Source organism: Lethenteron reissneri, unplaced genomic scaffold (genome assembly GCF_015708825.2).
Source record: "Lethenteron reissneri isolate LAM-NWPU_2019-01 unplaced genomic scaffold, ASM1570882v1 scaffold_1579, whole genome shotgun sequence".
NCBI lineage: Eukaryota > Metazoa > Chordata > Hyperoartia > Petromyzontiformes > Petromyzontidae > Lethenteron > Lethenteron reissneri.
In genome coordinates, this window is record NW_026891310.1 from 1140 (window position 1) to 73228 (window position 72089).

General features: G+C 46.8%; 3 non-coding genes and 1 pseudogene across 3 annotated transcripts; 3 read left to right on the top strand and 1 right to left on the bottom strand.

Moving 5' to 3' along the window:
- Window positions 1-1779: 1779 nt before the first annotated feature.
- On the bottom strand, window positions 1780-19117 carry LOC133362688 (helicase POLQ-like; annotated as a pseudogene).
- Window positions 19118-35456: 16339 nt separating this feature from the next.
- On the top strand, window positions 35457-35528 carry TRNAQ-CUG (transfer RNA glutamine (anticodon CUG)). The gene has a single exon. It is a non-coding gene; the product is annotated as a tRNA-Gln (tRNA).
- Window positions 35529-38393: 2865 nt separating this feature from the next.
- On the top strand, window positions 38394-38465 carry TRNAQ-CUG (transfer RNA glutamine (anticodon CUG)). The gene has a single exon. It is a non-coding gene; the product is annotated as a tRNA-Gln (tRNA).
- Window positions 38466-41327: 2862 nt separating this feature from the next.
- On the top strand, window positions 41328-41399 carry TRNAQ-CUG (transfer RNA glutamine (anticodon CUG)). The gene has a single exon. It is a non-coding gene; the product is annotated as a tRNA-Gln (tRNA).
- The last annotated feature ends 30690 nt before the right edge of the window (window positions 41400-72089 follow it).

The window sequence follows — 72089 nt, forward strand, 5'->3', positions numbered from 1 at the left end:
AAACCGAAACTTTGTATTCATGATTTAGGCCACAGTAGCCCCCAATGGGCCGTTGTGCAAGTTTACATTTTATTATTACAAAATACAAAGGTCTGTTAGAGGTGCTGGTGTTTGCAATACAGCATGAGTTTGTGCAATTCCTGCCCCGGTTACCCACTTGTAGAAGGTTTTTCTGCATCGTTATTAAATATTTGGTTGCATGTTTTTGTTTATCTTGTATGCAACTGATGAGGTTTTTGAAAATTGAAATCTGTAATCATTTGACAGCTCTAAAAAGTGTAAATCTGGACATTATTTGGTTATTCTTGTTTGTGATGATCTGTGCTCTGTTGGTGAGGCGGAAACACCTACTTTTTCATTTAGACATTGTGTTCATTTGCTTTTTGTAAACAATTTCAAAAGATTTATTTCCTCCCTCTTCTAGCTAATTCTCATGTTGGCCTTCTTTTGCAACAAAACAACTGAAATACTCTTTGTACACAGGAGCAACTTTTATCATTTTTCATTACACCATTTAAGTTTTACAAATTGAATACCTTTAATTGTACTGATGGTGTTCTACTGTGTGTACTGTATGCATGTAATATAGGGTTTTCAAAATATTCAAATGCAGTTACTTTAAACGTCTTCAGAATTTGAGACAAGCGTTCATTCTTAAAATGCCCAAATGTTGTGGTACGGCATGTTTTGCAGTGGCACCAAAGGTTTTACACATTGCAGTTTGGATCATGTCCCATTGGAAATAATTGGGAATTTTTACTTAGACATTGTGATCACTCTCAGTAGACAATGCAGCTGCTTATCTTCGCCATTAGGTTTGCACTTCGTATGCCATTTGCAAAAAAATGTTTGACGGATTTTTCTTGAATTACAAATGACCTGCTGCAAGTGCTGATGTCGTGAAGCTTAAGCATCTGAACAAATTGTTCAGCATACTTAGGAAAAACAATTTTTGTGCATTTTTTCATTTTCAGTTGTACAAGTAACACTAAAAAAGATATAGATTTCGTGTTTTTATATTTTATTTAAGTTGAACCTGACTGCTACTTCAGTAGGTACAGAACTCCCGATACGTTGCGGTGATGGGCGGGACCTCACCTGTAAATGCGGCACTCAAAATTACCCATCAATGGTAATCGCGGATTTTAGCCACGCAGCGACATTAATCCACAACAAAATATGAATATCAGGACAAACCACTCCAATAATCGGTGAAAATAACAGCGAATAAGAGTTTCCATTTTACCCTAAAAACGATATGTGTCTACATTGCAGAATTTTGCATTTGTAAATATTAAATCATAAAAAAAACATACACTCCAGTACTCAGAAGATCATAGCAAAACCTGGTCTGTGCAACTCAACCATTTTTTCCTCTCCATTTGTCTCAACATGTTTCTCTGGACATCAAGACACGCATCTGAAACATTTCTCCGTACCTCCGATTAGCGCGCTTGGATACATACGATGCGAAAGGAGTCCAAGCATACAAACACGCGTCTGTCGCAAGGCACCACGATGGGAAGTGTAAGTGTGGCGAGCACATTGTTGGAGGAAATTGGCCGTATATCATCTGAGGATTTGGGAGTTTGATTTTTATTTTATTTTTATTTTATTTTACTTTTATTCATTTAAATTTTTTACCTACGTGACTTTACCGAAAAAACCTAAGAGTATGAATCATTGCAGTCGCGAAAGCTTCAAATCTAGAACACGATCTACACCGTTAAAATTCAGCGTTTAAAAAAGCAAAAAACCTGCTGCAGTTCAACAAAGTCGTCACGTGAGTGCGAGAGGGAGAGCGGGCACGGCCAGCAGCTCTGCAGCTTCTTCTCGCAACGCTTCAGCTCTGTCCGTCAGCAAGAGCTGGCAAAGAGAAAACGCAGGTGGGGCTCAAAATCAGAATCTTGGTACCCGGCAGGAACCACCTGGTTCCACCAGCCCACAGGGGATTATTGTGTCCGTCCGTCTGACCGTCCGTCCGTCCGAAGTGCATCCAAAAATGGGTGGGGCTGGGTGGGAAGGGGAAGGTGGGGAGGGGCTGGGTGGGGAGGGTGGGGCTGGGTGGGGAGAGGCTGGGTGGGGGAGGGGAGGGTGGGGAGGGGCTGGGTGGGGAGGGTGGGGAGGGGAGGTGGTGGATGGGCTGAGTGGGGAGGGTGGGGAGGGGCTTAGTGGGGAGGGTGGGGCTGGGTGGGGGGTGGGGCTGGGTGGGGAGGGTGTGGAGGGGTTGGGTGGGGAGGGGCTGGGTGGGGAGGGTGGGAGGGTGGGGCTGGGTGGGAGGTGGAGGGTTACTTTGGCAGAGAAAACGATCTGCTTGGCCTTTCTGAGTGGCAGGAACTCAATCTGTTGCACCAGATCCTTGGGCTCAGCGTTGGCCAGCATTGCCAGGGACTTCAAGCCAACTTTGTACAGTTGGCGGGCTCTGGACTTGAAGAAAACGAACATTTAAACATCTGAATATTGTCACTGGATGAACGTGTCGCTGTGTGACTGATGTGGTGGCAGCATGTCCATACCTCCTTCACTCCAGCCACCTGCATGAGTGGAATCAATTCTGACTTGACACAGTAGGAGAGCTTTTTGTGGGAGATCAGCAAACAGGAGTTGGTATGCCCAGAACTCGTCTAGTTCCTTCAGGGTAAAGACAAAGACTGCAGGTGGTCAGTTCACAATCATAACCGGATGAACACGATTCATATCAATGGGCTCTTAAGATGCCACTGTGTCCAGTGATGCGGACACTTTACCTGGCAAAAATGCATGATGCAGGAGGCAAAGGCTGCTGCAGATCCCACCAGGTTTTGAATGAAGCCACGATTTTGGCCAAACTTGGAGGCGACTTTCCACACCGATGTCTGTTTGTACAAGGCGTAGAGGACCAAGGCCAGGTAGAATCTGTTCACTACTCGCTCGTCCACCGCTTTCTGTCACACACCCAAAGGCAAAACAAACGATTCCACGACGTTTCGTATTAATTTAAAAACCATGGCATGATTTTAACTTGTATGCCTTTCTTATACTTTTACGACAGGTTATCTAACGAGGTGTTCACGTCTCTGCTGTAAACAATACGCGGCACTGTACAACAGCTTCATGCCAGATATCACTACTTCATTGGCATTGATAATTGTTTTTTATCCTTCTATCTGACGACAAAACTGACTCCTTTATACAAGGGATCATGTTTGCATTAACCACAACACTTGCGGTCAAAATGCAAACAAAACACATAACTCTGATAATGTATGCACTGTCCTTGAAGTTGATTGGTCCACACCCGAGACAGCTTTCCTTAGAGCCTAGTCTCACATGGTGTTGGACCAGATGATGCCAAAAGGCGCACAACTCAAAGACAATGCACCATCAGAGTATGAGAGCTCGGGGGAAGCAAAATATCATATTTTGCTACTGGCAAAGGAGGTTCCAATGGTGTAAATCTCTGACATTGTAAAGTAGGCACAGGTAATAAGAACATCAAAACCATTAAAATCTTTGGCTTAAAAACCTAGGCACCTGTCTTGTGCTTTGTCCGGCTACTTTCCTGGCGATGAAGCTCTCTGGAACACCAATGACCGTGGCCACTTTCTGTTCCGTCACATCCAGCTGATTAAACTACAAAACAAACAAACACATGTCCTGTGCATTTTTTTTAACAGCTTAGCATTCATTAAGGGCATCATATTCTTAGATTTTTTGGGTAAAGTCACGTAGGTAAAAAAGTAAAATTCATATTTTATTTTTATCTTATTTAACTTTTATGAATTTAAATTTTTTACCTACCTGGTGACTTTACCGAAAAAAACCTAAGAATATGAATCCTTGCAGTCACGAAAGCTTCAAATCTAGAATTAAGGGTATCATTTAATACAATGAATGTAGCATTTTCAAATACAGAATAACCCATTTCAAATAATAGTGATATATTAAGATAATTTTAAAGCTTCTACACATAGCCCACCAATCTCAATACCCTTATAACAATCTTAAAAGAAGCTATCACTTTCACAAATCAGAGCGTTATCTATAATTCAACATTTAAATAAGCCGATTATATGTATTGTTGTTACATATCGTGATGCAATGTGTCCACACCTGTCGCATGTACGTGTTCCAGTCCGGTCTGCACTGAGAGACCAAGTCGTACGGCGTCGCCAGGTAGATGAGGTGCAGGTAGTTATTCAGCACCAAGCCTTCAACGCCCGCTTTTAGATCTCGGTACAGCACGGTACAAAAAGCCAAATCGACGGATCCTGCGAGACAAACACGACATTAGAACACTGCGTGCGTGCACGTGCGCTCGTGCACGTGCGCTCGTGCACGTGCGCTCGTGCACGTGCGCTCGTGCACGTGCGCTCGTGCACGAAGCCGACTACAGCGTCACTTTGAAAGTAAATGTCAGGCTTGCCTTAAAAGTGAGATTTAGCTTCGCAAAAAAAACATCTACCTTGTAGATTTCAATTTAAAGCTTTCGTGACTGCAGGGATTCATATTCTTGGTTTTTTTGGTAAAGTCACGTAGAAGGGAAATAATAAAATAAATAAAACATTATAAAATACATTGTTATTTTATAATTTTTCGGTAAAGCCACGTAGAAGGGAAATAATAAAATAAAAAAATAAAACATTAAATATTTTATTATATTATTTTATTAAGTTTTATTTTTTTTTCCCTTCTAGGTGACTTTACCGAAGGAACCAAGAAGATGAATCCCTGCAGTCTAAAACATAATAAAATATATTATATTCTATTATTTTACAATGTTTATTTTTATTATTTTATAATTTCCCTTCTACGTGACTTTACCGAAAATAAGAAAAATAAAACATAATAAAATAAATTATTATATTATTTTATGTTATATTTTTCTTATTTTATTATTTCCCTTCTATGTGACTTCACCGAAAGAAGCAAGAAGACGAATATTACTACCCTTGTATGTGGCTTGACCAAGCTTGGTAACCTCCAGCAGCTGCTCAGAGGGTGCAGCAGCGTCTCCCTCGGACCTCCTGCAGAGCCTCACCAGGCCCGCCTGCTGCAGCTGCTGCAGGCAGTGCCGGCACAGATCCCTGACTTTCTTCATCCCACCACCCTCCTGCTGCTGCTGCTGCACCCCAAACAGGGTGGTCTCCAAAAAGCGATGGATAGCGTCGATGTCCGTTGCGATCTGTTACCAGCAAAGGGTTGTAAATGCGGTTTGTCAATTCGTAATATTTCATACCCTTAGTTCTTTCGGTAAAAGTCACGTAGGTAAAAAATGAAATTAAAATTCACGTTTTATTTTTATTCATTTTCATTTAATTTTTTACCTACACGGTGACTTTACCGAAAGAACTAAGGGTATGAATCCTTGAAGTCACGAAAGCTTCAAATCTAGAATTCGTAATATTTGTTCGATCGTCAACAAGCAACGCAAATGATTACGCGAGTAGCGGTTCGGATTCATCAAGAAAAATGCATCATTGCGCTCATCTTACACACTTGATCGTGCGTCTAGGAATACATGAAATATGTATTTGCGTGAACTCTGTAGCCTCTATTGGCATTACAACTCACCACATTGTTAAACAAATATTTCTTCTTGAATCACTGCTCCAAATCGTGACAATGTTTCAAATCGCAAGGGATACACACATATATATGCACCATTTATTTTTACTAAACCAATAAATGTCTTCTTCTTGGTTCTTTCGGTAAAGTCATCACGTAGAAGGGAAGTAATAAAATAAGAAAAATAAAACATAATAAAATAATTCTCACGACGTTTCGGCCACAACGCAAGCAGCCGTCTTCAGGTGAGGAACAGGTCTGTCGAGAAGACAGAGTCTGAATGACAACCCCAGGCTTGGAGCGTGTTTTTAAGCTGGGTTGGAGGGGGGGAAGAGCGCCTTGACAAAATAATTTGCATATCAAGAGGAGTTTAGCATATATTTAAGCTGGGTTGGAGGTGGAAGAGCGCCTTGACAAAATAATTTGCAACCCAGCTTAAAAAGACGATCCAAGCCTGGGGTTCACTCAAACAAGCATGATCTGATGAGTTGATGACTTAATGATGACATCACTCTGCTGCTGCTGCTGCTCTATATAAGATCAGGAGACACAGCAGAGCCTCACCATTCTGGCGAATTGCCCGATGATGATGCTGGATGCAATTACCAGCGAAACGTCGTGCTACTCAAATTGTAAATGTTGTGGTTTCACGCTTCAACACACCGGTGGGCTAAAGCAGTGAACTATTTTGTCTTTTGTCAACGTGACACTTTTTTACTGATTGGCCGTGTCGGGTGGTGGAGGGTTACGACACATTTATAAATAACGCGGCGATCTAAACCCAACAACGTTGATTATGAAGCATGATCTATTTAAACTCTGAGTATGTAACTACCACGAACCGTTTCATATCAAATGTATCGTGTCAAATGCATGCATCTGTTGCCCCAGCAGTTTGTAAACGGTAAACATCGGCTCCAAAAACACACAAACAGGTGCCGAGTATTATTAAACAGACTTGTCTCCTGGTTGCTGCGTAACATTTCCATGGAAACGTCACTGCAGTTCATTTCGTGCGTAATTTACGTTATAAGCAGAACAGAAACTGACCTTCAAGCCAATGAGTGACAGGAGTAGGCTTTGAACTCCTTTTCCATCTGCATGTGCCAGGCTACTCTGGCAAACTTCAAATGGTCCACCCACAAGTAGCGTCACCACCTACAAGTAGAAAAACGCAGAAAAATCATATTTTTTCTTCTGGCAAATGAGGTTCCAATGGTGTAAATGCTTCACCCCGAGCTCTCATACTCTGATGGTGCGTTGTCTTTGAGTTGTGCGCATTTTGGCGTCATCTGGTCCAACACCATGTGAGACTAGGCTCTAAGGAAAGCTGTCTCAGGTGTGGGCCAATCAACTTCAAGGACAGTGCGTACATTATCAGAGTTGTGTTTTTGTTAGCATTCCGACCGCAGGTATTGTGGTCAATGCAAACATGACTCCTTGTAAAAAAGGTGTCAGTTTTGTTGCCAGATAAAAGGGTAAATTTTTTAAATCATATTTTGCGACTGGCAAAGGAGGTTCCAATGGTGACAGAGAAATCGATTACAAAGAGCACACTTCCGCTACACAAGAACAAGGTCTGTAGGCCGGTGTGATCATTTTAACAAGACGCTCAACTTTTGAATGGGACGTCCTTCAGCTAATTCTAACATTGGGAGCATGGCAGCAGAACAGCCGCTACACCTTGGGCTTGTCCCTGCTGTTGACGATGGTGATGCTCTCTCCCGACGCGTCTATCCCCGCCCGCCCGGCACGGCCCACCATCTGCTTGTACTGGCTTCGGCTTAGGAAGGAATTGCCGATGTAGGGGGAGCGGAGGATCACCCTGAAGGCAGGTGCGTGCGTTGGGGCAGGAGGCACAGGAGACGATCCACAAGTTATCGACGAACAAGAAAAACATTCGAGCGTGGTTGTGACGCATAGCACTCCGATGTGCTTTCGGGTCGTGCCGCTTGTCGTTTGGCACGACGTCCGACATGTCGCCCTACGTGTTGACAGCTTCTTCAAGAACATCATGCCAAACAACACGTGGTACCACCTTAAAAATCATCGGAGACTTTGTGCAAGGTGACCGCGTACTTTTTACCGCGCTATGCCAATGGCTTCTGCGTGGCGAATGAGTATCTAAAATTGAAGGCGCACATCTTTCATTTACACGTTTTAAACGTCTCTGGCGTGCCGATGCCAAAACACTCCCCCAACTCACAACATGATTGATGGCTAACTTCACGGCGGTTATGTACACACGCGCTCAACTTCTTTCGCGCCGTACGTAGCCAGCCGTGCTAATCGGAGGTGCGGCCGACACCGCAATGCACCGACGACCGAGGTGGCGAACCTGCGTGCCGGTAGATTGACGCCGGCCGCCAGCGTGGAGGTGCACGCCAGCAGGCAGAGCGTGCCGCCAAAGTAGGCCTCCTCGATGAGGCGGCGCTCCTCGCCCGTGAGGCCGCCGTGGTGGTAGGCCAGGCCGTAGGGGACCGTGTGCCGCAGCACGGGACACAGCTCCCCGTCGGCCCGCAGCTCGGCGAGCAGCGCGCGTTTCTCCTGCACGCGGTGACGCAGGAACGTCCTGCGGGCGGTCAGAACGCGCCGGAAAGGGGGCGGTGGTGCCGCTGGTGTTGTCACCTGCGAGCGCTTTCTCCGCTCCAGGCGGCGACGTCGACAGCCGCTGTCGACGTCTGCTGTGAAGTCCGTTTGTCAATGTGCTGCTGGGTGGGGGCCAGAGGTCGCAACCGGGTACCCGATACCCGTACCCTGCCCGATACCCGGCTACCCGTACCCGGCCGGGTACGGGTAGCCGTTTGCGACCCTGGTGCAGCCGGGTACGGGTAGGGTACCCATTTGCAACCCTGGTGCGGCCGGGTACAGGTAGGCCGTGAGTCACTGGTGAGTCACCGTTTGTCACTCATTTCGGGTAGGGTACGGGTAGGGAACGGGTACCCGGAACCGGCCGGGTACGGGTACCCATTTGCGACCCTGGTGCGGCCGGGTACAGGTACGGGTACCCATTTGCGACCCTGGTGCGGCCGTGTACGGGTACGGGTCCTCACCGAGATGTGACGGGTCGTTCTCGCGCTGGGAGTGAGCGTTTGCGCGTGCGAGTTGGAAAGTGTGATCGTGGCGAGCGAGGAAGATTGTGGCCGATTCCTCGCACCCTGGACACTCTCTGTACCAGCTACTCCCCTCCGGCAGAAGGCTGCGGTCCATCAGGACCAAACCTCACGTCATAAACACAGTTTCTTCCCATCCGCTGTTGACCTCTTCAGCAAGGCCAAGGGCTTAAAATGAACTTTACACTTTAACATTTCATCTACAAAATTACACCTTGCCATATTTACAACAGGTCACCCTATTTGTATTTTAAGATTGTACATCTTATATTGTATACTTATTCAAAATTTTACATACTTTAGCCCCTTAGTATTAGTTAGACTTTGTTATTTTAGTATAGTTAGACTGTATACCACTTATTTAAGTTTTAAGATTCCTACATGTTGAATGTATGCACCTTCCTGCCATAGTACATTCCTTGTCTGTGCAAACTGTCGTGGCGAATAAAACCCTTTCTTGCCCACAGCCAACACCTGTAGTGGCTCCGTGTGTCAACATCGCCACTGGGGAGACAAAGGTGGTCGGACGTGGTTTTGGCCACACACCCCCGCGTGCGCCATAACGGTCTACAAAAGTACTTCTCGCTAACAGCACTTGCTCCTACAGTCTGTTAAGGCTATGTGGGGGACTTTTGTCTTTGTGTGCACGTGTGTGCGTGTGTGTGTGTGTGCGTGCGTGTGTGTGCGTGTGCGTGCGTGTGTGTGCGCGCGTGTGTGTGTGCGTGTGTGCGCGTGTGCGCGTGTGTGTGTGTGCGTGTGTGTGTGTGCGTGTGTGTGTGCGTGTGTGTGTGCGTGTGTGTGCGTGTGTGTGTGCGTGTGTGTGCGTGTGTGTGTGCGTGTGTGTGCGTGTGCGTGTGCGCGCAATTAAACCTTATGGCGGGACCCCGGGGTCCCATAAGCCCCCGGCTCTCGCACAAACTGCGTTGCGACGTCACGTTGTGTCTGTTGAAGACGAACGACACGGCAATCTATTCCTCTAATCAAAGTTGTATTTATGACTACGGCAACTTTGGCAACTGACGGGTGCTCGGTGAAGAACGAGAAGAATGATTTCTGGTGGGTCGCTGCGTTGATGTGCGCGGTGGGAGAGAGTCGCCAAAAATATAATTTGTTAATTACGATTTTGACTTCTGTTTATTCGGGACCCCGGGGTCTCATTGCCCCCCTTACGACTACGACCTAGGACTCAAGGTAAATGAAAATAAAAAAAGTGTTTTTTCTGTTTGTGTTACTTTATTTTTAGTTTTATTTACAATACAGTACTTTTTACAGTACCAAGTGTAAAAGTACAGTATTTCTTATTCATTATGAGTTTAACAATGCTTTCCTTATTGTTGAACTGTAACACACTTCACAACACTGACCTGATGGGCATTTAAATAAGCGCATTATTGTGTTCCGCTCGTAATGAACCATTAGACTTGCGAACGGGTCTCAGGAATGAATTCGGACTGCCCCCTGCAAGGTCACTTTCCCTTGAGGAAAATACCAAAAAAAATCTGCACAGATCGGTGTAAAAATTTTTAAGAAATGCACAAGAGCCTTCAGGAATTTCCAGTTTAAACAACACGATGCTTTTTTTGCATTTGGTATTGAAAGTATAGATTGTATTCAAGCAACTCTCAAAACTCAATTGTGCACGTTAAAGATATTTGACACACCGACGTAAATACATCGAACAACTGCCTTCTAATGTGACATCAAGGAGTAACTCTTGCAAGATGTACGACTGCAATGTAGAGGTACACGTACTTTGCCAGGTACTTGCAGATCATCTCTGCCACATTCTCGCAGTTCTTCTTCGTGGGGCAGAAGACGAGACAGGAGTGAGCGGGGATGACTTCCGTGACCAGAGCCACGATGTGGTCTGGGTCCGTCTTCAGCATTGCGCTTGAGTACTGTCGCCGCAGCACACACAGCAGCCACGACGTAGCACAGGGGCATGTGACCAGCCGACCGCCTTGGGCCACGTACGGAGTGCGTCGTGGTGATAACTGGCCGGTGAGAACCGGGGAATGCGAACGCTCTGCTACCAAACTCTCTGGTTTTTCTGGTAAAGTCACGTGGGGTAAGGGTAAAAAATAAAAAAAGTGAAAACAACTACATTAACACTATGAGACCTCTCTTTTACCAGTGGCAAAATATAGTAGTAGGCTTTTACCCTTTAAACTGGTACAAAACTGACACCTTTATACAAGGCATCATGTTTGCAATAACCACAACACAAGTAGTCAAAAATGCAAACAAAAATAAGCAACTCTGATGACAGTGCATATTATTATCATTATCAAAGTTGCTTATTTTTGCTTATTTTTGTTTGCTTTTTTGACTACTTGTGTTGTGGTTATTGCAAACATGATGCCTTGTATAAAGGTGTCAGTTTTGTACCAGTTTAAAAGGGTAAAAACCTACTACTACAGCTACATTAAATCACGACGTTTCGAAGGCTACACAAGCGTCCGTCATCAGGTCTGGCTGCTCCAGCAAAATTCCTGCAGCGTAGGAAGAGAGCTTTGCTACCGTGTGGCCCGCAGGGACCTACCTAGGCGAATGGCAAAGTGGCTCGTTCTTGAACAAGCTTTGACAACCATCACATGTAGCCCATCGTGAAATGTCAATAGACGTAACTGTGCATTTCAGAAAATAATCAATCACGTCATTGTGGAGAGTATCAATAACAAAATCAACAAGCAATGTCTCTTTCGATTTAAAGCTTTCGTGACTGCAGGGATTCTTCTTCTTGGTTCTTTCGGTAAAGTCATCACGTAGAAGGGAAGTATAAAATAATAAAAATAAAACATAATAAAATAATTCTCACGACGTTTCGGCCACAACGCAAGCAGCCGTCCTCAGGTGAAAACCAGGTCAGACGCTGTCTCCCCGACAGACCTGGTCTTCACCTGAGGACGGCTGCTTGCGTTGTGGCCGAAACGTCGTGAGAATTATTGTATAATGTTTTATTTTTACTATTTTATTACTTCCCTTCGACTTGACTTTACCGAAAGAACCAAGAAGAAGAAGCAATGTCTGCTTCCTCTATCCATCTGTCCAGATATATATTTCACAGGTTATTTAAACTTGAAAGCTGTTCAAAAGCTTGTGTGCCTATTTTATTTCCATTGATGTCTGTGCACTCACCTTGTGACTGAGCAGTCGGATAAAACTGAAGCTTTCTTCTGGACACCGAGCCTTGTTGTTTACCTCGTAGATAGAGTCTCCAAGCTTAATGTACTCTCTTAACTGGACCTGTGAGGATCACGGCAGCCATGTAGACTTTTGTAAGAGGTTGAAGACGTGTATCTTTCACACATCAGTTGCGCAACATTTTTATGAAAATTAAACTTTCAATAATAATAATAATAAGAATGTGATTCTTTTCGATGTAAAGCTTTCGTGACTGCAGGGATTCATCTTCTTGGTTCTTTCGGTAAAGTCACGTAGGATGGAAATAATAAAATAATAAAAATAAAACATTTTAAAATAATTCTCACGACGTTTCGGCCACAACGCAAGCGGCCGTCCTCAGGTGTAGAACAGGTCTGTCGAGAAGACAGAGTCTGAATGACACACCCCAGGCTTGGGGCGACTATTTAAGCTGGGATGGAGGGGTGAAGAGCGTCTTGACAAAAAAAAAAAACGGCTGCTTGCGTTGTGGCCGAAACGTCGTGAGAATTATTTTATTGTTTTATTTTTATTATTTTATTACTTCCCTTCTACGTGACTTTACCGAAAGAACCAAGAAGATGAATGTGATTCCTACCGGTCGAAAATCGTTAGTGTACAACTCCGCATTCAGGAATTTTTGCAAGTCCTTGATGTTGCTCAGAGTGGCACTCATACCGATGACCTGAGTTGTTTCTGCAATAGAATCAAGCGAATGCAACACCACACTGAATCACAGATGGAACTGAATCACCACAACGACGACTGGAAACCCGCAGTAATGTATGATAACTGCAGGGTGAGAACAAACGTACTTGACGCATACTGAACCTTGGCCAGCGTCTGCTCCAGGGTGGCCCCACGGCTGCCACCTTCGCCCAACATGTGCAGCTACAGACCACGCAACAAACCATTAGTACACCATTGGGACCTCATTTGCCAGTAAAACATGATAATTGGTTTTTTACCCTTCTATCTGGCAACAAAACTGACACTTTTTTTACGAGGAGCCATGTTTGCATAGACCACAATACCTGCGGTCGGAATGCAAACAAAAAACACAACTCTGATAATGTATGCACTGTCCTTGAAGTTGATTGGCCCACACCCGAGACAGCTTTCCTTAGAGCCTAGTCTCACATGGTCCTTGAAGTTGATTGGTCCACACCCGAGACAGCTTTCCTTAGAGCCTAGTCTCACATGGGTTGGACCAGATGACGCCAAAAGGCTCTAAGGAAAGCTGTCTTGGGTGTGGACCAATCAACTTCAAGGACAGTGCATATCATTATCAGAGTTATGTTTTTTGTTTGTATTATGACTGCAGGTATTGTGGTCTATGCAAACATGACGCCTCGTAAAAAATGTGTCAGTTTTGTTGCCAGATAGAAGGGTAAAAAAACAATTATCAAACCATTAGTACGTCGCTGCAAATGAGACTCAACACTACATTGCACTGATGTCACAGCTCGTGTGCTGCTGCTGCTGGGTGGACTGTTGCATTGTGGGCCTGTGCAAGATGGCGGAGGCTTGGGGATGCCCTCATCCAGAAGTAGATTCACGACGGCTGATTATGACGATGATGAACATTAATACGTAACATTTGTAATGACATTTGCAGGATGCCAATTATTCTCTGTAATTAAATAATGAATGCCGCATACCTCATCCACAACGATCAGGCCAATCTCCTTCATGCGCCCCTCCTCTAGAAGGGCGTTGACCAGGCTGTGGGCTTTCTCAATGGTGGCGATGTAGAGAGAATTCTTCTTTCGGTGTTTTCGCGGTGGCATGCGCCCCTTGCTTCCCGCGTATTCCTCTATGAAGATTTCAAGCTCCACACCAAACACAGACAGGCTCCGCACCTGTTCGAGCAGCAGCAGCAGCCGTAGTAGCAGCAGTAGTAGTGTGATGCCGCCGCCATGAAGCCGTTCGGCAGGCGCCCAAATCCCCGACCTCGCCACCACCAAGCAACGGAGCCAACCCCGCGTCCCCCTCACCTCACCTCACACGAACACACCCGCACGCATTTCCCCCCCCCCCCCATAGAGCTCCGAGGGGAGGTCACCTGGCCGACCGGTTTTTATCCGAAAAACCCTTATCGGGGTTAACTCTCACGGTTTCCGGCGATCAGGGAATTGGACGACCTCCCCCGTGCTACGTTGCGCCGCGGCGCTGCGACCAGCCTTAATATTGTGTGGTCGCGGCATGGGGCATTCGGCCACCGCGGTTGAGGCGCATTTCCCCCCACACACACCCCCACGGGTCGACGGGGCAAGCAGGGGAGGGACGGGACAGCATGAATAGCGGGACCGCAGGAGCTGTTGCGCATAGTCATGGAGGGTTGGGATAATTACGCTTGAGCGCGCAGGCCCCATTGTTAGGAAGGGTAAGGGATTAATTAGGATGTACGCCGCCAACGCCGCTCACTGATTAGCAGATCAAAAGCGCCCGGAACCGCCGTGCGCGGACTCGGGGTGCGCGAGCCCATTGTTCAGCGCAGCATCCCCTTTGAGGTAGGGAGGATAAATAGAGGAGCGCAGAGGGGAAATCGCTCTCTTACTCCAGCGCCAGGCGACCAGACGCAGCTCGAGCCAGCGACCCGGACGTCCGTGCAACGCACCGAGGCACGCGGTTAGCACAAGGATCAGCGGACCGCCGTGGACACTTAACAGTGAGTAAGAAGGTGAATTAGAATCATAGCAGATAAATGGGGAATAGGTATAGAGGTATCAGCGTAGGCCAGCCTCGTCGACTCACTGATTTAACATCTAGTTCCAGGTAGCGGATAATAAATCATTAATAGCGAAGCGTGGTCTCGCGTGATCTTGTCGTACAGTGTGAGCGCGTGGGTGAGCGTGTGTACGCAGTGGTTTTGTAGTGCTGCGGCTCGCCTCGGGGGAGCGCTGCGCAGAGCGGTGCGAGAGTAGGTGTCGCGTGTGTTCACTCCGTGTGTGATACAGGTACACGATCATAACGCGAGTAGTCAGTGTGGAGTTGGAGTGCACGGAGCGGTGTGTGTGTGTGTGCGTACGTTCGCTCCGTGTGGGTCGCAGGTACGCGATTAGGAAAGGGAGGTATCGTGGTAGCGTAAAGGGGGACATAATACTACGCGGTATCCAACCATGCCTACTACGCGGACCCGCGGGGGAGGGGAATCCTCGGGCGACGGCTCCCACACCATGGGTGAGGAACCTAGCAGCGGTTCGCTCAGCAGCGGGGGGGCGATTGATGAGGTTAGCCCGGCCGTAAGCATCATCGAGGGAGGGATCTCGGGGGCTAGCGACCCCGACAGTAGCAGCAGCAGCAGTAGCAGCGGCGACACATCACAATTGTGTGTCGTGTGGGAATAATTGATGAACCCGAGATTGTACTCTGCATCCGAGTATCTGTTCCTAAGCCAAGACGGAAATATTTCAACGAGACTTCCAAATTCCCGGCTGCCTCAGTTGACTTATCTTGGAGGACTTTACATAGAGACAAAACATAGGCCTCGACACAGAGACGTGGTTTCTCTGTGTGCCTTTGTACGTCTCTCTCTCTCTATGTATCTCTGTGATGTCTGCTTATATGTCTGTCTATATGTCTCTGGTTCTGTTTAATCTCTCTCTCAAATTTAGTATTCTCAGGAAGAACGTAATCAACCAGGTAGGGTGTTGACTGTTATGTTATCCGACTCTCTGTTGTATTACATTACATTTATAAGTATACTAGATTTGTGTTTCTATTTCATTTATACCTGATGACGATTGCTTCCGTTGCAATCGAAACGTCGTATGCTAGTATTTAATTGATCATTTTCTCTTTATACGTCACTTTACCGAAAGAACCAAAGAGTCATTCGTATAACCGCATTTATGCTGCTGTGTCGGTGTGGAAATGTGCGTGTACAAAAGCGATCGTTACCTTCTCCTGGACGATGGCAACGTAGGGAAGAATGAGCAGAGCGTCCGTTCTCTTGCAGAGCAGCTGCCTCAGCATGAGGATCTCTGCCACGAGCGTCTTGCCGCCACTTGTCGGTAAAGAGTAAATCAGATTCTTCCCTCGTCTCACGGAGTCCAGGGACAAGCAGTCGTGCTGCCAGGCTTTGCGGCGTCATGTGTCGACACAAATATAAAAAGAGAATGATTAAATGCACGGCAGAATCTGAAACACGTGAATGTGTCAATTGTAATTAAATCCTTTATATTAAGTTCGCTTGCGTGCTTGCGTGCTTGCTTGCGCGCTTACGACCGTGCAAATCTTTCGGTCGTTTTTTAACCCACTTCCCGTGATCCAATCGAGCTGACATTTTGCACACAGACTCGTTGTGCGTGACAATTTATTCTCGTTAAATTTTTTTTCCAAATTTTTACACTTTTTAGGAAAAAATAAATTATATTTAATTACCAATTGCTTAATGGTGGCAGGCAATCATCTGACCGATAGGTGGCAGCCATCTCAAGCCAGAGGACGAGAGGACTCTAGCCGCCATGCATATAAAGGATTTATAGTGAAAAACTTTGTTTTTACGGGTTAATTTTTTTTCAAACGGGTGGCTTATTACACGTTAAGAGAACAAAAACGCCGATTAAAATTATTAACTTGCGTGCAGGACGACAAAAATGTTTCAACCATCACCTAATGTGTGAGAAATTGGATTAGGCTTGACAGCTAACATCACGACACTGGTGATGTGTAAACGTTTACAGTACGAATCAAATAAGCAGTGATATGCTGTTATAACAAAAACAAATTGGTAAAATACATTTAGCAAAATTCCACCATGTACTAAAAATTAATTTCTCAACCCCCCCCCCTCCATCTCTGCCCCCCTCACTCTTTGCCCCCCTCTCTCTGTACCCCCCCACCCCCTCTCTCTCTACCCCCTTTCTCTATCTAAGGCCTCGACACAGAGGCGTCGTTTCTCTGTGTGCCTATGTTGTGTCTCTCTGTGTCTCTGTGTTGTCTCTGTCTGCTTATATGTCTGTCTGTGTGTCTATATTGTGTGTCTCTGTGTCTGTGTGCCTATGTTGTTTGTCTCTCTCTGTGTGTCTCTGTGTTGTCTCTCTCTGTTTATGTGTCTGTCTGTGTGTCTCCTGTTCTGTTTAATCTCTCTCTTAAATTTTGCAATCTTTGGAAGAGCGTAATCAATCCAGGTAGGGTGTTGACCGTTATGTTAGCCGACTATCTGTGTTGTATTGCATTATATTTCTAAGTTTACTAGGCTTTGTTTTCTATTTCATTTGTACCTGATGACGATTGCTTGTGTTGCAATCGAAATGTCGTTTGCTAGTATTTAATTCATAATTTTCTCTTTCTACGTGACTTTACCGAAAGAACCAAAGAGTAAGTCCGCCAAATACTATTCAATTACCATTTCTCCCACGAGAAAAAAAAAAAGATATGCTGACATGAAAAAAAACCGAGAGACAATTTCGCGTAAATATCCGAGTGTAAAAAAAGCACACATTACCGTAGAGCTCTTTAATGCCACGCTGTTGTTGCAGAAGGCTGTGCACCTTCGTGGGAAGCCCATAGAAAGGACCAATCTCAAACTGGCTGTCATCGGCACAAGTCTCCGTGGCGATCTGCCTCTCGTGCGACAGCGCAGACTCCTGCAGGTTCCTGGTGTGCGACACCACGCGGGTAGCTGCCCACGCGTTTGCCACGAGCGTTTTCTTGATGCGATCTCTTATGCTCGTGCCCTTGTTGGCTACATCTGCGGCTACTTTTATATTTTCCAGTCCAAGCGCATTTGCTGTTGAAGAACCGTCGGCTCTTCCGCGAGCGATGTGGTCAGCCTCTTCACTAAAGGCAGCATTTGAGTCATTTGCTTCCGAAAGTGCAGAAGCACAAGTGGGTTTTGGCGGTTTTCTGGTGGTAATCGTACATTCTAAATCGTCCGTTAAGATATCAGCCAATTTTATTTCATCCTCCGAATGAAAGCAACCTGTTTGTGCGTCAGCTTGAGAATTAGACGTTAACGTGCGAATGGTTCCATCGAGCTTTGGAAGTTTTGCATTTTGAGAATTGCCTCTCGATGAGCTCCGAATGTCGTTTCCTACAATATTTGCGTAAAAACCGTGATGCGGCTCAGTCTGTACATTTTGTGCGATGTGTAGAGGATTAGATTCTGTTCTCTTTAGTGTATTCTTATTCCAGTCACGAGGCAGCAATTGTTCCACATTGTGTGTTTTCATTTGACCAGTATTGTCACAGCCCAATATAGTCCCACAAGACAAAGCCGAGTGTTGCGTAAGCTTCTTGGGAAGCCACTTTTGTGGTTCTGGGTCTTTCTGAGTAAGATTGAACGTCTGTGAACAATTGTCTTGGTTGTGCTGTTTTTCAAGTAGTACATCCACGAGTGAGATGTCTCCTGCAACACTGTCACATTCCCCACGCATGGCATCGCTTCTGTCCTCACCATCACACTTCAAAGGGAAACAACGAATTCGCATCAGCAATGACTCTCGCGGACAACTTCCAATCCAAATAAGTTGCGAGTGTGTGGTGGGGTGCGGCGATGTTAAGGGGCCCTGGTTTTTCACGACCCTATTACAGTACTTCCTCTCCACAGGTGACTGATTGTTGGGAAAGCAATGCACGAAGTTAAACATGTAACGAGTGGATTGTTATAGGTGATGGACGTGTAGAGGCTTTGAAATAGCTTCCTCGATATTGTCCCACATATTTGTATGGTTTTAGTGCTGTATCTATGAATGGATCATCCTGTCAGAGGTCGCAACCGGGTACCCGATACCCGGCTACCCTACCCGATACCCGGCTACCCGTACCCGGTCGGGTACGGGTAGCCGTTTGCGACCCTGGTGCGTCTGGGTACGGGTAGGCCGTGAGTCACTGGTGAGTAACCGTTTGTCACTCATTTCGGGTAGGGTACGGGTAGGATACGGCTACCTGTACCCGGCCGGGTACGGGCACGGGTACCCATTTGCGACCCTGGTGCGGTCGGGTACGGGTAAGGAATTAAAACCCGTTTGCGACCTCTGCATCCTGTACTGGACTATGAAAACAAAGTTCGTTTACCTCCGGCGCGTCGCAGCTGTTGCCTGATAAACCGAGCTTCTTCGCCACGACATCTGCGACAAAGACTTGCGAAGGGAGCTCTTTGCGATCATCAGGAGGATCCATGAATTTAAAGTCTCCACACGAATGGGAATCCGTTGCCTCACGAGAATGTCTGCACGCCCACTTCGTCTTTTAGCCACACAGTGCACCACGACTTTGTCTTTGCTCGGTGTGAGAACCGGTTTCTCTCTGCTGCGTTTCACAGAATGAGACACATTCCAAATCAGCATTCTCACGACTCTGCAACTCAAACATTACCAACACTGACAAGGGGCCACACCACATTGTGTTAGTTACAAATAGGAAATAAACCGTGTGCTGTTGTAAAAAGTGTTTTACAGTTCCAGCAATGTTTTACTGACACACAACCATGGGTTTTTCATTGATCTAAATTTCATACTACAGTGATACCTCGGTTCACGAACTTAATTCGTGAACTGACTCTGGTCGCGAACCGAATTGGTCGTGAACCGAGGCACATTTTCCCATAGGGTTCAATGTAAATCCGGTTAATCCGTTCTGACCTTTTTTTTTGGTTTTTGATACACAAAAATATAAACAAATGACAATACACATTAGTACTGTACAGTATAGTAATGTATAAATAGAGAACACTAACCTTGCTTGAGATAACTTCTGGCATGGAGGAAGGCAAGTGGAAGGCGGGTGGGAGACAGTAAGCACTCAAACGGGTGAACTGTACATTACAGTAAGTACAGTATTGGACAGTACAGTAGTACAGTACTGTATGTGCTAAAAAGCACACCAAAAATCAAAAAGTCACTGAAAGTGTCTTCACAGTACTCACAGTACTTCTTTCTGTGTCTCTGCTTCTCTCCACGATCTTCCTACAGGAAGTCACGACCATGTGACAGCCTGGAATTAGCATAAAAATGGCCACGGCTCCTGTTCGTGAACCGAAGCGGAGTTCGTGAACCGGAGCATATTTTTATGAAATTTTCTGTTCGTGAACCGAGTTGTTCGTGAACAGAAGCGTTCGTGAACCGAGGTATCACTGTACAGCTTAAACCGTCAGTCAACTATTGTTTGAATATGCATAGATTCAAGCTCCTGGCAAGAAATAAAGGGTATGAATTCGCTTTCACCGCAGTGTTGCAGAAAGCACTTTCCGTCTTTCCGTAGAGTATACCATTGAAATTAATACAATATAAATACGTGAAAATAATGTTGCCATTTGTCAATCCAGTGTTGGATGAAACCGCTCAAACCCACGCTGTGATGGTCATTGGTGATCACTACACTTGGTCAACGGGGGTTTGCGAAGGACTTGTTCAGATCTCACTCGCCACTCGTGTTTAACTGTGCTTGGGAATACAACTCAGGTCAGACTCGAGACTTTATTTCACCTGATATGAGGCTTATTGGCGAATACAGGACATGGCGGCAGGAATGTGCAAATGTAGTGGGTTGATTGACTAGAAGAGAGCTTTACTCTTTGGTTCTTTCGGTAAAGTCACGTTTCGACTGCAACACAAGCAGTCGTCATCAGGTGTGAAATCCACAGCAAGAAAATAGGAAAAAAGTTAGGAAAAATTAACCCGTAAAAACAAAGTTTTTCACTATAAATCCTTTATGTGCGTGGCGGCTAGAGTCCTCTCATCCTCTGGCTTGAGATGGCTGCCACCTATGGGTCAGATGATTGTCTGCCACCATTAAGCAATTGGTAATTAAATATTTATTTTTCCCTAAACAGTGTAAAATTTTGGAAAAAAACATTTTCACGAACATTAATTGTCTCGCACAACGAGTCTGTGTGCAAAATGTCAGCTCGATTGGATCACGGGAAGTGGGTTAAAAAACGACCGAAAGATTTGCACGGTCGTAAGCGCGCAAGCAAGCGAACTTAATATAAAGGATTTAAAAACAACCGCCACTTTTTTCAAATTTTCTTGCTGTGGATTTCACACCTGATGACGATTGCTTGTGTTGCAGTCGAAACGTCGTGAGGATTTTTATTGTTTTATATTTTTGTTATTTTATTATTTCCCTTCAACGTGACTTTACCGAAAGAACCAAGATTATGAATCCATACTCTTTAGTTCTTTCGGTAAAGTCACGTAGGAATAAAATAAAAGTGTACGACGTTTCGATCACAACACAAGCAGTCGTCCCCAGTACTGCTGTATGGTGTCCATACATTTTGAGGTTTTTAAAATATAAATTGTATTTGACGACCCGTGCCACTGTTTGCAAGTGTGACTACTGTTGTATCTCCAGGTTAAACTAAATAAAATACCGCCACCCATTAATAAACAGAACAGCGCTGCAAACACAACCTAAACACACACCCACAAGATACTAAACATCTTCTTGGTTCTTTCGGTAAAGTCACGTAGAAGGAAAATAATAAAAATAAAACATAGTAAAATATAATTCTCACGACGTTTCGGCCACAACACAAGCAGCCGTCCTCAGGTGAAGAACAGACGCTGTCTTTCCGACAGACCTGTTCTTCACCTGAGGACGGCTGCTTGCGTTGTGGCCGAAACGTCGTGAGAATATTATTTATTGTTTAATTTTATTATTTTATTATTTTCCTTCTACGTGATGACTTTACCGAAAGAACCAACAATATGAATCCCTGCAGTCACGAAAGAAGCTTTAAATCGAAAAAAAGATACTAAACATTTACGTGTTTTTATTGTTACGAGTTTGCCCCGCTGCGTAAAAACAAACAAAATTCCTCTCGCGTGCGCTTCTCAGAGAAGGCCGAAGCCCCAACCCCGCACCCCCCCGCCTTGCCTGGAAGCCCCTGCCGAGGGAGACGCACCCAAGGCGGCCGAGCTCCGCCCACTCACGGGGGGGGGGGGGTGGAAAGGCCGTTCTTCTCGAGTAGTCGTGACGACATTCGCCTTTCAACACTGTTATTATTATTGTTGTTGTTGTTTGTGCGCGGGCGTTGTTTGCGGCTCGTCTAAACAACTCTGTGCAGGGTGGCGTCGAGTTTCGCCTGAGGCTTGACGAACCGCGAATTGCGTGCGTCCATCGGTGAACGCGTTGGAAAAGGAGCTCGCTGATTGGCCCAATTTGGCAGCCAATGGGCGCGCAGGAATCGTGAGCACGTAAATGACGTCACGCACCGGGGGGGAGGGGCGGGGTTTGAGAAATGTGACGTCACGCACCCGGGGGGGGAGGGGCGGGGTTTGAGAAATGTGACGTCACGCACCCGGGGGGGGAGGGGCGGAGTTTGAGAAATGTGACGTCACGCACCCGGGGGGGGAGGGGCGGAGTTTGAGAAATGTGACGTCACGCACATCAAAATTCGCAACTTTAAATAAATGTTAATTAAATAGAAGCGTTATAACAGAAATTTTTTTTAAAATAAATTTTCATTATTAACTGTTTTATTATTTTAATTTGCTAAGGTCACCTTTTATTTATTCCACGAAGGAACATTTTTCTTCTCCATGGGAGAATTGAGAAGCATACATTTAGTAATTTTTTGAATGATTGTTACTAAACATTTTGATTCTAATGATTCTAGCAGGGCTTTTCATTCTGTGAAATGAATATATGATTCTTATAGTTGTACTCTCCATTTAGCTTCGTTCTACTACAAAGTTTCAAGTATTTTTTCATAGTTATTACTTTTAATATTTATTATAAGAGAATTTCAATATAATATTCTGAACATCTGCAGTTTTAGTTAGAAGTTGAATCTTTTCAAGCGAATTTTATGCTAAATTTCAGCTTTCCAACGCCTCCTTTTAATGTATGTTGTCTCCTACAACATCAGAGTACAGCGCCACATTAAATACGCACTACAATGACAATAGTTTAAAGCGATTTGAAGCATTTTTATTTTCAAAATTGAAATATGGTTTTGGGAGGGGGGGTCAAAAATCGGCAAAAATCGCGTGACGTCATTTATGGACGGCCCCACAGTGTCTGTAAATTAATATTTTATTCTGCCAATATAAACAGGTCCCTGTGGGGTGGGCTGGTAGGACCGAACAATTGAATGGCTATAATAAAATGAAATGGCAAAAAATGGGCGCCAGTAAGTGGATGGAAACGTAGACGTAGTGGAACATAAGAAACAATAAAGTAGTAGTAACCGTTGTGCAAAAAACACTAGTATTGCACAAGTATGTACCCACGTGAGTGCAGCTTGGAGCAGACACAGCGAGTAGCAACAATGTGCACGCTACGCAGCGCCGTGGACCACGCCCCTATCCCTGCTAGCCCCGCCTCCTCGCCCTGGTGCTGTATTCTCGACTGTAGACTCCGCCCCTTCTCGCCAACGGCCCCTCCCCTCATCGCGCTAAGCTCCGCCTCACACCACTTGACCCCGCCCCGCTCCCCCGTGTCCCCGCCCCGGTCCCCCGTGGCCCCGCCCCGCTCCCCCGTGGCCCCGCCCCGGTCCCCCGTGGCCCCGCCCCGCTCCCCCGTGGCCCCGCCCCGCTCCCCCGTGGCCCCGCCCCGCTCCCCCGTGGCCCCGCCCCGCTCCCCCGTGGCCCCGCCCCGGTCCCCCGTGGCCCCGCTCCATCTCGGTGTCCCCGCCCCCAGCTCGTGGCCACGCCCCCTGCAGCAGTAGCCCCGCCCTCCACCCGCGTAGCCCCGCCCCCTGCCGCTGTAGCCCCGCCCAGCCCCGCCCCCTGCAGCAGTAGCCCCGCCCCCTGCAGCTGTAGCCCCGCCCTCCACCCGCTGTAGCCCCGCCCCCTGCAGCAGTAGCCCCGCCCTCCACCCGCGTAGCCCCGCCCCCTGCCGCTGTAGCCCCGCCCAATAGACCCCTAGCGGGGGAGAGATTCCCAGGCCTGGCTCGGCTGGAGAGCCGCCGACAAGGGGGGATGGGGGGGGTAGGGAGTTGTTTTTAATGTAAAAGCTTTAAATGTAAATGTTTCTATTAAAAAACATCAGGGAATGTAACATTGTTAAACATTTACTCCCTTTTACACACGCGGGGGAACTATACGAAGGGAGAGTTTCAGGCCTAGTTCTAGGCTTTAGGCTTAGCTGTAGCTTTAGGCCGCCGTGAGTTAATTGTTAATATAAATGTTTTAATTATTTATGTAAAAGCTTTAAATGTAAATGTTTCTATTTAAAAGCATCAGGGAATGTAACATTGTTAAACATTAACTCCCTTGCACACACGCGGGGGAACGATACGAAGGGAGAGTTTGAGGCCTAGGTCTAGGCTTTAGGCCTAGCTGTAGGCTTTATGCCGCTGTGAGTTAATTTTAATTTACAAGTTTTAATTAAAAGCTATCTCAGGGAATTATAAGGGAATGTTACACTTCTTTAGCCAGGAAAGCCTCATTAATTTTAATGTTTTAATTAAAAGCTATCTGAGGGAATTATAAGGGAATGTTACACTTGTTTAGCCAGGAAAGCGTCACTGAGTCTAAAGGTTTTTGTAGGGTCATGCCAAGTGTTTGCAGTAGGGGGCGATGTTGCTACACGGACGGACGAACGGACGGACGGACAAACGATATAATCTATTGTAGGCTGGTCCACTTCGTTCCTACCAGTATCATATTTTTACTGGCAAATGAGGTTCCCATGGAATAAAATAATTGTTTCCCTTCTACGTGAGTTTACCGAAAGAACCAAGAATATGAATCCCTGCAGTCACGAAAGCTTTAAATCGAAATGTAACTTGACGTAATGTGTTCCTGTCTATTGCGTTTAATAAACACAACGCGCACACGCGTAGGAGACACCCGTGTCACTGTCATGCTATTGAAGGGACGTTTAATCTCTTAAACGTGAACACGAAAATCACCGACAGCAATAAACAATAAACAACCAATAACACTGGTCAACAAAATATAGATAAACACATTGGCGATAGGGCAACACTCGGGCGGATAACGCATTGATGACACTGGTCAACACAAAAAAAAATGCTGGCCTGGACTTTTGCAGCTGTTTTAGACATCTCATTTCGATGCTATCGGCATACCCCATTTTCATTGATTTTACCCGAAATTAACTCTGTCACTTATGATTGCAAGTCGTTGCGAGTCAGTGACTGCTTTAGTGTCAAAATACGGTGCTGTATTTTTAGGATAGTGTGTTTATGACCAGTGTTATAATCAACGGGCCGCTGACGACGTCCCCTCCTCTCTACAGTTCGGGAACCCGCCGTGGGAACGGGGAACTTGCGGCTCTCACGGCCACCAACCTCCCGTCGTCGTCGCGAGGCAGTCGCCAAACGAGACTCATGCTGAGGGGGGCCCCCCGGGGGGCCGAGCCCCCCCTCTGGCCGTCCCCGCTCTCCCGCGCTCTCCGCTCCCGAAGGGACTCGCCAGTCCCACGTCACCTACGCCCCTCGTGACCCGCCGCAGCCTCTCCGTGACCCGGCTCCACCACCCCGAGCCCTCCCTCCCCCCCCCTCCCTTCTCCCCCCCCCTCCCCCCCGCGCTCCCCCGAACCTCCCACTGCAATCCCCCCCTGTGTGCGCGCAGCCCCTCTCCTCCTAGGTTCCTGGCGTTCTCCCTCGGCGTGTGCGTCTGCCGTCGAAACGCCCGCCTCTCCCACCGCTCTCGCGAGTCCCACGAGTGACGCCCCGTGCCCACCGTTCTCGCTCTCCCGGCGCCCTCCGCCCCTCTCCCCCTCGCCGCCCCCCCCCCCCCAGCTCGCGCTCCGGGGCGCTCTCCGCCGCCGCTCTGCGGGGGGGCTCCCGCGGACGGCCTGGAGCGGCCCCCGAGGCCCGCGGACGGCCGTGCGAGCCGGTCCTCCGCCCTCCTGCCGCCTCCGCTGACGCCGCCGCGGCCGCCGCCGCCACCGCCGCCGGCTCGCTCCATGGCAGATCGCTGCGGCTTCTTGTCGTCGTTGCTGTTGCTGTTGAGGGTTGTGATGCAGCGAGAACAGCTCCCTGTATCATCACAACCATCACCACCATCACCAACATCACAACCATCACAACCACCATCACCATCACCACCACCATCACCATCAGAACCATCACAACCATCACCACCATCACCACCATCACAACCATCACCACCATCACCACCATCACCACCACCATCACCACCACCATCACAACCATCACCACCACCATCACCACCACCATCACCACCACCATCACCACCACCATCACCACCACCATCACCACCACCATGACCACCATCACCACCATCACCACCATCACCACCACCATCACAACCCTCACCACCACCATCACCACCACCATCACCACCACCATCACCACCACCACCATCACCACCACCATAACCACCACCATCACAACCATCACCACCACCATCACAACCATCACCACCACCATCACCACCACCATCACCAACCATCACCACCACCATCACAAACATCACCACCATCACCACCACCATCACCACCATCACCACCACCATCACCACCATCACTACCACCATCACCACCATCACCACCACCATCACAACCATCACCACCACCATCACCATCACCACCACCATCACAACCATCACCACCACCATCACAACCATCACCACCACCATCACAACCACCACCACCACCATAACCACCACCATAACCACCACCATGACCACCACCATCACCACCACCATCACCACCATCACCACCACCATCACCACCACCATCACAACCACCACCACCACCATAACCACCACCATAACCACCACCATGACCACCACCATCACCACCACCATCACCACCATCACCACCACCATCACCACCATCACCACCACCATCACCACCACCACCACCACCATCACAACCATCACCAACCATCACAACCATCACCACCACCATCACAACCATCACCAACCATCACCACCATCATCACCACCACCACCACCAACCATCACCACCATCACAACCACCATCACCACCATCACCACCACCATCACCACCATCATCACCACCATCACCACCATCACAACCATCACCACCACCATCACCACCACAACCATCACCACCACCATCACAACCATCACCACCATCACAACCATCACCACCATCACCACCACCATCAGCACCACCATCACCACCACCATCACCACTACCACCACCATCACAACCATCACCAACCATCACCACCATCACCACCACCATCACAACCATCACCACCACCATCACAACCATCACCAACCATCACCACCATCACCACCACCATCACAACCATCACCACCATCACCACCATCACCACCATCACAACCATCACCAACCACCACCACCACCATCACCACCACCATCACCATCACCACCACCATCACCACCACCATCACCACCATCACCACCACCATCACCACCATCACCACCATCACCACCATCACAACCATCACCAACCACCACCACCACCATCACCACCACCATCACCATCACCACCACCATCACCACCACCATCACCACCATCACCACCACCATCACCACCATCACCAACTATCACCAACCATCACCTACACGGGGGACCTTTGTGTATAGCTACCAACAGCACTTGCCCCTACAGCCTGCTAGAGGCTACACGGGGGACCTTTGTCTGTGTATAGCTACTAACAGCACTTGCCCCTACATCCTGCTAGAGGCTACACGGGGGACCTTTGTCTGTGTATAGCTACTAACAGCACTTGCCCCTACATCCTGCTAGAGGCTACACGGGGGACCTTTGTCTGTGCATAGCTACTAACAGCACTTGCCCCTACATCCTGCTAGAGGCTACACGGTGGACCTTTGTGTACAGGTGCTACTAACAGCACTTGCCCCTACATCCTGCTAGAGGCTACACGGGGGACCTTTGTCTGTGTATAGCTACTACTAACAGCACTTGCCCCTACATCCTGCTAGAGGCTACACGGGCACCTTTGTCTGTGTATAGGTGCTACTAACAGCACTTGCCCCTACATCCTGCTAGAGGCTACACGGGCACCTTTGTCTGTGTATAGGTGCTACTAACAGCACTTGCCCCTACATCCTGCTAGAGGCTACATGGGGCACCTTTGTCTGTGTATAGGTGCTACTAACAGCACTTGCCCCTACATCCTGCTAGAGGCTACATGGGGCACCTTTGTCTGTGTATAGGTGCTACTAACAGCACTTGCCCCTACATCCTGCTAGAGGCTACACGGGCACCTTTGTCTGTGTATAGGTGCTACTAACAGCACTTGCCCCTACATCCTGCTAGAGGCTACACGGGCACCTTTGTCTGTGTATAGCTACTAACAGCACTTGCCCCTACAGCCTGCTAGAGGCTACACGGGGCACCTTTGTCTGTGTATAGGTGCTACTAACAGCACTTGCCCCTACATCCTGCTAGAGGCTACATGGGGCACCTTTGTCTGTGTATAGGTGCTACTAACAGCACTTGCCCCTACATCCTGCTAGAGGCTACACGGGGCACCTTTGTCTGTGTATAGGTGCTACTAACAGCACTTGCCCCTACATCCTGCTAGAGGCTACACGGGGGACCTTTGTCTGTGTATAGGTGCTACTAACAGCACTTGCCCCTACAGCCTGCTAGAGGCTACACGGGCACCTTTGTCTGTGTATAGGTGCTACTAACAGCACTTGCCCCTACATCCTGCTAGAGGCTACACGGGCACCTTTGTCTGTGTATAGCTACTAACAGCACTTGCCCCTACAGCCTGCTAGAGGCTACACGGGGCACCTTTGTCTGTGTATAGGTGCTACTAACAGCACTTGCCCCTACATCCTGCTAGAGGCTACATGGGGCACCTTTGTCTGTGTATAGGTGCTACTAACAGCACTTGCCCCTACATCCTGCTAGAGGCTACATGGGGCACCTTTGTCTGTGTATAGGTGCTACTAACAGCACTTGCCCCTACATCCTGCTAGAGGCTACACGGGGCACCTTTGTCTGTGTATAGGTGCTACTAACAGCACTTGCCCCTACATCCTGCTAGAGGCTACACGGGGCACCTTTGTCTGTGTATAGGTGCTACTAACAGCACTTGCCCCTACATCCTGCTAGAGGCTACACGGGGCACCTTTGTCTATGTACTTGATTTGACTCACGGGGGGGGGGGGGTAGCAGCCCACCCCCAGCCGGCCAAGGTGCGACCTCGGCCGGCTGAGCAATCTAGCCGAGACCGGTGGCACTCCCCGGGACTAGGCCTTACCGCAGGGCTCACCGGCGCAACGCTGCGTCGACGTCTTGGGAGGGGGTCTTGAGTGATGTTCTCCGTCGTTGTGTGCTCACACACTCAACAATGTCCTCGTGTGGAGTGCAGCAGCAGCAGGAGGAGGAGGTCCGACGTCGCGTGCCGACACCTCGGGCAGGAGGCTGCAGGCAGGGGCGATCTCGTGAGATTGGCAGGGAGCTTTTATAATACGTAGTGCGGATAGGCGACCACGTGACGCGAGTGCGACTCGGATTCCGTAGAACTGATAAGACTGCGCGCTGCGCCGTAGAATCAACACTGCGGCTCAGCCGACGTTTCAGGTCCCCTGGGGGACGTGCGAGTCACGTGGTGGGGTCTGTGACGTCACGGGGCACACGGCTGACTGGTCCACTCCTGCCAAGCTCGATAATATTTTTTAAATATTTTTTTATTTCTCGTCACATCTCTAACGTCTTCACAGGGGCTTCAAAACAGCAACATCGAGAGCGACAAGAGGTCAGGGCACTTCCAGGCTGGTTCACCAATGTGAAGATGTCACAGACACTAACGCTGGGAAGTAACATTTAAAATTTGATTTTAAAAAAATATTGCGCTTGGAGAATGCGGGAATCGATCCCACGTACTTGAAGAATAGGTCAGTAGGTGAATGCTTTACCAACTGAGCTACTCTCCAAGGACGTGAGCGACGTCTCCTGGAGTTCTAATATCTTTCTTCTTTTCTTTCTTCTTTTCTTTCTTTTTTCTTCTTTTTTCTTCTTTCTTTTCTTTTATATATAAAAGTCTCCGTGCGCTCGCGCTTGCGGGGGATTTGGCTCTCGGACGGTGGGGTTTAAGACCGAAATAATTTGCCAGGCGGCACACCCTAAGCCCCGTGGTGGGAACAGGCTATTCCGTTTTCCCGTCCGTAAAGTTTAAAGTAGTTTAATTAACACATTTGTGCCGTTTCTATTATTAATTACTTACTTATTGCTCGACATCGACCGTACCAACTGACGCCAATTGCGTGGGGGGGGGGGGGGTGGACCCTGCCAAGTGATGCGCGTTCGCACGAGCTCATTTCCTTTTACGCGTTTTACAGCAGGCAAGACGTACATACGTTACTCTGCGGATATTTCTTCACAGTGTCATGTCCTCTTCGCCCCCCCCCCCCCAACACGATGCGTCCACTTTATACTACAGACTCCGTAGATAATAATCTGTAGCCTGGTTATTAAGCTGGGTGAGTGTACTGACAGTCTATAATGTAGACTGTAGCCTGGTTATTAAACTGGGTGAGTGTACTGACAGTCTATATTGTAGACTGTAGCCTGGTCATTAAGCTTGGTGAGTGTACTGGCAGTCTATAATGTATACTCTACACTACAGTCTACATTGTAGACTGTCAGTACACTCACCCAGCTTAAGAAGCAGGCTACAGTCGACATTCGAGATTTTAAAGCTTTTTTTAATACTTTTATTCACTTTATTTTTCTTTCCACGTAACTTAACCGAAAGAACCAAATAATATTTTATTCCTGCAATCACGAGAGTTTTAAGTCAAAATGACACAATCGGCATTTTTATCCCAGCCACTAACTTATCTTCACCATCATCATCCAGATAATGATCTTCATCAGAAATTCCCCATCATTGTCTTCCACTTCTTGCTGTTTCATTGCTTTCATGGCTTTATTTTGGTGATTTCGAAAAGTTTTTTTGGTTTGGCCATGTTTGTTTGTTGATGTACAGTTAGACTGATGGCCTTAATCTAAGTTGTCTTGTGGTTGTTGTTGTTGTTTGACTTGCATCCCACTGGGGTTTTTGCACACAGCGTTGGTGTACGTTGATTTTTTCTGCAATATTTTGCTGTTTTTTCTTGGATTTTCTGTTTGCACTCAGTCACATATTCACTTTAAGATGTTTTCTTGTTCATGTTTTTGTTTCTTGTTTGTTGCGGTTGCACCCGATTCAAGAGCCGAATGGCTCACAGGGCTCTATACCTAATACATGAACTTGAAATGAACTTGAACTTCCCCGCAATTCCTCTCTTGTTGCGGGTCTCGGATCGATAATTTGCAGCGTGCTCTGTAGATTTGACCCCTACGCGAGGTCACAGAAGCAAACGCATAGAAGGTGCAATTCTACAAAGCACAGATGCAATTTTATTCCAGCCACGATGTCCATTTTAAGCATTAAGTACTCGCTGAAAAAGAAAACAGTCATCTCAACGAATACTGGCACATCTCATGCCCCTCATGAGGTAAACTATTCACAAATTCAAGCGTTTGTATTTTGTCAATGGAATGACCATAGACTCAGCACTGCACCATAGACTCAACACTGCCCCCATAGACTCAACACTGCCCATAGACTCAACACTGCCCCCATAGACTCAACACTGCACATAGACTCAACACTGCCCCCATAGACTCAACACTGCACCATAGACTCAACACTGCACATAGACTCAACACTGCACCATAGACTCAACACTGCCCATAGACTCAACACTGCCCCCATAGACTCAACACTGCACCATAGACTCAACACTGCACATAGACTCAACACTGCACCATAGACTCAACACTGCACCATAGACTCAACACTGCCCCCATAGACTCAACACTGCCCATAGACTCAACACTGCCCCCATAGACTCAACACTGCACATAGACTCAACACTGCCCCATAGACTCAACACTGCACCATAGACTCAACACTGCACATAGACTCAACACTGCACCATAGACTCAACACTGCCCATAGACTCAACACTGCCCCCATAGACTCAACACTGCACCATAGACTCAACACTGCACATAGACTCAACACTGCACCATAGACTCAACACTGCACCATAGACTCAACACTGCCCCCATAGACTCAACACTGCCCATAGACTCAACACTGCCCCCATAGACTCAACACTGCACATAGACTCAACACTGCCCCCATAGACTCAACACTGCACCATAGACTCAACACTGCACATAGACTCAACACTGCACCATAGACTCAACACTGCCCATAGACTCAACACTGCCCCCATAGACTCAACACTGCACCATAGACTCAACACTGCACATAGACTCAACACTGCACCATAGACTCAACACTGCCCCATAGACTCAACACTGCACATAGACTCAACACTGCACCATATACTCAGCACTGCCCATAGACTCAACACTGCACATAGACTCAACACTACCCATAGACTCAACACTGCCCATAGACTCAACACTGCACCATAGACTCAGCATTACACCATAGACTCAACACTGCAGCTGTAAACCATCTGCAAATCACGGGCTGGACATTGGAGGACATTGTTTACCTCGTGTTTTCCCTCACGAGAGGCGATCTCGTGCCTCTGGGGGGTCGTCATCATCGTTAATTTCGACACCGAAATTGAAACAAAAACATCAAAAATCGCCCTCACCACTCTCAAGATGGCGGCTGGCACCACGTGGGTAGGCGGGAAACAAATCTGATTGGCTCAGAGGTGGAGCGGGGAGGGGCGTCACGTGGGTAGGGGGAACCTAATCTGATTGGCTCCGAGGCGGAGCGGGGAGGGGCGTCACGTGGGTAGGGGGAACCTAATCTGATTGGCTCCGAGGCGGAGCGGGGAGGGGCGTCACGTGGGTAGGGGGAACCTAATCTGATTGGCTCCGAGGCGGAGCGGGGAGGGGCGTCACGTGGGTAGGGGGAACCTAATCTGATTGGCTCCGAGGCGGAGCGGGGAGGGGCGTCACGTGGGTAGGGGGAACCTAATCTGATTGGCTCAAAGGCGGAGCGGGGAGGGGCGAGAAGGAGGAGCCAAATAAAATTAGCGGGAAAACAAATCCCGCATCACGTGGGTAAGAAGGACCTAACCTGATTGGCTGTAAGGCGTTGGCTTTGACCAATCAGAGAGCTCCAATCACTGCAGAAGGTCTGTGTATGTATCTGTGTGTCTGTGTGTGTGTCTGTGTGTGTATCTGTGTGTGTGTGTCTGTGTGTATGTCTGTGTGTGTGTCTGTGTGTGTATCTGTGTGTGTGTGTCTGTGTGTATGTCTGTGTGTGTATCTGTGTGTGTGTCTGTGTGTGTATCTGTGTGTATGTCTGTGTGTGTATCTGTGTGTGTCTGTGTGTGTATCTGTGTGTGTGTATCTGTGTGTATGTCTGTGTGTGTATCTGTGTGTGTGTATCTGTGTGTATGTCTGTGTGTGTATCTGTGTGTGTGTCTGTGTGTGTATCTGTGTGTGTCTGTGTGTGTATCTGTGTGTGTGTGTATCTGTGTGTGTGTCTGTGTATGTCTGTGTGTGTATCTGTGTGTGTGTCTGTGTGTTTATCTGTGTGTGTATCTGTGTATGTCTGTGTGTGTATCTGTGTATGTGTCTGTGTATGTCTGTGTGTGTGTGTATCTGCGTGTGTATCTGTGTGTGTGTCTGTGTGTGTATCTGTGTGTGTATCTGTGTGTGTGTCTGTGTGTGTCTGTGTGTGTATCTGTGTGTATGTCTGTGTGTCTCTGTGTGTCTCTCTGTGTGTGTGTATCTGTGTATGTGTATCTGTGTACGTGTGTCTGTGTGTGTGTGTCTCTGTGTGTGTGTGTCTCTGTGTGTGTGTGTGTGTCTGAGTGAGTTTCTGAACAACACCACCACCAACTTCACCACAACCACCACGTCGGCAACATGTCACCGTGCGCATTCCGCACTGTTATACTTAGAGGGGGCGACCAGGACGCTCATTAAACCGGGGGGGGGGGGGCTCATTGCTGGAAAATGGAGAAGTCTGTCCTCCTATGGCGCGTGTGTTCACACCGCGAATCGGATACAACGCGGCGATTCGTGTATTAGGGAACACACTTTTTTGACGACGCGAATCGAACACAACGCGGCTTTTGGCGAACAGAACGACGTCGGGATTCGCGGTTCTACGGCTGCCGCCTCGGTGTAGTGGGATGCTGCTGGATGCTTCTAGATTCTACACCGTTAAAATCTTAACTCACGATTTTATTGATGAAGAAACTGTGAAATTAAGAGTTGCAAAACTCAGTCGAAGTTAGCCGGGGGTTGAACTCAGATCGCATGATTTAGTCTTGAGTGCAAACCATTACATCACAGGACCATCACAGCGCATCGCCATGCAATGTGATCTCTGTTCGGCAGTGTCTCGAGCTACATTATGTTAATAAAATACATTACTGCCGGTTTCATTGCAATTTCAGCTACCAGGGTACAGGAATCAAAGCCCTGAGTGCTAACCACGACACCACTGACACCACAAACTTTTGGCAGAAGTTGCTCAGCCTAAGTGTAGCAAACGTTTACATCCTGATTCTTTGACGAGTGCTTGAGGACGAACCAATGCTAGTAATTAATCCGCCAAAGGTTCTAATCAGAAAAAGTTATTGCGGTTATTAATGAAACTTTACAGAGCAATGTCGAACTCCAGCTGTGAAACATTACTATTCTCAGGCACCACCAAAGTTTGAACTAAGACCCCCCCCCCTAGCAAATGAATGTTGTGGCCAATCGTGTTGTTGTTGTTGTTTGGCAAGTGAGAGGACACCAGAGAGCCTGGAGAAAACACAAGATCGGAGGGAGTAAGACTCAAAAGCTCAACACATTTAGATGTAACCCATTGCTCTACTGGCATCTCCTGGTCAGGAATATATTAGCACGTCAAAAGGGGGCTTACTGCGTTGAACTAATTCGAGAAGACGCCTTTTGGCGTCATCTGGTCCAACCCACATGTGAGACTCGACTCTAAGGAAAGCTGTCTCGGGTGTGGACCAATCAACTTCAAGGACAGTGCACATACATTATCAGAGTTGTGTTTTTTGTTTGCATTATGACTGCAGGTATTGTGGTCTATGCAAACATGACTCCTCGTAAAAAAAGGTGTCAGTTTTGTTGCCAGATAAAAGGGTAAAAAACCAATTATCAAGACGAAAAGAGTGACACTTTATCACGATCCAGCAAGACTTAACTAGATTTAAATTAAAAATCCAACCTTTTTTTGAACTTAGCGTAAAATATAAAACCAAGAGGTCACGCTGAAACTTGAACTCAAGATTCAAGGGTTGCAAAGAGACAATCATCTCACGTTGGACTAATTGAATATTTTTCTGAATAGCACCCGAGGGATGGAGCCAATGGTGAGTGCGTTGATTTCTTGATGAGTGTGCACTCATGTCACGTGCTGTTTCTGTTGGTAGCCCCTGTGATTGTGCCAGGTGTAAACATTTTTAGTAGCGTTTTAAATGGAGAGTTCCATAAAAATAACTCAAAATAAAACTCAATAAAATAACAAAAATTTTGAGTTAACGTTTTCAAATGAATTCATGGAAAAGTAATGCCCCTTCACGTGTTTGATATTAAAATGAATTATCTTTGTGAAACTGGCCAGGAGATGGCAGTACAGAAAGGATATGCGGTGTCAGGAGCAAGTGCAGATGGCTCGGTTCTCAGAAAACACTTTTCTAAATTAGGGCTCAGCAGCTGCTGCCAAGAGGTTGTGCAATGAGGCAGCTCTACGTGGGGGTTCCATGGTGTAATGGTTAGCACTCAGGACTCTGAATCCTGCGATCCGAGTTCAAATCTCGGTGGGACCTACAAATAATTATTTTTTTATCTTTATACGTGACTTGACCGAAAGAACCAAAGAGTAATTCCTGCAGTCACGAAAGCTCCAAGTTAAGTTTTTGTTATACTCTTAGGTTTTTCGGTAAAGTCACGTAGGTTAAAAAAATAATTAATGTAAATAATAATACTGGTGAGTCACCGTTTGTCACTCATTTCCCAACGTCTTGTCTCTTCTCACAATTCAAGTTCCTAGAATCAACCCACCCACGCCTGCAACATGGCTTCATCCCAGAGGTCGCAATCAGGTACCCGATACCCGTACCCTACCCGTACGCGGCCGGGTACGGGTACGGCCGGGTACGGGTAAGGAATCAAAACCCGTTTGCGACCTCTGCCGAGTGACCTCCTCACTGAACAGGAGAGAGCATCAGGGAGGCGGGCCCGCTGAGATCGTGGCCAAACACCACTCTCTAGCACAGTGTTGGGGTGCAGGTCGGTGAGTGCAGATTCAAGCGAGCTCATGTCCTTCCCACTGTTGACTGGGAAATCAAGCTGCCTTAGAGAAACAAAAAACACGATCATCTTCGATAATTGGTTCTTTACCCTTCTATCTGGCAACAAAACTGACACCTTTTTTCAAATGAATTCAGTTTTGTGTCAGTTTTGTTGCCAGATAGAAGGGTAAAGAACCAATTATCATATTTTTACTGGCAAATGAGGTCCCCATAGTGTAGATGCTTGCCACGATCATCTTCACCGTTAAAATCTTAACTCACTATTTTATTGATGAAGAAACTGTGAAATTAAGAGTTGCAAAACTCAGTCGAAGTTAGCCGGGGGTTGAACTCAGATCGCATGATTTAGTCTTGAGCAGGGGCGGTTTCTTCATTAGGGCGATTGGGCGACGCACCACCAATGTCATTCAACCACAGAGTCACGCTAGCCGTCACTGTCAGCCTCTGGATATAGTCCAATCAGCGTCATGTCACGTTCTGTGGAGTACTGCCTCTTTTTGGGCGATTTCACTCTGGCTGAGAATCGCCCCGAGTGGCCCCATAGACTTACATTCAAAGATGTTTTTTTTCGAACGGGGGCGCTCCAATGCATTCTCTATGGCTTCCGGGAGGGCAAGCCCTAACGTGCTTACGTCATCATACGTGCTTACGTCATCATACGTAAGCACGTTTCATCCAACAATATAATTTATCGCTACCTAGTGGAATCTTTAATAAAATAAACTTGAGTGGTTTGTTTTAATAGTGAGTATAGAAACAAACAAGATGTATTGTAAGAGTCACTTTATTTTTCATTAATATTAAAGAAGTGAAGTTGCCTTTACATGCTTAAGCTGTTAATTTATTTATTGCATCGGTGGACCTTATCCTTATCAATCATCCAGACATTTGCCACCCCTGAGAGATTTTGCAGGAGCCGCCACTGGTCTTGAGAGCAAACCATGACATCATAGGACCATCACACCGCATCGCCATGCAATGTGATCTCTGTTCGGCAGTGTCTCGAGCTACATTATGTTAATAAAATTAATTACTGCCGGTTTCATTGCAATTTGAGCTACCAGGGTACAGGAATCAAAGCCCTGAGTGCTAACCACGACACCACTGACACCACAAACTTTTGGCAGAAGTTGCTCAGCCTAAGTGTAGCAAACGTTTACATCCTGATTCTTTGACGAGTGCTTGAGGACGAACCAATGCTAGTAATTAATCCGACAAAGGTTCTAATCAGAAAAAGTAATTGCGGTTATTGATGCAACTTTACAGAGCAATGTCGAACTCCAGCTGTGAAACATTACTATTCTCAGGCACCACCAAAGTTTGAACTAAGACCCCCCCCCCCCCCCTAGCAAATGAATGTTGTGGCCAATCGTGTTGTTGTTGTTGTTTGGCAAGTGAGAGGACACCAGAGAGCCTGGAGAAAACCCAAGATCGGAGGGAGTAAGACTCAAAAGCTCAACACATTTAGATGTAACCCATTGCTCTACTGCCATCTCCTGGTCAGGAATATATTAGCACGTCAAAAGGGGGCTTACTGCGTTGAACTAATTCGAGAAGACGCCTTTTGGCGTCATCTGGTCCAACCCACATGTGAGACTCGACTCTAAGGAAAGCTGTCTCGGGTGTGGACCAATCAACTTCAAGGACAGTGCACATACATTATCAGAGTTGTGTTTTTTGTTTGCATTATGACTGCAGGTATTGTGGTCTATGCAAACATGACTCCTCGTAAAAAAAGGTGTCAGTTTTGTTGCCAGATAAAAGGGTAAAAAACCAATTATCAAGACGAAAAGAGTGACACTTTATCACGATCCAGCAAGACTTAACTAGATTTAAATTAAAAATCCAACCTTTTTTTGAACTTAGCGTAAAATATAAAACCAAGAGGTCACGCTGAAACTTGAACTCAAGATTCAAGGGTTGCAAAGAGAAAATCATCTCACGTTGGACTAATTGAATATTTTTCTGAATAGCACCCGAGAGATGGAGCCAATGGTGAGCGCGTTGATTTCTTGATGAGTGTGCACTCATGTCACGTGCGGTTTCTGTTGGTAGCCCCTGTGATTGTGCCAGGTGTAAACATTTTTAGTAGCGTTTTAAATGGAGAGTTCCATAAAAATAACTCAAAATAAAACTCAATAAAATAATAAAAATTTTGAGTTAACGTTTTCAAATGAATTCATGGAAAAGTAATGCCCCTTCACGTGTTTGATATTAAAATGAATTATCTTTGTGAAACTGGCCAGGAGATGGCAGTACAGAAAGGATATGCGGTGTCAGGAGCAAGTGCAGATGGCTCGGTTCTCAGAAAACACTTTTCTAAATTTGGGCTCAGCAGCTGCTGCCAAGAGGTTGTGCAATGAGGCAGCTCTACGTGGGGGTTCCGTGGTGTAATGGTTAGCACTCAGGACTCTGAATCCTGCGATCCGAGTTCAAATCTCGGTGGGACCTACAAATAATTATTTTTTTATCTTTATACGTGACTTGACCGAAAGAACCAAAGAGTAATTCCTGCAGTCACGAAAGCTCCAAGTTAAGTTTTTGTTATACTCTTAGGTTTTTCGGTAAAGTCACGTAGGTTAAAAAAATAATTAATGTAAATAATAATACTGGTGAGTCACCGTTTGTCACTCATTTCCCAACGTCTTGTCTCTTCTCACAATTCAAGTTCCTAGAATCAACCCACCCACGCCTGCAACATGGCTTCATCCCAGAGGTCGCAATCAGGTACCCGATACCCGTACCCTACCCGTACGCGGCCGGGTACGGGTACGGCCGGGTACGGGTAAGGAATCAAAACCCGTTTGCGACCTCTGCCGAGTGACCTCCTCACTGAACAGGAGAGAGCATCAGGGAGGCGGGCCCGCTGAGATCGTGGCCAAACACCACTCTCTAGCACAGTGTTGGGGTGCAGGTCGGTGAGTGCAGATTCAAGCGAGCTCATGTCCTTCCCACTGTTGACTGGGAAATCAAGCTGCCTTAGAGAAACAAAAAACACGATCATCTTCGATAATTGGTTCTTTACCCTTCTATCTGGCAACAAAACTGACACCTTTTTTCAAATGAATTCAGTTTTGTGTCAGTTTTGTTGCCAGATAGAAGGGTAAAGAACCAATTATCATATTTTTACTGGCAAATGAGGTCCCCATAGTGTAGATGCTTGCCACGATCATCTTCACCGTTAAAATCTTAACTCACTATTTTATTGATGAAGAAACTGTGAAATTAAGAGTTGCAAAACTCAGTCGAAGTTAGCCGGGGGTTGAACTCAGATCGCATGATTTAGTCTTGAGCAGGGGCGGTTTCTTCATTAGGGCGATTGGGCGACGCACCACCAATGTCATTCAACCACAGAGTCACGCTAGCCGTCACTGTCAGCCTCTGGATATAGTCCAATCAGCGTCATGTCACGTTCTGTGGAGTACTGCCTCTTTTTGGGCGATTTCACTCTGGCTGAGAATCGCCCCGAGTGGCCCCATAGACTTACATTCAAAGATGTTTTTTTTCGAACGGGGGCGCTCCAATGCATTCTCTATGGCTTCCGGGAGGGCAAGCCCTAACGTGCTTACGTCATCATACGTGCTTACGTCATCATACGTAAGCACGTTTCATCCAACAATATAATTTATCGCTACCTAGTGGAATCTTTAATAAAATAAACTTGAGTGGTTTGTTTTAATAGTGAGTATAGAAACAAACAAGATGTATTGTAAGAGTCACTTTATTTTTCATTAATATTAAAGAAGTGAAGTTGCCTTTACATGCTTAAGCTGTTAATTTATTTATTGCATCGGTGGACCTTATCCTTATCAATCATCCAGACATTTGCCCCCCCTGAGAGATTTTGCAGGAGCCGCCACTGGTCTTGAGAGCAAACCATGACATCATAGGACCATCACACCGCATCGCCATGCAATGTGATCTCTGTTCGGCAGTGTCTCGAGCTACATTATGTTAATAAAATTAATTACTGCCGGTTTCATTGCAATTTGAGCTACCAGGGTACAGGAATCAAAGCCCTGAGTGCTAACCACGACACCACTGACACCACAAACTTTTGGCAGAAGTTGCTCAGCCTAAGTGTAGCAAACGTTTACATCCTGATTCTTTGACGAGTGCTTGAGGACGAACCAATGCTAGTAATTAATCCGACAAAGGTTCTAATCAGAAAAAGTAATTGCGGTTATTGATGCAACTTTACAGAGCAATGTCGAACTCCAGCTGTGAAACATTACTATTCTCAGGCACCACCAAAGTTTGAACTAAGACCCCCCCCCCCCTAGCAAATGAATGTTGTGGCCAATCGTGTTGTTGTTGTTGTTTGGCAAGTGAGAGGACACCAGAGAGCCTGGAGAAAACCCAAGATCGGAGGGAGTAAGACTCAAAAGCTCAACACATTTAGATGTAACCCATTGCTCTACTGCCATCTCCTGGTCAGGAATATATTAGCACGTCAAAAAAGGGCTTACTGCGTTGAACTAATTCGAGAAGACGCCTTTTGGCGTCATCTGGTCCAACCCACATGTGAGACTCGACTCTAAGGAAAGCTGTCTCGGGTGTGGACCAATCAACTTCAAGGACAGTGCACATACATTATCAGAGTTGTGTTTTTTGTTTGCATTATGACTGCAGGTATTGTGGTCTATGCAAACATGACTCCTCGTAAAAAAAGGTGTCAGTTTTGTTGCCAGATAAAAGAGTAAAAAACCAATTATCAAGACGAAAAGAGTGACACTTTATCACGATCCAGCAAGACTTAACTAGATTTAAATTAAAAATCCAACCTTTTTTTGAACTTAGCGTAAAATATAAAACCAAGAGGTCACGCTGAAACTTGAACTCAAGATTCAAGGGTTGCAAAGAGAAAATCATCTCACGTTGGACTAATTGAATATTTTTCTGAATAGCACCCGAGGGATGGAGCCAATGGTGAGTGCGTTGATTTCTTGATGAGTGTGCACTCATGTCATGTGCGCTTTCTGTTGGTAGCCCCTGTGATTGTGCCAGGTGTAAACATTTTTAGTAGCGTTTTAAATGGAGAGTTCCATAAAAATAACTCAAAATAAAACTCAATAAAATAATAAAAATTTTGAGTTAACGTTTTCAAATGAATTCATGGAAAAGTAATGCCCCTTCACGTGTTTGATATTAAAATGAATTATCTTTGTGAAACTGGCCAGGAGATGGCAGTACAGAAAGGATATGCGGTGTCAGGAGCAAGTGCAGATGGCTCGGTTCTCAGAAAACACTTTTCTAAATTTGGGCTCAGCAGCTGCTGCCGAGAGGTTGTGCAATGAGGCAGCTCTACGTGGGGGTTCCGTGGTGTAATGGTTAGCACTCAGGACTCTGAATCCTGCGATCCGAGTTCAATTCTCGGTGGGACCTACAAATGATTATTTTTTTCTCTTTATACGTGACTTGACCGAAAGAACCAAAGAGTAATTCCTGCAGTCACGAAAGCTCCAAGTTAAGTTTTTGTTATACTCTTAGGTTTTTCGGTAAAGTCACGTAGGTAAAAAAAGAATTAATGTAAATAATAATAGAAATAAAATTAATGTGATTTATTTTTTATTTCATTTTATTATTTTATTTTTTTATTTTTTACCTACGTGACTTTACCGAAAAACCTATAAGCATGAATCCTTGCAGTCACGAAAGCTTCAAATCTAGAATTAAGTTTTTTTTACCGACAAAGAAACTTATTTTAAGTTTTAGTAAAAAAGAAAATAAAAAATTCAATTGCATAAGCTGACTGGATCAAAATCAAATGTTCAGCTCTTTGTCCTCTCGAATGTAGTTATGAGGCCAAGTCACCTCCTGGGTACGCATCTGCATGTGAAATGATGCGTTTGCATGTATAATGGTGAAGTTGCGTGTGAAGTCACGTAGTTGCATGTGTCATGGTGTATTTGCATGTGTCCAGTAATGATCCATTGAATGCACAAGCGAAGGTGCTATGGAGATGTTAGTACAGAAATCAATTGAATCTAAATTTAGCTGAACTTTGGGTATTTCCCTCCTCGTATTGCATGGGTTTTCTCTGTACACTGGTTTCTTACCATTTTTCAAACATCCCAAAGCAGTACCCTTCTGAAAGAGGATCTTTGATAAAAGGGAAATATTATTTTAATGAAAAGGCCACGGTTAGAAGTTTAAGAAGTTAGTTGGTTTAGACAGTAATATTATTATTGTGACTGTATTCAATGTAAATCAGGGGTCTCAAACTCGCGGCCCGCGGGCCAATTGCGGCCCTCGGGACGATATTTTGTGGCCCCCACCTTAATATGAAAGTTTAATGTTAGTGCGGCCCGCGACTTTTATATTGTAGCAACCCCGCTGTTAGCTGCTGTGTGGGACAATGTTATGATGTTCTGGTTTCCTACTGTGTGCCTGTCCAGTGAATGCGGCATGCATGTGAGTGACATGGGGGGCGGGGTCGTGGGTGTGTGTGTGTTTGTGTACGTGTGAGAGTGAGTGAGAGAGAGAGCCGGGAGAGAAAAGAGTGGCTTTGGATGCGCGGAGAGCAGGAGGGTGAAATTCATAGTTTTCCGCCCTCTTTCGCGCAGGTCATGATGTATCCAGTGCTTTATTTGTAAATCACAAGGTGCCGGAACACTAAGTACATATGACAGCGCACAGGTCCCGGAACGCACATAAAACGACGCTTAAAACAGCACACACATGCCACTTACAATGCAGTGGGACTTATTTAGGCTATACTGCAGTGACGGTATCAGTCTTTGTGTCAGTGATTAATAAAGTGGCATCTTGAGCAAAGGCGACTTCTGTGTCCAGCGGAGAAAACGAACGGAACACACACACACACAATTTGTTAAATTGAAGGCAAATTCAAGGGACACCACGGCTCCTTTACGCACACGCTGCACTGTGAGGTTTTGGGAGCTTCTTTACGCAGATGGATTATTCTAAACCGCAGCAGTTTATAACACGCCATTGAGCTAATATCTACATTTTACAGTCTGGGCTGTTTTACATTATTATTTACACCTGATATGTGTGGATGAATTTTAATGATTTAAATTCCCTCATCCTCTGGTGGTGACATTTACGCACCGAGCCACAGACTGTACATGACGATGTGCATAATTATTTTGGTTCATCTTAGAAGTCTGCAGATTATCTTGTTATTGCGTGGCCACAAATTAGTAATTCATCCACCGATGTCAACTGGGGCTCCGTAATTTTCTAGTGATTACATTATATTGTTATATTTTATTTTAATCATTTCTTAAAAAACTTTTTTAATATTCATTTTTTTCTCGATACGAGAGGTACCGGATCTGCTCAAATAAGTCCCGGAACGCAGGCAAGCCAACACGCCGGCACAAAGTAAGCACAAAAATGTATTGAAAAATGTGATGTGACTGAAGGCAGCGAAAGCCCCGACAGTGGCCAGCAGCATTTGAACCCCGTGGTCACACAATGACGCTGCCTCATATAGTCCTCTCCTCTCCCTCTGTCGGCTCTCCACTGTGCGCGCACCGGAGCGTGTCAAAGCGCAGATCCACAGCTCATCCCGGCTCAGATCCCCGTGCTTTGAACAGAGAAGCGTGTATAGTAGCAGCCGCTACAGCTGTGTCTGCCTGTGACTGGGGTGTGGGGACGAAATCTGATGGGAACGCATTACCCCCCCCCCCTCCCCCATAATCTACGCACCTGTTGTTACCGGAAAAAAGCGGAAATGACGTGCATTTGCGGAAATTACGTCTCCGTGCGTCGTTGGTTGGCTAAACACTTGACTGAAACTTTATTGCGTGAGCGACAGCAAGTGGAATGAATATATATCTTGTCACACAGCCCCAATCATGTCTTTTTCAAAGCCTGCAGTGAAGAGAAAGGTTGGTGATGAGCACAGACAATTTCAGGAAAAGTGGGAGATGCAATATTTCTTTGTTGAGCACATGAGCACCCCGACGTGTCTTATTTGTACAGAAAAAGTTGCGGTGCACAAGGAATACAACCTCAAACGTCATTACTCAACTAGACATCCATCAGCAGGCCCTTTGCAGCAAATGCCTGAAGTTTGACAATGTGATGTCTGTTGTTGTGAAATGCATCAACCAAATCAGATCCAGGGGCTTAAAGCACCAGATGTTCCGTACTTTTTTTAGAGTAAATGGAGTTAGAATATGAGGATGTGCTCTACTTCACCGAGGTACGTTGGCTCAGCAGGGGAAACGTCTTGAAGATATTTTTTGAGTTGAGAGCAGAAGTGAAAGCCTTCATGGAGAAGGATGGGGTGGCTGTTCCTGTGCTAAGTGATCCCAAATGGTTCATGGACTTAGCTTTTCTTGTTGACATCACGCATGAGCTGAATGTACTGAACAAGAAGTTACAAGGCCAGGGGCAGCTCGTCAGTGCTGCCTATGACAACGTGAGAGCATTCTCCACAAAACTTGTGTTATGGAAAGCCCAGCTCTCTCAGACAAACCTTTGCCATTTCCCAGCATGCAAGGCACTCCTGAATGCAGGCACACCATTCAGTGGTGAGAAGTATGTTGATGCCATTTTGAGGCTACAGGAGGAATTTGATCACAGATTTGCAGACTTCAAGACGCACAGAGCCACTTTTCAAATTTTTGCGGATCCCTTCTCCTTTGATGTGCAAGATGCCCCTCCTGTGCTTCAAATGGAGCTCATTGACCTGCAGTGCAACTCTGACCTCAAAGCCAAGTTCAGGGAGGTGAGTGGAAAAGAAGACGAGCTTGGGCAATTTTTGCGAGAATTGAACCCCAGCTTCCCTGAGCTTTCCCGAATGTTCAAGCGTACCACATATTTGTGTGAAAAGCTCTTCTCCACCTTGAACTTCAAGAAGTCCAAGTACAGGTCCAGACTTACTGATGATCATCTTCAAGCCATACTGAGGGTCTCAACTGCTTCCTCCCTCAAGCCAAATGTGGCTCAGCTATGTGAGAGGAAGCACTGCCAGGTCTCTGGCAGCAAGAAGTAGGCAAGAGAAGCCATGTTCAGAAGAACCGTTCATGTTCTTCAATATTCTATTCATGTCCAGAAGAACCCATTGAAGTTAAATAACTGTTAGTAATGACATTTGAGAAGTTTGGATTTTTTTAGCAAAGTTTTTTTTTGTGGAATACCTGATGCGGCCCAGCCTCACCCAAATACTGCCTCCAGCGGTCCCCAGGTAATTTGAGTTTGAGACCCCTGCACTAACCCATCTATTGGTGGGAATCCTTCCCCTGACACCCCTACACATTCACATTCATTGGGGCTCTTCAAATACTGGAGTTTTGTACCGTCTTGTTATTTTGGTTGCCAACCCCTGCGGCAGATGGTTCAAATGGGTTTCGGTGCTTCTGAGTTTGGAGCGTCTCTGCGTGCGGTTAGAGCACTAGCCTCACTCAGGAGGGGTGGTGAGTTTCAAATCCCCGTCAGGAGTTCAGCTTTTACGGTGGTGTTTTTGTCCAACGGATCTATAATGTGCTGACCAAGATGAGACCAGGAATCAAACTCAGGCCGTCAGGTTCAGAGTGGAAGGTGCTTATCGCTGTACCACCACGCCACTGCTCGACTCCAAATATACGAGTAGCGTAACATATGATTTGTACCACCACACTGGTATTCTGCTATTCATGTTATTAATACAGCATTGGGGGCAGTTGAACATTAACAATATTTGGAGACAACTCGGCATGACGCCGCCCATGCCTGTGATCCTGTTCTGTGGAGGCGAGGGTGAGTGGATGACTGCACAAATGTAATGAAATTCCCTTCCCGTGAGCATCGAGGATAGAGCCATACCCTGGCTCGCCAGCAGAATGTGGGATTGAACATGTGGCCTCCATCTCTTCCCTCTGTATGGGATCGAGTGTGTTCCCCTAGCACGCGTGGGTTTCCTCCACGTCCTTCGGTTTGTTCCTCCCACGTGTAAATATTCCCGTGTGTCTGGTTCCCCGCGCATCTGAGTCATTCTCTTTGAGAGGCGAGTGAATGCTGTGCGCTGTACAAGTTAAAATCATTGTTATTGCCCCAGTGTTCTCTCGTCCTCTCGTCCTCCTGCTGTATCTGTTCCGCCTAATGACGGTCGCTTGTGTTGCGATCGAAACGTCGTGATTTATTTTAGTTTATTCCTACGTGACTTTAGCGAAAGAATCAAAGAGTACTGCTGCAGAGTCTCACTTTCTGCCCCCCCCCCTCTCTCTTTCCCCCCCCCCCCTTCTCTCCCCCCCCCTCCAGCCGATCTCTTGGATTGGACTCTCATGTTCACACGTCCTTTGGATTGCACTCTCATGGTGCTAATCTCTCATTAACACTGCTGTTGTGCGCACATGCGGAGATTATACTCTTATGCGGTGACGTAAGCTCATTTCATGCTAATCTCTCTCCCTAATCCCTCTCTCCCTAATCTCTCTCCCTGATCTCCCCCATTAACACAACTGACGTGCTTGCGTCCGGGGATGGAACTCCTTTCCAGCTCAGACTCCGCTTGCTTGCTTGCCCATCGCCACATAATCAACCTCTTGTTGTTGTGACAGCTCTCTCGCTGGTTCAGCAGTTCCACTGCTGGACCACAAACAAACTAAAACCGATCCAAGCTCTTATCAAACAGGGAGATGTGGTGCCCCAATAGAACGTGCGATGGCACAGCCGCGCACAGACCAAAGATGTCGCGATCTTTCCAGATAGAAGGGTAAAAAACCAATTATCATATTTTTTACTGGAAAATGAGGTTCCAATGGTATAAATGCTTACCCCGAGCTCTCAGACTCTGGTGGTGCATTGTCTTTGAGTTGTGCGCCTTTTGGCGTCATCTGGTCCAACCCATGTGAGACTAGGCTCTAAGGAAAGCCGTCTCGGGTGTGGACCAATCAACTTCAAGGACAGTGCATACATTATCAGAGTTATGTTTTTGTTTGCATTATGACTGCAGGTATTGTGGTCTATGCAAACATGACTCCTTGTAAAAAAAGGTGTCAGTTTTGTTGCCAGATAGAAGGGTAAAAAAACTATTATCATATTTTTAATGGCAAATGAGGTTCCAATGGTGTAAATGCTTACCCCGAGCTCTCAGACTCTGATGGTGCATTGTCTTTGAGTTGTGCGCCTTTTGGCGTCATCTGGTCCAACCCATGTGAGACTAGGCTCTAAGGAAAGCTGTCTCGGGTGTGGACCAATCAACTTCAAGGACAGTGCACATTATCAGAGTTATGTTTTTTGTTTGCATTATGACTGCAGGTATTGTGGTCTATGCAAACATGACTCCTTGTAAAAAACGTGTCAGTTTTGTTGCCAGATAGAACGGTAAAATAAGTATAACCAGTAAAAACAAAGTTTTTCACTATAAATCCTTTATATGCGTGGCGGCTAGAGTCCTCTCGTCCTCTGGCTTGAAAATGGCTGCCACCTATGGGTCAGATGATTGCATTTCACCATTAAGCAATTGGTAATTAAATAGAAATTTTTTTTCCTAAAAAGTGTAAAGTTATGGAAAAAAAAATTCACGAAAATAAATTGTCACGCACAACGAGTCTGTGTGCAAAATGTCAGCTCGATTGGATCACGGGAAGTGAGTTAAAAACGACCGAAATATTTGCACGGTCGTAAGCGCGCAAGCAAGCAAGTGAACTTAATATAAAAGATAAAAAAAAAACAATTATCATGTCGCGATCTCGTCTGTCAAAGCAAAAAAACGTGTGGCCGCGTAAAAGTCGCTCCGCGCTTCCTGTGACCTGTTTTAACCAGACGCCACTCAGCGCCCACTCCACCCTAATAAGCCCGTGCGGTCCGACAGCTCGTGCTGTAATTTCCCATGACTCACGCGTCATTCCAACGTCTGCCGATCTCGTTTGCCCACTCACTTGGCTCCGTTACCGCATCCATCGGTGCGTGACGTGAACGCGCACTCTCTGCCCGGTGCTGCGCCGTACGGAATTTGATAAATTATTTGGTGGTTGATGCTGCTGCGTTGTTGACAGTATGTCTGCTGGTCTTCTTTCGCGATGTACGTAGGCAACCCAGGTGAGGGGCAGGGGGGGGGGGGGGCAATAAACTAAGGACAAAAAAGCAGTTCTAAAGATGATGAGTAATGTCGCAAGGAAGAGCGTTCCAGACGGCTGGCGAAGCCCATCTGAAAGCGCGCGATGCAGTTGGCCATCTTTGTTTCTCAATAACGCCGCTGCTTTATGACGAATATATAATTGGCGACATTTCTTCATAACACATCAATCAATGAAGAAAGGCTATTGCCGGAAACGTCACTGGCCATTTTTTTTTGCTCCTTTTACGGCGGCATTATTGATGAACGATTTTGAGTTGTTGTTGTTTGTACTTATGATTATGGGAATTTAGATCTACACGGAGAGAGCAATGCAATGATCGGTGAGCAAACGCAAGTTTAGGGACATCATATTCAAATCACCGTTCCTGTAGGTCACAGCACTTCTCTTGGCGCTTCTACACTCACACTGCTCATCTCTGTTCCCAAGTTCTTATAACTATCGTGATGATGATGGCGATGGAGCCATTATCATCATACATTATGATCATCATAATGTATTCTTCATACGCCTATCGGCTTCCTCTGGAGAACATCTCGAAGCGCCAAAACAAAGGGGGCGTTTGAGATAATGAGGAGGGAGTGCCTCGTCAAAGCCTTTTTAAGAGCGTTGCAGATGTAATACGTCAACCAACAATGCACATTGTCCAGACAATACGCCCGGACAAGTCGAGTGAGAATTTGTCCCACAGCCCAACGTAGACTAGGAGACGCGTTTTCAGAAGCGTCGTGGCGACCCTGGGATGATGTCTCGTCTGCCCTACTAAGTAACTAAGCGCTAAAAACTAAATTATTTCACCAGGTAAGGCCCCACTGAACTATTATTAGAACTAATTTTCAGAAGCGACCTGGCCATAAATGATAGCTCAACAACAAAGTGGCTTATCACGCGGAAATCGATATAAGTCAAAAACTCTAAACGCCAGAATTTAACTGTGGAGGGAAAAACCGGACAAAAATCCAAGCGACCACGGGGAGAACGTGCAAACTCCAAATATACAGCAGCCGTCAGCGTCGGGATCGAACCCACGACATCCCGTATACCAGGCGAGGTCGTTAACATCTGATAGCCTCTGTGGTGTTGCAACTGTACTAACCCTAAGAATCTTCAACCTCGGAAGCTTGCTGCTTGCTGACGCCGGTGTGTCTGCATGTTTGCGATGCTCTCTACAAGCTACCCACACCGGAGCACACCACGATACTGAGAATGTGGAATGGGCAGCGACGGTGCGGGCCCATTGGGAGCCCTAGGCGGACACATTTCTTTTTGGTGCATCACGTGACTACAAGCGGAGCAGTTGAAATTGACTTTCTCCTCCCTACATTCAGGACCTCCTTCAGACATATTCAATCAAGATCATTACATTTCTCAGACTGTGCATTGCTCATTGTACTCTTAGGTTTTTTCGGTAAAGTCACGTAGGTAAAAATTAAAATAATATTTCTATTATTTTTATTTATTATTATTATTATTATTTATTTATACCTACGTGATTTTACCGAAAAAACCTAAGTATGAATCCTTGCAGTCACGAAAGCTTCAAATCTAGAATTGCTCATTGTCCCACGGTCTAGGCGTCACACTTGGGTGGCGACGGTGCCTTTGCAATTGCGGCACCTAAACTCTGAAACTCGTTGCCCCTTCGAGGTCAGGACTTCCTAGACACAAATCTTAAAATTTGGACTAAAAACGCATCTGTTTAAAATGTCTTTCTCTCTTTAGTTATTTTTAAACGTCTTCTTCACTTCTTTTCCTTGGTTGACGTTCAACTATTTTCCACCTTCCCATGCATAGCGCCCTGAGAACGATTGTTTAAGGGTGCTTGAAACATTTAATGATTATTAATAACTCAGTTTACAGAATAGCGCAAAGTTGCACGAAACAAAGGCTGAAATACGTTGTAACTTGTTTTGCACAGTACCATTGGAATGGGGAGCTTTTTAATTGTTATCAGGATGTGAATTGAGATATTTGGCACAGCTCTGCTGCCATTTTTTCCCATGATGCATCCAGGACCCCTTGAGCTGTTTGGGGCCATAAACTTTTTAGTTGCTGAACCCTCATCACAATCCTGCGCTGTAAACGCATGGAAAATAAATGTTTCTCAACAATGTTTTCCTGATAATTTGTCCTGACACTTATGTCAATAAACACGTTTTCAGAAACGCGATGTAATTAACGGACCAATGGAACACTTTGTGGCACTGTTGACCAAAACTGTTGGCCCAATAAATTCCGCGACAAACGTTCATAACAGAATTGGTGCATTTTACAAGTTTGATGTGAATATGTTTCATTTTAAGTAAAATAACAAGGCGTAGGCCTGGTACACGTGTAGCGTGGTGACACCCACTTTTATTAGGTTTTACAGAAGCAGGTACTCGAACAGGCTACAATTATGATTGCGAAGATAACATTAATCATGAAACATGTCTCACAGCGTGAAAAACAAAACCGTAAAATGGTGTTTAGCAGTGCCAGCTGTGGTGACGAGATGTCAACTACCTCGTCTGCGATGCAAGGAGGTCGTGGATTTGATCACAACCCTAATCTGTCGCTCCACACGAAGCTTCGGGTCTTCTCAGCCACGGTCATTCCATCCCTTCTCTATGCTTGTGAAACGTGGACCCCTCTAATGGAACATCTGCGCCGATTAGAAAGATTCAGGCTGGCCTGCCTATGATCCATCATGGGCTTAACCAGGCTTATTTTTGCTGGATAAAGGGGGGTAAACGGGTTAGAGAAGAGATGGACCGATGCAGTACAGAAGGTTATGGAGCTGAGTGGACTTGCCAAAGACTGGTACGAGTGGTGTAAAGATTGGCTTCTGGAGGAGGCTCGTGCAGGACGCCACTGGGCAGTTGGATGCAGTCGCCTTCCAACAACAACAGAGGAAAAAGGAGCAACGCTCACGACGAGTGGAGAGCCAGGCGGAGAGCCAGGCGGCTAAAACACAGCAAGATGGCACTGCAAGGGGCACAGGTGGTGCATCTGCCAGTCATCTCAGTCAACCCATTGTACCTGGGTCTATCCCATGACCCACTGTCAGTGAGCCTTCGACACTTCACGTGGACTCAGAATGCACCTGGCCTACCACAGGCAGTGTGGTAACATCACCGTCACTCAGTAGGGTATTTGTACGTGCATTCCCCGTGTATCTCTTTATGTGTGCATGTGCATGCCTGCCCCGGTGTGTACAATTGTGTTGACTGATTGCACTCCTTCCGACAATAAAGCCAGCATCAGGACTCACGGTAAGTCTGAATCATAATATTTATTTACATTCGTAACAAACACTACCTCGATAAAAATGTACATTCTAATCTTAACTCTTGATACATTATGAAAAATATTTACAAATCACATTGACAAATGTGCCTGTATCCACATCCATTTCATATGCGATCAGGTCTCTGAAAAAATTATTTTGTCGGCAGAAGAATGTCCTAAGTCGTTTCCAGAGGCCTTTTTTCTTGTGGATCTTGGCAGCGACCGGCACCCGTTCCGGCTCCCGTGCCGTCTCCTGTGCAGGCTCCATTTCCGGCTCCTGTGCAGGCTCCCGTGCCAGTTGCTGTCTCAACGAGCTGCGCTGAATAAGCTCCTGCTGCTGCTGATGATGATGACACTGCTCCGGTGCCGGCTTGCGTGCCGGCTCCCATGCCGGTTGCTGTCTCAACGAGCTGCGCTGAATAAGCTCCTGCTGCTGCTGCTGATGATGATGACACTGCTCCCGTGCCGGCTCGCGTGCCGGCTCCCATGCCGGTTGCTGTCTCAACGAGCTGCGCTGAATATGCTCCTGCTGCTGCTGCTGCTGACGATGATATTGCTCCTGTGCACATTCTTTGATCTCCTGTTGCTCGAGGACTGCACGGCTGCTCTTGTACAGGAGGTGGCTTTGGAGAGTCCACGTGTGCAGCTTTCCAGCGGGCACTGTGGAAGACACAGCAGAGAGGGATGAAACCGTCAGGGGTCAATATTGGAAACACAAGCACCGAGCGATGATTGCATCGATGTTCAAAATAGCTTTTGGTAAACGTTGCAATTTTCTTTGGTAAGGTTACCTAATTCCTGCCCAACCCTGCTCAATGGATCCACCACGAAGCACTTTGATTGATTGACTGATGCGGCGATGCTCATTGATTCATGCCAGCCATCCTGTCATTCAATGGCTTCCTCGTCACTAATGTATAGGTATTACCACGGCCATAGTTGTCATCAATGTTACATCTGGATACCTCTGCTAATGTCAAGGACTCAATTTACTAGGTTGACCGTTTCCTGAGCTCGACCATGCACACTCATCATATTAGAGGACAAACTATCTTCATCCTTCTTTGCGCACTCTGTTGCACTATCTTATGATCTCGTGCTTAAGTGTTGTAAAATAATAAGTAATAAGAAATATACAGCCCTTTGTCAATCCGTTACTTATTGAAAAATACCTCCGCCATGCCGCGAAAGTCATGGGAAGCGTTTCACTTTTCGTCACTGTGCTTGAAACTGCAGGTGGGTGTACAACGCAACCTGGAATCTGTTCTAAATATCACTCACCACTCATTATAGCCGCGGCTAAATTCACAGTGCAGCACAGAAACAACTTTGCAACTGTTTCCATCATATTGTTTCAAACGATTAATTAATTCAGTCTGGCTACCCCCCCCCCCCCCCGAGTTGGCAATGCCGTCTGCTACTTACTCTTTATCAGCGAGTCGTGGAACTCCCTAGGCTGTGGGTGCGTGCTTGCTCTGGTGGCGAGGCCATTATCCAGAGCAGCGGCGGTGACATTGGTGGTGGTGGTGGTGGTGGCGGTGCTCAGGGCAGTCATGGTAGCATCTTCCTTGCTGTGAACACAAGAAACAACAAGCGGCAAGAATGTCAAAAGGCTGAACTCTGCAATAGAATACAGAATAAGGGTCAAGTAGCTAGTCGTAATCAACTATTAATTTATCATAGTTGATTATAGTGAAATAAATTATGTTCACCATAAATTATGTTTACTATGTGAGAAAGGCTACCACTCGATAACCTCCACTATCCACAACAACCATGCCACAACCGTACACAACTGTTATTCATATGGAGCTGAAGGTCTTCCAAAGCTGTAATCACGATGCAAGTGGACCGCTATTCCTCAAAACACTTTGTAGCAGCCCTTTAACGATTGTTAATCCCTGCGTTGTGTGCATCACTCGTTACTTCACCTACACTGCGGCCTGGCTCTGCAGGGTTTCTGGCAACGTCAGGGCTCACCAACCACCCCCTTTTCATTAAGGGTTTAAGGCCTTATTGTGCCCATCATGTCAGATCTTCACCAATTTCTCTCTCCTCTGAGAAAACCCAGACCATGATCGCTCGCTAGACAGACTACGGATGAAAACTCAATGAGAGGGTTGGTCTGATTCTGGGATGACGTCTCGAATTCGCCTCTGTGTCTGCTGAGGTGAGCACAGCCTTGCTGTCAAAAGAAATACATCAATCCCAGCTCGCTCTCAACACCATTATGTCCCTGTCACTGCTGCTGGAACGGCTGTCCGAGTTGTCCCAGCTCACGGCATCCCATGGTTGATCAACGGCCAGCTCGTCCGTTTGGACAGCGGCGTTGACCTGCCCCTTGATTGTGCCGGACTAGAATCCCTCTCCGCTAGCCGTGCGTCTGCTGATTGTGCGTTTGTGCAGCTGCAGTGGCAACGCATCTGCAGCTTGTTCACTGCGCTTGCTTTTACTCACTCCGAGAGGACTTCGTTCTTCCGGGACTGCACCGTGACCGCCTCCTTTTCCACCTCCTGTCCCAAGCAGGTGCCCTCAGTCGACCAGGGCCAGGACTCTGGGATGTCAATTTCCACAGTGCGCTCGTAGCCAATGCGCATGAATTGAAGTTGAATGGTTTTTTTCTGCTCTTGCTGATGTGGCTGCTGCTGCTCCTGTGAGTCTTTTTTAATCTGCTCCTGTTTATTGTGGTCTACACAGGTTTTCCTGTGAAGTACCACATTGCTGTGAGCAGACGGTCCAATGGTCTGCCTGGATAGCTTCCCAGGGGACACTGTGGGAGAAAGAGCAGAGAGATATTAAACGGACAGTGGTCAGTATTGGAAACACAAGCAAAGAGCGATGATTGCATCGATGTTCAAAATAGCTTTTGGCAAACGTTGGAATTTTCTTTGGTAAGGTCACATAATTCCTGCCCCCAACCCTGCTCAATGGATCCACCACGAAGCACTATATAATACACAATGGGTTCTATGGAGGCCCGTCGTTAAGCGATTTGTTGTCAACAGGGGTGGTCGTTAAGTGGGGTTCTACTGTATGTGTTTGTTTCTCGAATTAAATAATATTTTCCTAATTTCACTATGAAAAATTCTGGGAAAAGTGTCAGCTTGTCTGACTTCCCTCCTAATATGCATATTGCTATTTCTGAGTAGAATGCCTTATCATAGTCTAAAAACGTCAGGTTCATTGGTAATTGAAATTAATTGTTATTTTACAGAATGTGATTACTGGTATGCATGGGGTCTGGAACCCATATGCAACTAATTACAACAATTTGGTCACCATAAGAAATTACGGATAAAGGTCGAAAATATTAGTGGTATAGCAGCCAAGGAATAGAAGGAATCCAAGAGTACATCGTATTATGTAACCCTATTATCCATGAATTTTGCGGATAAGATTCACGTGAAACATACATCATAGTATCCACGAATAGATACAGATACACCAACATGGACTCACGCGAAAATACGTAAAGACACAAAAACAGACAGAACACACCCACTGAAACATGCATAATAAACACACAACGACATGGATACACATAGAAATACAGAGAGACACACACAGAAACATGGAGACATTCAGAGACACACACAAGCACACCAATACAGACATCGAGAGACACAGACATACAGAGACACAAACAGACAACGAGATGCAGGTACTGGACTTAGAGACACACATAGGGATAAGTAGAGAAAGTAAAGTACAAAGACAGAGATGGCGAGAGACACATATAGACAGAAGCACTGAGACACCTGAGATAATATATGGTTGAGCAACATTGAGTGTGTGCAGACACTCTGTTATGTTGTATGTAAAGCAACATTATCAGTGGTTTTCATGGCCAGACACTTGTGTACACAGAAACACACACGCGTCGGTATCTGTGTAGGCCCTGAGAAGCCCCTGAATAAATCATTCATGTTTAAAACTCTTGATCCGCAATAACGTGGATTAGCAGCGTGCGTGATTACGATATTGCGTGTCGTCACCGTGAAGCGAGATCACGTGCGAGGGGCGGGGCTTAATTATGTGACGTCACACACCCGCAGGCCACGCCCATTACCTAGGATTATCTGCGTATTCATATTCTATACATTTTTGTGGAACGGAACCTTATTATCCGTGAATTGTGAGGAAAAGAGGAGTCACGTGAAAAAAAAAACAATATTATCCGCGAATAGACATCGACACACAAACATGGAGACACACAAATCATCCACATACATAAAGACACAAAAAAGCATAACACACCCAGAGACATGCATACACACACACACACGGATACACAGAGAAATACAGAGACACACACACACAGAGACATTCAGAGACAAACACGTGCACACAAATACACCGAGATAGAGAGACACAGACATTCAGAGACACAGACGTCGAAATGCATGTACTGTACTTAGAGAAACACATAGAGATCAGGACACAAAGTTAGAGTACGAACACAGAGATGGAGAGAGACACACACATATAGACAGAAGCACTAAGACAGCTGAGATAAATGTGGTTGAGCAACATTGAGTGTGTGCTGACACTCGATGTCACGTCGTATGTAAGGCACGACCTCCTGTATACCAACAAAGACAAAGATCCCCCGTGTAGCCTTAACAGACTGTAAGGGGCAAGTGCTGTTAGCGAGCACCTATGAAGGCCGGAACGGTACACGAACGAGGGGGTGGGTGGCCAGCACCACGCCCGACAATGTATACCAACACACACAAACACACACGCGCCGGTACCTGCGCAGGCCCTAAGAAGCTCCATTATCTCTTGATTAGCCCTTGATTAGCCCTCGACAAACAACAGGCTCCCCGTCTTGTCAACCAGCAATAACGTCCACTCGAGGCGCGCACGTGATGATTGCGTGTCGTCACCGTTGAGCGCGGTCACGTGTGGGGGACGGGTGCTAAATCTATGACGTCACACACCCGCAGGCCACGCCCATCCCACGCTCGCTCCGCCCCCCCTCACCGCTCTATGAAGCTTTGGTTTAACACGTGGCATTCGCGACCAATATCCGTATCTTCTTGGTTCTTTCGGTAAAGTCACGTAGAAGGGAAGTAATAAAATAATAAAAAATAAAACATCGTAAAATAATTCTTACGACGTTTCGGCCGAAACATAATAAAATAATTCTCACAACGTTTCGGCCGAAACGTCGTGAGAATTATTTTATTATGTTTTATTTTTATTATTTTATTACTTCCCTTCTACGTGACTTTACCGAAAGAACCAAGAAGATGAATCCCTACAGTCACGAAAGCTTTAAATCGAAATACAATATTCGTATGTTTGGTTAAATCGCGTAAATATGAATGTGGCGTTAAAGCCGCAACTACGTGCATGTATAATGTACGCTGATTACCATATGAATAACCCAACCGGCAACGGATATCCATTGTAATTCATGTTTTCATTTCCCCCCCCCCCCCCCCTTGGCACCTCACAAGATGTCATCACATCTATCAGTCTATTTAAGGAAAAAAATAGAATTTCTCCACAAATCTGGCTGTCGCCTGACGAAGCTAGTTGTAATGGCTGGCGAAACGTCGTACTGGGATTGTAAATGTTGTGTATTTGCTGTACTAGTAACGAATTGGCAAGTTCTGTTTACGTTACAACCCTTACTAATTAGCTGTGTCGGGTGGTGGCGGGTTTAATATTTACGCAATCTAAGGGGCCGTCCATAAATGACGTCACGCACATAGGGAGGGGGGGTCAGACATTTATGACGATGTGTGACGAGGGGGGGTGGGGTTGAGAAATGTGACGTCACATCAAAATGCGCAACTTTAAATGAATATAGACAACACGTTCTACTTAATTAAATAGACTTTTTAATACATTTTTCTCCTACAACATCAGAGTGCAGCGCAACATTAAATACGCACTACAATGACAATAGTTTAAAGCGATTTGAAGCATGTTTTATTTTGGGGGGGGGGGGCAGAACTTTGTAACGTCATATTTGAGGGGGATCTGACTTTTTGTGACGCCGTGTGACGAAGGGAAGGGGGGGGTCAAAAATCGTCCACAATCGCGTGACGTCATTTATGGACTGCCCCTAACCCAAAAAAACCTATATTATCCAATAAGCTTTGTCTTCACAATCGCTGAACGCGGGACCACGACGCCAAGCAGTTCGCAACAAAACAGCACGATCTAACTTGCAATCTTCTATGTTTTAATGGCAAGGTTCTTAAATTGAGTACGGTTGTAAGAGCTTGCCTGTCACTCACAATTTAAAACATTTCACTCTCTTAATAGATGTTCTAAATGAGCAAAGCTTAGGAAGAGGATGTCTGTTGAATTGTTTAGTGTTGCATGATTAACGTCTGTTTGGTGTGCAGAATGATGGTGTGTCGTGTATAGATGTCTTTAAAATATGTTTTGTTTTGTAAATACACGCTTTCATTTGCCTTAAGATAGTTTCTGATACTTTACATGAAGGGGAGTCATATTCTTGGTTCTTTCGATAAAGGCACGGGAAATAATAAAATAATATTTATATAAAACAATATATTATTTTATAATTTCCCTTCTACGTGACTTTACCGAAAGAACCAAGAATATGAATCCCTGCAGTCGCGAAAGCTTTAAATCAAAATAAAGGAGAGTGTCTGGACTGAAAGGAGGCCACTGACTTCGGCTAAGCGGGACATTTCACGAGTGGATCGCAATTGACATCGTCCACTGTGTACTCTTTGGTTCTTTCGGTAAAGTCACGTATAAAGTAAATAAATTAAATAATATTTATCGTCCTCTCCTGCCTCTAGTCACGCGTCCACTCCTCTCTACTCTCCCAATCTTACTGACTGTCTATCTTAGTCCTCTGCAGCCTCCCATATCACCCCTTCTCTCATCTGGGGCACCACGGTGGCTATGATATGTTAACTACCTCGCCTGGTATGCAGGACGTCGTGGGTTCGATTCCGACCCTGACACCTGCTCTATATTTGGAGTTTACGGCTCTCTCTCTCTCTCTCTATCATCATCATCACGGTGGCTATGAGATGTTAATTACCTCGCCTGGTATGCAGGAGGTCGTGGGTTCGATCCTGACCCTGACACCTGCTCTATATTTAAAGTTTGCGTGTCTCTCTCCCCGTGGTCGCAAGGATTTTTCTGTGGGTCCTCCGGTTTTCCCCTCCACATTTAGAAACAAGCGTTTAGAGTTCTAGATTTGAAGCTTTCGTGACTGCACGGATTCATATTCTTAGGTTTTTTCGGTAAAGTCACGTAGGTAAAACATCAAAATTAATAAAAAATAAAATTAAAATATTTTATTTTAATAAGCGTTTAGAGTATTTGACTGCTAGAAATCTCCACATGATGAACCACTTTGTTGGTCTATCATTTGTGACCAGGTCACTTCGGAACAAAGAGCTATCCAGTTCAGTGGGCCTTACCTGGTAAAATGAACATAGTTTAGTCTAGTGATAGGTTTTTATCCTTTCACCGCTGGTGCAGTGGCCTTACTCCAAGCAGTTTTTGTACCAGTTGAAAGGGTAAAAACCTATCACTTTATTTTGCCATTGGTAAAGGAGGTCTCATAGTATAGTTTAGTCTAGTTTATAAATGTGTATTCCAGGGTCGATCGGCAGGCCGAGTGTGGTGGGGTAAAGTGTGGGTAGTTCTACCTCTTCAAAGACGTACTGGCCAGTGTGGAAGAGTAGACCAACGCTCTATAGAGCTCTATGTAGTTGGACACCCTTCAGTCAGCAGTGGCGTGAGCAGGCAATTGCAGAGCTGCGCATTTACAAGCAAAGCTTACCATTTTTTTCGATTTAAAGCTTTCGTGACTGCAGGGATTCATCTTCTTGGTTCTTTCGGTAAAGTCACGTAGAATGGAAATAATAAATAATAAAAATAAAACATCATAAAATATTTCTCACGACGTGACAGACCTGTTCTCCACCTGAGGACGGCTGCTTGCGTTTGCGTTGTGGCCGAAACGTCGTGATAATTATTTTATGTTTTATTTTTATTATTTTATTATTTCCATTCTACGTGACTTTACCGAAAGAACCAAGAAGACTTACCATTCTTATCACGTTCTTTATAGTTTGTGGGGGGGGGGGGGGGGGGAGTTGTTCCATTGATGTGTTATGATAACGGCAGTCCCAAGCGCACGTGGAGTGTTGGCCGAGTGAACAAAGCGAAGTGTTCTGTGTCAGTGTCCAAACATTCAATAAAATACAAGAGGCTGGCAGGGCTCTGTTGTTTAATCTCAAGAGGAAGTCATTGGCCTAATGCAGGTCTTCAGTGATTCCCACTCGGCCAACAACAACACCAGCTGACTTTCTGCAAAAGCTGTGGATTTTTTCAAATTTCTTCCAAACATCGCTGTCCCTCTGCGTGTGTGTGTGTGCGTTAGGAGCGGTGGTTTTGGTGCAGTCGTTCGTGCATGGTGCTACAAAAAAAATCTCCACCTGAGTTGGATCCTCCGTCATGGATTCCATCAGTCGCAAGCTCGGTTTGCCACCTTCATCGCAGACCAAACCCTGCAGACCAGTTTCTTAGCCGGGCTGGTTCTATCAAAACTGTGCTGTAAACTGTCATACAAGTTCAGCACCTCCGATTATCACGTTTGGCTACGTACGGTGCGAAAAAAGTTCAACATACATACAACGCAATACGTGTGCCGGTTCTCAGCACAAATCCATTCCTGCTTCCACTCGAACACATGTCAAATCCCATGACTGACTGGCTCAATTCCGGACCGGTAGCAATCCTCTTGGGTGAGTGGGTGAGTGTCAGAGGTCGCAAACGGGTTTTGATTCCTTACCCGTACCCGGCCGCACCAGGGTCGCAAACGGGTACCCGTACCCGGCCGTACCCGTACCCTACCCATACCCGGCCGGGTACGGGTAGGGTACGGGTATCGGGTACCTGATTTCGACCTCTGGGATGAAGCCATGTTGCAGGCGCGGGTGGGTTGATTCTAGGAACTTGAATTGTGAGAAGAGACAAGACATTGGGAAATGAGTGACAAACAGTTACTCACCAGTGACTCACGGTCTACCCGTACCCGGCCGCACCAGGGTCGCAAACGGCTACCCGTACCCGGCCGGGTACGGGTAGCCGGGTATCGGGTAGGGTACGGGTATCGGGTACCCGATTGCGACCTCTGGTGAGTGTTACTGGGTGAGTGGGGAGCGGTAGTGTAGCGGTTAGCGCGCTGCACTGCGAACCCGGAGACCTGAGTTCAATTCCCGCTCACGGCCAACACCAGTGACAATTTATTTATAAGAACAGACCCTAGGTCGACTCGGCCTTAAATTAGTATCTGGTGAGGTATATAAACATCGCCACTAGGGAGACAAAGGCGGCCGGACGTGGTGCTGGCCACCCAAACCCACGTGTGCCGTGCCGGCCTTGATAGGTGCTCGCTAACATAACTTGCCCCAACATTCTGTTCAGGCTATACTGGGGATCTTTATCTTTGTAAGGGACCACAACTTGTGTGTGTGAGTTTGTAGAGCAGTGACGTTACAATACTGTACGCCGTTGCAATTGCATCAATGTTTGGTTCTATTTTTTGCTCTAGCACATGAGGGATATGGGTATTTCTTTATGGCATTGGCCTCCTCTACAGTGACTCAGCCTAAACGGAGCCCTGGTCATTCTTACAATAGGAAGGCAATGACCCAAACGTTCCATGTTGAATCCGGCCCAAAGAGGCACTCAATGGCCGTTTTCCCCAATAATCTAACTTCGGTTTAGAAGAGTATCTTTGTTTTTTTGCGTGTGAGCTCGCCAAAAATGTTGTGCTCTGCACGCAAAGCTTTATTTCTGCTGACGTCTGACCTATCGTGGCTGGATATTGATGCGAATAGGGGAGAGAGAGAAACGTCGTGCTTGTTTATTGGACGCTATCACAGGCCCGAGGCTACCAACATTTATTTAACTTTCCTGTTTATTGTCATTGGCTCGTTCCATACAGACACATTGCAAAACACAAAGCGTGTGTCTCAACTCAAAATCACGTGGAACTTATACGCTGAGCTTGGAATTGCGAGTCAAAATGAGGCTGCGTCTTCCTCGCCCGTATGCTTCCGCGATTAGCAGCTGCGCCGGCTCTAAAGGACATGCTGGGGCCGGCCCTGCACCACCAAATGTCACTTTGAACCACAGAAGTTCAAACTCCCAAGCGCCGAATCACCATTGCAGTGACCACATACACTTGTTGCTGTTGATATTCTTTCATACTGTATGTGACCAACCGTGGCTAATCGGAGGTGTGGGGGAAGCACAATAAACTAAACACAAAAATCAGTTCGAAAGAAATGAGTTTTCAATCTATATTTAAAATAACACAGCTCCAGTGGCTTCTTAATATCGGAAGGAAGAGCGTTCCAGACTGATACAGAAGCGCATCTGAAAGCGCCACGCGAGATGCAGTGACCGTCATTGCTCAATGGCGAGACAAAATCCGCCGCTGCAAGGATGACCGGAGTTTGCTTGATGGGTTATGCTCATCGACGAGACCAGCGAGGTATTGTGGTTCATTTGTTGCAAGCACTCTGTGTGTACTGTCCCTCCCTCTCGCCCAACCACACCTTACCAGCATTGCTGTATTTATGTTGAGGTCAATGCTGCTGCTGAGCCAGTTGAGGGATACGGGAGCGATATTAAAAATTAATAAAAGTAAAATAAAAATAAAATAAAAATCACGACGTTTCGGAGGCAACACAAGCTTCCGTCTTCAGGTGGAAACCGTCACAGCACGATAGCTGTATCAAGTGAGAGAAATTCCAAGAAACAGTATTTGTATATATACTGGTTGAGGGTGGGAGGAGGCAAGGTAGGCCCTGAATATTATTTTTGTGAGGTTCGGTGCGGCTGAAGCACGCTGTTAGGAATGAGCCTTTGCTGTGTAAACTAGGTGCGGTTGATGTAAAGGTGCATGTAAAAGGGACTGAGCCTTTTTGTTATGTAGAGGTGATGCGGCTGAAATCGCGGGAGCGATGTTTGTGAATGTCTGAGACGCTGCTGGCTATTGAGCGGAGCGCGGGCATTACTGAACGATGTGCTCCGTGTTTTTTGGCTCTGACAGCCACGGTCGCACCGTAGGCACTGTGGAAGGGGAGCGGGGTGGGGGGAGACGTATATTCTTAGGTTTTTTTCGGTAAAGTCACGTAGGTAAAAAATGAAAATTAATAAAAGTAAAATAAAAAATAACTCTCACTTGATACAGATATCGTGCTGTGACTGTTCCACCTGAAGACGGAGGCTTGTGTTGCTTCCGAAACGTCGTGATTTTTATTTTATTTTTATTTTACTTTAATTAATTTTAATTTTTTACCTAAATCTGGGGGGGGAGACGCTTTTCATCTCCCACCGGTGTCACCCACGGGTGGTTTGCCGCACCTGCCGTGCGATGTTTGGATGCGGTTCAAAGCGGACCGCGTGCTCCTTGGTAAGGGTCCCGTCCCAGCGGGGGCACGCTTTCTGCCGTGGGAGCAGTGATGGGGCTCAGCAATAGGAGGATGGAAATCCAGCAACATTCCTTTCACATCGTCCAGTCAGCGCGTTGACAAGTTTGACCCCGCAACGACTTGATTGCGTATGTTTGAGAATAGGTTTCCCATTTTTTTCTGGCAACAAAACAGTTGTGTTAAGATGTTAAAACACCAAACTGAAACCTTTTACAAAGAATCATGTCTGCATTAACCACAACGCTTGTGGTCAGAATGCAAACAAAAAACGTACTCTGATAATATATGTATTGTCTTTGAAACTGATTGGTCCACACCAGAGACAGCTTTCTTTTGAGCCTCGTCTCAAATCGGTGTTAGACCAGAGCCTAGTCTCAAAACGGTGTTAGTACGTAGCCAAACGTACTAATCGGAGGTGCGGGGGAAAGACAACACACTAAACACAAAATAAGTTCTAAATAAAAGAGTTTTCAATCTAGTAAAGTGGTGCAGTGTATAGTGTACTGTATAGTATTTCAGTATATAGTGATGTATGTTCAACTTCTTTTGCATCGTACGTATCCAACCGTGCGAATCGGAGGTGCGGGGGAAGACAACTAATCACAAAAGGCAGTTCAAAAAAAAATAGTTTTCAATCCAAATGCTTTAACAGTACATAGAGCGTTCCAGACGGCCGCAGAAGTGCATCTGAAAGTTCTAGATTCGAAGCTTTCGTGACTGAATATGCATCTGAAAGCGCGCGTTGACCGTTTGTTTGATGGCCAGCCAAAAGCCGCCTCTGCTGCGAGGATGACCGGAGTTCGCGTGATGGTTTATGCTCGTTGACCAGGTCAGCAAGGTACCAAAACGTGCGGACGAAACAGCGCAACAAGTAGAGAATGGAGTCTGAAAACACGCGCGCGTGTTGGGGCACACACACGCACACACGTGGACAAACACGGCCACTGTTGGGATGAAAATGTCCCAGAGCAATGGTGGAGGGAGCGTCGACGATTTTAAATTGTGTACTGTACAGCCCCTGACGAGATTCTAGAAGCTCGCTCTGCACTCTTAACTTTTCGTAGTTCTCAGGCCAAGTAATCTCGTGAGCGTTTAAATATATTTCTCTCGAAGAGTTGGAGTAAAAATGGGCCCGATCTGCATGTTGCTATTTTCTGGTAACCACCCAGATAAATGTGTCGCTTAAAATAAATAATACTGTAACCTTCGATGAACACTGTTTTCTTTGTACGATGCGAAATAAGATCAACATACATAGGTAGTAACGTTTATTGTTGTACCAATTTCACTTAAGCTGTTTCAAAATGAATATGTAATCTCAAGAGGATTTATCTCATTTATCATCATCAATCATGAGCTGCCATGATCTATCGACTGCTGGATGAAGGCCTTCCCCATGGCGCTCCGCAATCTCTCACGGTCCCACGATTTATAAATCCTGCGAACTTTCGCGCATGAGGATTTGCATGAAGATCAGCTCGCCTCCGCCGGACCAATAGATATTATCATCGCATCGCAGAGCTGTGAGAGATGACGACAGCTTGGGGAGATCTTAATTCAGTGGTGGATAGATCACGGACGATTACGATGATTGATGCCTTGTGGGCGTATGCCATGATTTCAAGTAAAAGGTTTAAAAGTCAAAAGCGTCTCCCTTCTTAAGCGAGAGATTCACAGCCACGAGTCTGACTGCACTTTTCCACGCGCCCTGCGTGCTACAGATATATTCACAGCATCACAGTCGACACGAGCGTGTTGTTTTAACCCCGGCCGCTGGAATTCCTTCCAAATTAAGCGAAAGACCAAATTTAAACTAAGCTATTTGAAACTAAACTATTTTTTATTTAACCAGGTAAGGCCCACTGAGCTATATAGCTCTTTTTCAGATGCGACCTGGCCACAACTGACATCTCAACGACTTGGCTTGTCATGTGGACATTTCTAGCAGACAAATACTCGAATCGCATGTTGATTCCAAATGTGGAGGAACAAAACCGGAAGACCCGGAGAAAAATCAACGCGCGACCACGAGGAGAGACACACGCAAACTCCAAATATACAGCAGGCATCAGGGTTGTGATCGAACCGACGACCTCAAGGACACCAAGCGAGGGAGATAACATCTCCTAGCCACCGTGGCGCCCGAGTATGGGATATCAGTTTTGTGTGTGTGTGCGATCAAAACGGGGTTGTCTTGTGTGTGCGCCCAGGTTGAAACCATGAACTCTTTACATTTAAGGATCACCCTATTTAATCATGGGCAGATGCGCCCAGATTCAAAGCCACAATTCCAGCAGTGCCAGCCCAGCGACTGCTCTGAGCTCTGAGCCACCCTGCCATCTCCTTACCGTTTGCTTACTTTTCCTATACTTTTCACTCCTATCGTGTTTTCGAATTGTTTGTTGTTGTAAATTTCTGACCCGCCCTGACTGGACATCAGTAAAAAAGAGCTTCACAGATCATCGGATTCCTCCAGTCTTAATAAATATTCTAATTCTAAATTCCCTACCTAGTACTCAACTTCACAACTGCATCGCACGCGTTCAGATGCGCTTCTGCGACCGTCTGGAACGCTCTTCCTTCCGATATTATGAAGCCACCGGAGCTATGCACTTTTAAATAAACTAGGTTTAAAGTTAATTTGAAAACTTTTATTGCACTCTAAAAAAACTTTCTTTGCATATTCATTACTGCTTGAAAAAACCTTACTTTAAAAAAGTTTGAGAATTAAATGGTCACAAGATACGTGAACCGCCTTGTAGACTGAAAACTCATTTCTGTAAAACTGATATTTTTTGTTTAGTTTGATGTGGATTTTCTGTTTGCACTTAGTCACATATTCACTTTAAGATGTTTTCTTGTTCATGTTTTAGTTTTTTGTTTGTTGCAGTTGCACCCGATTCAAGAGCCGAATGGCTCACAGGGCTATACCAAATAAATGAACTTGAACTTGATGTCCTTTACCCGCACCACCGATGAGCACGGTTGGCTACGTACGGTGCGAAAAGAAGTTCAACGTACACACATACATACGTAAACTCTCCGATTGCGAGTGGCAAATTCTAACCATCGTGCCACTCGGCCAGAGCAGTGGCGATGCTAAGGCACAACGCAAACTAAATAAAAGCGTAGAGTCCCTATCAGCTCAAGGGGCCGCGGAATTCATGACTCTCCCCTCCTCCCAAAAAAGAAAACGAGCACACGCAGTGCTTTATACGGCTTCACGAAACATCAGCTCCAATTCAGATCCTCGCAAATGTAACAAGCCAATTCATCTCTCGTCTGTATCTCTCTCCCGGCATCTCGCTACGAGGGGAGGGAGGGGGGACAATATACGTCTGACTTCGGAGTATCCAATGGGCCAGCACAATCACTGAACCAGCACTACCACTGAGACATCATTGAGCCAACACTACCACGCCAGCATTACCACTGAGCTACTACTACCACGTAGCCAGCACTACCACTGACCTACCCCTGACCCAACACTACCACTGAACCAGTATTCAGCCAGCACTACCACTGACCTACCCCTGACCCAACACTACCACTGAACCAGTATTCAGCCAGCACTACTACTGACCTACCCCTGACCCAACACTACCACTGAACCAGTATTCAGCCAGCACTACCACTGACCTACCCCTGACCCAACACTACCACTGAACCAGTATTCAGCCAGCACTACCACTGACCTACCCCTGACCCAACACTACCACTGAACCAGTATTCAGCCAGCACTTCCACTAAGTCAACATAACCACAAAGCCAGCACGACCATGGAGTTACCACTGAGTAAAGAACTACCACTGAGCCAATACTGAGCTAGCATTACCACTGAGACAACATTACCACTGAGCCAGAACTACCACTGACCTAGCACTTACCACTGTGCCAGCATCACCACCCATCCAGCATTGGATCGCGAGTTGTTGACCTTAACCCAGGCGTGCCAGCTGGCCTTAAAGGGTCCGCGTCTCGGATCTTCACTCAAAGCGCCTTCATGTGGTGGGGGCTCTGCGCTCTGAGTACGAGGGGGGGGTCGGTGTGGGAGGGGGTCAGTGTCGGCCTGGGGGGGGGGAGGGTGTGAGTCAGGGCGACGCCCATCTCTCCACTGCGGACCGAGCGTCCGTTTGGGTGGAACCGGACGGAATGGGCGGGCGTGGTTGGGGGGGGGCGTGGTTGAATGGGGGGGGGGGGCTGTTGACGCCACCCCCGCCCCCATTCCCACCTCCCTCGGCATCACTCCGCTGGACGAATCCTCTACCCCCCCCCCCCAATCCCCCCGGCAGCCGCTCACTCACGCGAGCTCGCTCCGTGTTCTTTTTGCGCCACTGGTACGATCCCTTGACAGCTGCTGCGCGGTGGGCGATTTTCGTCGTCTCGACCCTAGTAGACTTCTCGCGCGAGACGTGCCCAGCCCCGACTCTGTTCGCGCTCACTTTACTCTGAGTGCCTTTTTGCATCTTCGCTCAAATATCCACGGTCGGGCTACGTGCGGTGCGAAAGAAGTTCAACGTGCGTTACATATATATGTATGTAAGGTGCAGGCGGACATCGGTCAACATGCCCAACGGCGGCGTCGTCGTCGAGTGTTCGAGGGCCCTGCTGATGTTCTGCTTCTTGCACGTCCACCACTGCCTCTTCTCCGCCGCAGAAGTCGCTCCCAACTGTGAGTTGCCGGTCGAGACGCGCATCCCACAATCCCACACCGCAGGTGCGCTGACAATTACAAGACTGAGACCCCCTCGTGTGCTTAGTAAGTAGCTTTCGCAGACTTTTAGCGAGCGACTGTGGTGAAGACCGGCACGGCACACGAGTTGGTGGGGTTGGGGGGGGCAGCACCACGTCCAGCTGCCTTGTTCACACACAGCACCAGAAACTCATTTAAGGCTGAGTCGACTTAGGGGAGGCCCGGGACCGGTTCAGATGATTGGTGGTCGTGGTTTCTTGTTGAAAAATGTGGGTGGTACTCATCTGACTACAACATAGAAGTGGTGGTGGAAATTCCATGTTCCTTTGGCGGGGGCGAGTGTAGTCACATGAGCGATCACATACTGATTTCCTACAAAATGGTACTCGATTATCGACCCTGGAGAGATGATGGGCTCAGTTGATCCTCAAATGGGCTTTGAACTTGTAAACTTCCAAATGTTTGCTGTACGCTTCTCTGTCACGCAGCCACATAAATTAATACATACAGTGAGGACTTCCCTCATTAAAATGCAAATACATTTATAACATTTTTGACATGCGTTTTTCTGGATTTTGTTGTTGTTATTCTGTTTCTCATTGTTCAAATAAACCTACCATTAAATTTATAGACTGATCATTTCTTTGTCAGTGGGCGAACATACAAAATCAGCAGGGGATCAAATACTTTTTTCCCTCACTGTACATGACAGCATACAATATCTATGCAGTATAGTAAACTCATCTCAAGCTGCCCGTGAATCACGTGGCTTCCGTGTGGCCACTCCCACTCTGAGCCCCTCCCCTCTCGCAGCCGCCCGCTGTGAAAACAGACGCTGCTCTGTGCAGCAGCAGCGTGGACGTGCCCTGCTGTAGCCTCCTCCCTCATCCTCACCTCTCCCCGACCCCTTCGCTCCCGTTTCTCTGCTCTTTCTCCATCATCGGCCTCTCGTTTATCATCCTTTATCTTCTGTCTTCTCTCTTTACTTTTCCTTTTCCCATTGCATCCTTGACTCAACTCCTCATCTCGTGGTGTGCCATGGATACAACAAAAAACACAGTTGCTTGTGATGTTCGAAACATATTTGCCGGAACTGCCGTATCCAATTGATTCATCGCGGCCACGTGGCAGAGCAGCAAAGCGAGCGGCTCATCCATCGGAAAGTTGTGATTTGAATTCCTGGCCGGGGGGCTGATTAAGTCCCATCATCCTATCGGGGGTAATTAAAATCACTACCACGCTATGGCGAAGTCAACAGTGGTTGTGCTTTGGATCGATTCGCACCCCACCCCTCCCTATAGAAATGTTAAATTTCCACAACTCGCCTGTAAACAGGAGATGATCCCCAATCAACAAATAACTTTTGTGTTGAGAGAACATATTGGTGGAAGTTCCATGAATCTGCGTTACCCTGACAAGGCCAAGTAGGTTCTAACATTACACCACTTTTAGAACCTGCAAGTAGTCAGAAATCAGAGACGGATTACATTTCAAAGGTCGCCTTCCCAGCACATGACTGTGCATCATGGTCAAGTGGATGTATTTTTGCAAATGTTACAAGTCTATTCCCACTGAGACCCCAACGGTTCCTCTCCCCGGCAGAGACGGCTGGATGCGTGTGTGCTTGTGCGCGAGAACAGGCGATGATTCAACCCTTGCTAAGAAACTCCAGACGCGTGTTCATCCTCATGGGATTTGCCCCAGAGCTCAAATTCACGTCCTCTCTGGGAGTATGGGTTTTGCTACTAGTCGCAATGCAACCACAATACACATATTACAGTAGTTTTGCAATTTTGATAGTTATAAGTCGAAAGTCAGATGGATTTCCTGCTCCAATGAGCATCAAGCCAGTGGTGAAAATTCTACATTCATATGACGGGGATGAGTCTATCAATAAGAGAGCCACTGTTGACAACCAATAGCAGGGCTTCATTTTAATAACCAATAGCAGGGCTTCATTTTATGGATTAATAGCAGTACTTAATTTCATTAAAATAGCATGACGTAATTTCATTAACTAGCAACAGGGCTTAATTTCATCACCTAATAGCAGGGCTTCATTTCACTAACTAATAGCAGGGCTAAATTGAATTAACTACTGACAATCTACGTACGCATAGGAAATGGGGGGGGGGGGGGGCGGTGAAGCCTCGATAATAATTTGTCGACATTGGCCTTCAACTGAGTTAGATAGTCCGGCGGTGGACTATCTGTTTGCTTAAACACGTTAATATTATTAATCCTTGATCGTTTCTGCGTGGATTAAATATTGGCCGGGATGGTGCGGTTAAGCCGCTCTACCATCCCATCGGTCTGGGGATGATACGGAGATGTTCGGACCTTTTTAGTGCCCAGGATAGAGCAGACGTCCTTCAAAAGCTGTGAGGAGAAATTCCTGCCCTGATCCGTGAGCAACCGCTCCGGTGCCCCCTTATCAAGGACATAGCCTCCCACGAAGGCATCGGCGATGGTCTGTGCCGTTTGGTCCGGGAGGGCCCACGCCATCGGCCACCTCGTGCAGTACTCGACTCCGACCAACAGGTATTTATTTCCCCGTGGCGTGACCGGCAGTGGTCCCAGGATGTCCAACGCAACCAATTCGTTGACCCTGGTCACCGTGATGGGCTGTAGGGGCGCCCGGCTCACCCGGGGTGGCGGCTTTCGCCGCGCACATTTGACGCAGGTAGCGACCCATCGATGCACGTCAGCGGTCATACCTGGCCAAAAGTACCGACTCTGTAATGTGTACAGTGTCTTCCGCCCCGCCAGGTGCAGCAGCTGGCGGCCGTGTACGTCCATAACCAATTGTTGACGCAGCGACTCCGGAACTACCAGGCATCGTCGGCGCCCTGTCGGGTCCCATCGCATGAGGAGGTCCTCCCATACGATGTACTCCTCCCCCCCTGCCTCTGCTGAGGCGCGTAGCGTTCGCAGTGGGGCTTCCTCCAGCTGTAGCCGTCGCCAATCGTCCAAGGTCAGCCCCAGGTCATGGTCAGTCAGCTGGACCTCACCCTGAGCGCCCTCCGCCGTGCGTACGGGAGCGATGACCGTCCCCTCCGGCCTCGCCTCCTTGCAGCGTGCCCCGCCTGTGGTGCATGCACAAGGGCCCTGGGGCGCCAGTCGGGACAATGCGTCTGCGTTGGCATGTCTGGTCCCTTTGCGATGCACTACTTGGTACCTGTACTCCTGCAGGCGCTCTATCCATCTGGCCAGCTGGCCCGAAGGCTGGTCGATGCGGAGCGAATACTGCAAGGCCGCGTGGTCAGTGCGGACCATAAATTTGCGACCATACAGGTAGGGTCGGAATTGCTGCACGAAGTGAACGACTGCCAGGAGTTCCCTACGTGTGACGCAGTAGCGCTGCTCCGCTGATGAAAGCACGCGACTACCATAGGCGATAACCACCTCGCGACCCTGCTGGACTTGCGACAAAACACTGCCGATGCCCACATCGCTGGCGTCCGTGTCCAGGATAAAGGGGAGGCCAAAATCCGGAAAGGCCAATGGTGGTGCATCTGTCAGACGTGAGCGCAGCTGCTGGAATGCCTCTTCCTCCAGAGGGCCCCAATAAAACCTCTGGTTCTTCGCCATCAACACGTGCAAGGGCTTGGCAATGGTTGCGAAGTTGGGTACGAACCGGCGGTAGTAAGAAACGAAACCCACAAACCGGCGTACCTCTGGAACCGTTGTGGGAACAGCCCAGGCCCTCACGCAGGCCGTCTTTTCCGGGTCTGTAGCCACTCCAGACTCACTGACGACGTGGCCCAAGTAGCGTACCGACGACTGCATAAGGTGGCACTTCGACGGCTTGAGCTTCAAGTTCGCGTTCCGGAACCGCAGGAATACCTGACGTAATTGGTCAATGTGTTCCTCGAATGATCGGCTGAAGACAATGACGTCATCCAGGTAGATGAGGTACGTTTCCCATTGGAGGCCTACTAAGGCCAACTCCATTATGCGTTGGAACGTCGCCGGCGCAGTCTGGAGGCCCATAGGCAGGCAGTTGAACTCGAACAGGCCCTGTGGTGTCCGGAACGCTGTTTTAGGCCGGGAGTCCGCGTCTAGTGGGACCTGCCAGAACCCGGACAATAAATCCAGCGTACTGAAAAATTTTGCTCCCGCCAGTGAATCCAGTGAGTCGTCAATACGTGGTAGGGGATATGCGTCGGCCAGCGTGACGGCATTGAGGCATCGGAAGTCCACACAGAACCTCAGTGACCCGTCTGACTTCTTGACTAGGACCACCGGTGCCCCCCAGGGACTCGAGGAGGGAGAAATTATGTCGGCCCACAGCATCTCCTGCACCGCTTGTTGAATGTGCCCTTTTTCCATTGGGCTCATTCTATATGTGTTTTGGCGCAGGGGTGCGGCATCTCCCGTGTTAATGTGGTGCTGCGACAGATTTGTGCGCCCTAGGTCGAACGGTCCCCGGCTGAACACGTCCGAGAACTCATGCAATAACGAGTGCAGCTGCTGTTTCTGGTCGGGCGGCAATCCCGGCTCAGGCCCCGCCAGCTGGTCCATCCACGATTCGGCCCCTCTGTCCTCGGACTGGCTGATGCTGCCTACAAGCTCGGGCTTTGTCCCTGGGGCTCCTAGTGACAAGGGACTAACGTGGGCC